This window comes from Schistocerca americana, chromosome 5 (assembly GCF_021461395.2).
Source record: "Schistocerca americana isolate TAMUIC-IGC-003095 chromosome 5, iqSchAmer2.1, whole genome shotgun sequence".
Taxonomy (NCBI): Eukaryota; Metazoa; Arthropoda; class Insecta; order Orthoptera; family Acrididae; genus Schistocerca; species Schistocerca americana.
The window spans coordinates 139,503,871-139,575,959 of NC_060123.1; positions in this window are offsets into that span (position 1 = coordinate 139,503,871).

A 72,089-nucleotide genomic window follows, 5' to 3' on the forward strand; every position below is an offset into this window, starting at 1 on the left:
TAGATAAAGTGCATCACTGTTTAATTTCGCTATTATGACATTTGCAGCCTGGTGGTTGCACCCATCATGCACTTTAGCGAGTCTGTTGATGATCGCTCTTCCCTTTCCAGGGATCTTTCTTCTAATCTCTAACCATTCTCACAGTCATTAGTCGTATCCACGATATAGTTTCATATTATGCATTAAGGGGATACGGAATGGGATTTTGGGTTAAAAAATCGATTTTCGTTTTATTGGCGTATTATATTCCGCCAAGTTTCCTCTTTCAAATGACGTATCATACATATCTCTACTAGAATTATAACTATTTTCTTTTTATAGATTCGTGAGATCGGGTATTGCGCTTTAGTTATACACGTCTACCATGGCTGACCATAAACTTTTTGGCAGTACGTTTATGTGACATGAATTCAAATATCCCGCTTTCCAGCGACTCTTTATACTCTATTTGTCCGAAAATGTTTCCCTCAAGTTACTCTTTGACTTTGTGACGGGACTGTCTGTAAACAGTGTGCTATATGAAAGTTGTTGTTGTCGAGTTACTTCGTATTTAGTGATTCATTTTTCGCAGTGAAAATGCCTAGAGCTACAACAAAAGTGTTTAAAAAGCGTGTGAACTGGCAACAGAAAAGATATGATGATTCATTAGAAAAGCAAAGCAGTTCTTCATCATCACTGTTGGAAAATGTGTGTCCACTTACTACTGATTTGCGGAACGAACTTACTTCAAATTAAAACAGTGCTTTTCATAAAAAACTAAGAGATTTGGAAGAGAAATATAATTTACTTGATAAAGGGAAAGCAGTTCTTGAACTCATTGATACGAGTATATTGTGCGAAGCTCTTGAAAACAGTGTGTGCTGCAAAAAACGTCAAGGAAACGTTTCTCTGAAAGTAGAATCCCATATTGGTCTGGTGATATGCTATGTGGTGTTCTAAATCTTCCAAGTGTACCTTCAAAGTTTGAGGCTTACAACTATGTACTAGGATCTGCAGTTGAAGATGTAGCAAAGAAGTCAATGCAGGTAGCTGTGGAAGAAGCAGTGAAAGAAAATGATGGCAGTCGTGACCTCACAGTAGCTTTTGATGGCACGTGGCAAAAAAGGGGTCACACATCCAACAGTGGTGTTGTAACAGCAACTAGTGTTGAGACAGGCAAGGTTATTGATGTTGCAATAATGTCTAAATACTTTAGATGCATAGACAGGCTGAAAAATGAACATAGTGATGACTATGTTGCTAATGATTATGTTAGTAGTGGTGGCATGGAGGTTGCTGGAGTGAAAAAAATTTTTCATCGCTCTTCAGAGTGGTATAATGTTCGTTATGTCAAGTATCTGGGAGATGGTGACTCTAAAGGATTCAAAGAAGTTTTGGAAAGCAAACCATATGGAAACGGCGTAAATATAAGCAAACTTGAATGTATAGCACATGTGCACAAGAGAATGGGTGCCAGACTGAGAAGGTTAAAATCAGCTATAAAAGGGAAAAAACTTGATGAGGGGAAAACCTTCCAGACTGAAGCGCCTAGAACCGCTCGGCCACAGGGGCCGGCAAGAAACTAGTTAGGTTTACGCAGTTCTAAGTTCTAGGTGACTGATGACCTCAGATGTTAAGTCCCATAGTGGCTCTGAGCACTATGGGACTTAACTTCTGAGGTCATCAGTCCCCTAGAACTTAGAACTACTTAAACCTAACTAACCTAAGGACATCACACACGTCCATGCCCGAGGCAGGATTCGAACCTGCGACCGTAGCAGTCGCGTGGTTCCGGACTGAGCGCCTAGAACCGCTAGACCACCGCGGCCGGCTAAGTCCCATAGTGCTCAGAGTCATTTTTTACTACCTTCTTCATATCACCAAGAAAAAATATGCAAAAAACCATAATTTATAGATATGACTTTTTTCGATATATACCACTTTAAAGTTGGAAAATTCTTTGATCTTCTTTTTTCCGTTAGCATTTACGACGATTTAGGTACGGGCTCCACTGTACTCAAATTTTGGCAAGTTTATGTTTATTTGACTTTGTGGCCGAATTTTCTTCCTGTTGCCACAGCCTTAAGGTGGAACGACAGGGTGACAGTCGAAAAAACTCGAAATTTTTTTATTGCGGGATTCGAATGTATATACATTGAAGAATTATTCTCCAAAATATTATATGCGAACTCCAAAGAGTTTGAAGCCGAGCGTGCACGGCACACCTTGGCATTAGAGAACTGGTTGCCACAAGTAATTATCGACGCCATCACCCCTATTTATACCGATCTGAGTAAACCTGATTTGCTGGTGCGTTGTATTGGAGGTTTTACTCAAAATGTGGCCGAAAGTTTCGATAGTCTCATTTGGAGATACGCTCCAAAAATAACATCCGGCCGAAGCGAAATTGGCAACATTGCTGCAGATTTGGCCGTATGTCTATCAGTGTGGGCCATACTGGATTAATGCACGTGGAAAATGCCCTTCAAATCAAAATAGGCGATGAAATGCGCCGATTCAGTGAAGATAGAGAGGCCAACGGCGATGCCCTCAGATATGAAATGGGCTTTGAGGACTTAAATGAGGGCTCATCTCGTCGAAGTACCAGAAAGCGGCCATGCACTAGCCGGGGAGATCGATGATATCCCGTAAGTTTCTAGCTTTGTTCCTTTTTTGTATGATAAATACTTGTGAAACTTTAAACGCGTTGTTCTCAAAACATTGTTTTCGACGTGGTTGTCGCCGCCCACGCTACAATTCTCATCCGATTTTGATGATTTTTGGTTTCCTTGAAGCAAATTGAATTCTGTTAAGTTCATATTATCCGATTTTTTAAATGTTGACATGTATCATTTTTCTGTCAAGACAGAGGGGTCAGATAAACGCAATTTTTCAAATATTTATAATTTCACTATTTTTTTTTAATCCCTATGCTGAAGTAAGATGATCTTGTCTCGAATGAAAGCCCACAGTTGCATTAAATTCTGTTTATTTTAAACTTTGACCATGGTTTCTGCTATAATAATATAGCCTTCTTCCGAAGTCACACTAATAAATGAAAAATGTCTTAGCCCAGCGGCTGCGTCAAGACCAATAAAATAACATCAACAGACATAAGCGTGTTTCGAACATAAGTAAAATTACGTACGGCAACGTATGTCCTCCGCCACTACCCCCGAGTATAACAGAGGTAGTGGCGGAGGTCATACGTTGCCGTACGTAATTTTACTCATGTTCGAAACACGCTTATGTCTGTTGAAGTTATTTTATTGGTCTTGACGCAGCCACTGGGATAAGAGATTTTTCATTTATTAGTGTGACTTCGGAAGAAGGCTGTATTATTATAGCATAAACCATGGTCAAGGTTTAAAATAAACATAGTTTAGTGCAACTGTGGGCAGCTTTTCATTCGAGACAGTTTCGTAACGGTTGCTCTTGTCGCTGCGATGATGAAAATAATGAAGTAAAATGACATCTGTAAGGTTCAGTGTGACATGTTACGTTCATGTTTCAGATAACCACAACCGGAGTTACAGCGACAACCGTCGATCTACCTCCTTTCAGAGCTGCCTCGGAAAAATCCCGATTACGCAGTGAAAATATTAATATTTTTTAATAAAAAAATACGAGTAAAAACTTAAGTGTATACTTCATTCATTGCAGCGAACCTCATTTGTGTACTACATTCCAGTACGGAGGAAAAAATCCTGAATTTGAACAGTATTTTCGTCCGTCACCATGTCGTTCCCCCTCAAAGAGAGGGAGGCCGTGTGTGCCATCTCTCAGTGAATTGCGTGTGTTTTCGTATTTTAAATATTTTTAAATCGCATTTTCTGTGGCAGAGATTGAGAACCATCCCATAACATGCCTGAAAGGGCAGGGGTGCCGCCTGAAAACTGTACTCCGGCTGGCCTGTGCACCGCCACGGACGTGTAACGTGCTACCGAGACCGATCAGTCACAGTAAATATGCGGTAAACGTCTGAAAAGTAACCAATTTCTTTTGTACAAAATTTTTGTAGTTCTTGAGTGGAGGGCCCTTAGGTGCAGACAGAATGGAGACCTTGTGTGAACTGCTATCAGGATGTTTGAATGAACTTTCCACCACACAGTTCGGTGAGGCAGTATTACACAGTTATCCCATTTAGCGTGTTGATGCGGTGTAAGTTAAAGATGGGAAAACGTGTAAACATAGCGCACTGTTGTCACTCAGTAGTTCTCTTTGGTGTAGAAACAACTTTCGCCGTTTCGAGCTCACAGCTCCCTGCAATTTGTCAGAAACGCTGCGAGTACAGAGGTAAGTTACGACCGGTTGTTTTATTGATTACATGTGCGCCCGAGTCCTCTCGAGTAAATTATTGCCGCCTAAGACGAGGCCAAAGGCGAGTCGTGACCGCATACGAAATGCGGATGTGCGCCGAGCGGCGCTGTTCGCTCGGAATTACTGCCGGCCGCTCCGGTGATGCCGCCCGTTTACGCGTCTTTATATGGCCGCGTCCAACTAGCCGGCGGCCAGCTGCTAGGGGCCCGCAGCCCGCGGGAAGACGGGGTGCCGACGGCTCCCGCGCCGCCTGCTCGCCTTTCCGAACACAAAGGCGGACCGACAGCCGTGGTGGATCGGTGGACTTTATCACGTCATTAACAGCCGTCCCATGCTAGCGTGAGGGTCCGTACAACTGTGCTAGAAAAACCAAAATTATTACTTTGTCCATGTTTCGCTAACGCTTCTGCTCCACAGCTGTTTACTGTATTGATGAATAACAAACCGGAGCGTTTAATCATCAAAGCAGGAATTGAAACGATGAATGATGATTTGTACCACGGTCAGGATTCGAACCCAGGTCTCCTGCTCGCTCACCGCTACGCCACCCTGGCACAGTAGCTTTTTACAACTACAAGCACTGCCCTAGCACACCTGCTTCGTCAGTCCAAATCTTATTCACGCCTCAGCCCGCTTGGTATCCACCATAAACTCCAACTGCACTGCAGAGGGTCTTTGTTTTGGGATAGCACCTCTGCATCGAACGAAATGGGGGATCCTGCCTGAAACCCAGGCACACGTTCTTCAAATAAAACTCTGTGCTTCAGAGACCTTTAAAAGTCTCAAATATCTATGATGTACAGGGTGGTTATAATTAAAGCTAAACTTTCAACACGGTGTAAGAATAACACCACTGGTCAGAATGACGTCAAATTGCAACGCTATATTATGGGAGCAGGGGGAAAACGTATGGCAGAAGAAAGAAAAATAGTGTGAAAATTGGTCAATAGATGGCGCTGTATGTGTCAGAATATGTAAATGGAAACACCTGTCATACGCACAACCCATTAAAGTTGGTATAAACACGACATTCGGCATGACTGTCTCAATTCAGGATTGCGATCTGCTGGAAAAGCTGTATTACAAGAATGATGAATGTGCACACGCCGCTCTGCAGAAGTTCCGGACACTGAAGGGTTTGAAAAAAGGAACTGGTGCGATGACTGCCGTGGGTCTGAAGAAAATGATTCAGAAAGTCGTAAAGACGGATTCCTTTGGCGTGCAACCTGGTAGAGGGAGGAAGCAGTGGCCACAGCAATGCAGGAGGAGACGAGTGGTGGTGTGCAAACGTGTAATGCACGGAGAGTTTCCCAAACAATGGACATACCATCCAGCACGGTGCGTAAAATCCCACGAAACATCCTCTTTTGCTATTCATTCAAAATTACCCATGTGCACAAGTTGCTTCCTGTTGACCTGCCAGCAAGAGAGACCTTTGCTTTAGAATTTCTTGCTCGCATGGAAGTGGACAATGATTGGCCGTGGGAGATTTTGTGGACAGACGAAGCCCACTTCCAACTGACATGATTTGTCAATACACAGAATTGTCGACTATGGGCAATGGAAAGTCTACAAGCAAATCAGCCAGTACCCCTTCGTCCTGTAAAGCCCCTGTGTGGTGCGGGTTCACGTCATCATTTGTCATAGGGCCACATTTTTTCGAAGAGACAAATGTTTCCGGTCCTGTTACCTGTACCGTCACTGGTAAGCGCTATGAGTGTCTTTTGCGCGACCACGTCATTCCAGCTCTCCAACAGCGTGGATGTGTCGATGAGATCTTTTCTATGCAAGATGGTGCACCTCCGAACATTGAAAATCCAATTAAGCAGCTGTTGAAGCGCTATTTCGGAAATGCTAGAATTATCAGCTGCTATTTCCCCGCAGCCTGGCTGTCCCTAGCATCTGATCTTAATCCTTGTCACTTCTGGCTGTGGGGTTATCTGAAAGATGTTGTGTTCAGTGTTTCGATTGCAAACTTAGCTGCATTGAATGCACCCATTGCGCAACATATTCTGAACGTGACCCAAGAAACACTTCGATCAGTTGTGGAACGTGCTGATTCTCAGTTTCAACTTGGTGCAGAAACGGTGGACAGCATATTGAACATGTTTTACGCCACTCACCCACACATTAATAATCCAATTTGTTTTTGATTGATGCTTTTTATGAGGTTTGGGCATCAGGACAATTAAAAACCAATGCGAGTAATGCTTTTTATGCGGTTTTTGGCCTTAGGACAGTTAAAACAGATTTTTCGAATCCGATGAGGTAAGACTTTGCCGTGGTGGATGGACTTACGTAACTAGCCGTATGACACCTGCACACTCATGCACGCTGAGCAGTATAGTTTGTTTAACGTCAAACGTACACCTTAGACATTGTTGTATGATTCATTTGTCACTTGTAGTCGACCACTATTAAATTATAATGCTAGCAGCGCCATCTATTGCTACATTTTGTAACTATTTATTTTTCTTCTGCCTTACATCTTCGCCCTTCTCCGATAATATTCCGTTGCACCTTAACGTCATTATGACCAGTGTTGTTATTTCTACAGCGGTCTGAAAGTTTAATTATAATCACCCTATATGTATGCAAAGTGAAGCGATGTCTTAAAATTTGTACCAAAGTCAGGATTAGAACCTGAATCTCCTGCCCACTAGGTGGATGCACTAACCACTACGCCGCCTTGGTACAGTGGCTTTGCACAACTGCACAGACTACACTAGAACGTCCCTCGACTCAATTTACATTCTCGTTCACTCCTCAGCTCGAACAGCATTGCAGAAGCTCTTCAGTGTTGCAGTTGTTCAAAGCCACAGTGGCAGGATGGTACAGAATTTGATTGATTAGTTGATTTGGGGGGAGAGGACCAAACATCGACCTCATCGGTCCCACCGGACTAGGGGAGGATGGGGAGCGAAGTCGGCCGTGCCCTTTCTAAATAACCATGCCGGCATTCGCATTGACCTAGTATATAGTGTCGGAAGTTCCATGCGGCTTTTCGCAGATGATGCTGTAGTATACAGAGAAGTTGCAGCATTAGAAAATTGTAGCGAAATTCAGGAAGATTTGCAGCGGATAGGCACTTGGTGCAGGGAGTGGCAATTGACCCTTAACATAGACAAATGTAATGTATTGCGAATACATAGAAAGAAGGATCCTTTATTATATGATAGCGGAACAAACACTGGTAGCAGTTACTTCTGTAAAATATCTGGGAGTATGCGTACGGAACGATTTGAAGTGGAATGATCTTATAAAATTAATTGTTGGTAAGGCGAGTGCCAGGTTGAGATTCATTGGGAGAGTCCTTATAAAATGTAGTCCATCGACAAAGGAGGTGAAACTTCCTGGCAGATTAAAACTATGTGCCGGACCGAGACTCGAACTCGAGACCTTTGCCTTTCGCGGGAAAGTGCTCTACCAACTGAGCTACCCAAGCACGACTCACGCCCCGTCCTCACAGCTCTTCTGTCAGTACCTCGTCTCCTACCTTCCAAACTTCACAGAAGCTCTCCTGCCAGTCGAGCTTTGGTAGCTCAGATGGTAGAGCATTTGCCAGAGAAAGGCAAAGGTCCTGAGTTCGAGTCTCGGTCCGGCACACAGTTTTAATCTGCCAGGAAGTTTCATATCAGCGCACACTCCGCTGCAGAGTGAAAATCTCATTCTAACAAAGGAGGTGGCTTACAAAACACTCGTTCGGCATATACTTGAGTATTGCTCATCAGTGTGGGATCCGTACCAGGTCGGGTTGACAGAGGAGATAGAGAAGATCCAAAGAAGAGCGGCGCGTTTCGTCACAGGGTTATTTGGTAAGCGTGATAGCGGTACGCAGATGTTTGGCAAACTCAAGTGGCAGACTCTGCAAGAGAGGCGCTCTGCATCGCAGTGTAGCTTGCTGTCCACGTTTCGAGAGGGTGCGTTTCTGGATGAGGTATCGAATATATTGCTTCCTCCTAGTTATACCTCCCGAGGAGATCAAGAATGTAAAATGAGAGAGATTCGAGCGCGCACGGAGGCTTTCCGGCAGTCGTTCTTCCCGCGAACCATACGCGAGTGGAACAGGAAAGGGAGGTAATGACAGTGGCACGTAAAGTGCCCTCCGCCACACACCGTTGGGTGGCTTGCGGAGTATAAATGTAGAATGTAGATGTAGAAGCGGTTTAGGGAAATCACGGAAAACCTAAATGAGTATGGCCAGATGCCGATTTGAACCGTCGTCCTGCCGAATGTGAGTCCAGTGTGCTAACCACTGCACAACCTCGATCGAGGCATAGAGTTTAGTTAACCTGCCTAGTGAGCTGGAGAAACGAGTTCGAACACTGGCCTTGGGAAAAATATTCATTCGTCGTTTCAGTCTCCATGTACACAACATAGATGTTTGAGACTTGAGAAGGTCTCTAGAACCATACAGATTCGTTTGCTTAAAACAAGAATCGTTGCACATTCAGTATGCAGTGCGCATTTGGTAGAAGGTGACCAACTGCAGGAAATGCGTACTGAGAGGATAAGGAGCAAAAAGGGTCATAACTATGGATGTGCCGCACACGCAAATTTTCTGGCAAGTCACTGGCAATCGGTCATTCGAGCGCCGTTTCCTGATTTTGACTGGAGATTTGCTGAATTGATAAGGTGGTGAGCTGCCGAAAACGCGGATGTAGAGGCTCGCGTAGCGTGAACAGAGCGAGTTGTGTTAACGTCTGGAGACAGTGTGGAGGCCCGTTATAGTGTGCTGGGCAGAGTGCCGAGCTGCTGATATCAAACGAGCAAGGCCGTAAGGAACGGCAGATACTGGGATAGGCGGTTGTACCGTGGCAGTTTTGCTGGACAGCTGTTTGAAATTACGTGGACGACAGTTAGCATTAATTTGTCGATTATGTTACAGACTGGATCTTACGCTGAGCATCCTAGCATCTGGTCATTAAACAGATTTTGATATTTCTGTCGCCGAGGCACTAGTTTTGAGTTGTGTTCGTTTGTCTGTGAATTACGCCGAGTGATTAAGCCGTTGTCCGTAAATGGTAAATTACCACGAGCCTACTAAACATTTGTGCAGTGTGATCCGAATTAATGTGTCAGCAAGTCGCATGTTTTGTAATCCTATCCGATGAACGATCGGATTTGTATTTTGTTATTATTGTGACATATAAATTTTCTTCCTGGAGGTTTATGCCGTCTATGCACCTACATTAAGGCAGTTTGTTTGTTTCCATACGCGTTTCGATTCATTTATTTGAGAAGCATCATCAGTGACCTGAGATACTTGTTTATTTTTATAAGTACAATAAACGTATTATGTGATAGATATAATATGCTGATATATTACATTTGTCGTATATGTATCACATAATTCGTTTATTGTATGTATAAAAGGAAAAATTTATTTCAGGCCACTGATGATGCTTCCAAAATAAACGGAGCGAGACGCGTATGGCAACAAACAAACTGCCTTCTTTTAGCTGCATAGACGGTACATATCTCCACGAATTTAGAGCAACTAGGGAAAAGACGGAAAACAGATAAAAATGACGATGTAAATTTTCTGATAACTGGGGAGAGTAGTTAACGCTCAAAATTGTTTTTACCGTGTGGGCTGATATATGTCTGTGGCAGCTCACACATACTGCTTTTTACCGTGTGCATTTGCATTTGTATTTTGTATTTATTGTGATACATTAATTTTATGTTAAGTGGAGAGAGTGGTAAATGCTTAAAATGGTCTTATTGTCTCGTGCCGATGTTACTTCGAAACTGTGTGGGCTTGTTTCTGTCAGTGGCGGTTCACACGTAATCCTTTTCAGCATGTGCATTCGAATTCGTATTCCGTTCTAACGAAATTTAACCTTCTGTCTATTTCTGCTGTAGGTAGACTGTGTGTCGGCTATGGTTTTTATATTGTACTGTGTAACGGCGCGTGGGTCGCACCACTGAATCTGGCTACCTGTATCATATTTGTACGCCAAGGTTTTTAGTACGAAACATGATCAAATATGGTAGCAGGTCAAAGAGTTGTTAAGTTGTTGTACTTGAAGCAAAACCTTATGAGGGTGACAATTTGGTGTCAAATTGTTCCTTTCGTTTTTACAATGTGTGCCGTTGTATTTTTGATGGTTCGGTAACTGTTGCGTTGTATGTTTCAGTTGCGGCCAAGTTTTTTAAAATACACTAAGGTAGACCACTGCTTTAGGGTTAATGTCTGATTCCTAATCTGTGCGAATCCGAGAGAGCGTAAAAATTAGTTCCACGGCGTGCTAACCTGTGTGACAAAAGGTATATTTGTGGGTCCACTATTTCAATCCCTGTACGAGGCAAGTGTTGCGTTGTGTTCTGGGCCCAACATTAATAAATGTTGAGAGTTTGCGCCTTTTGACGTGAGCATTTGATATAATTTAGTGGAGCCTTCCTCCGGTTAAGCACGTGTCTGTGTTAAATAATAAATTGAGTCGTTAACTCGACATTTAGAACTGAATAGCATGTCATGATTTTGGGCACTGAATTGTAATTTGGAAGTGTTTCATGTACCGATCACTGTAAATTTGAAGTGATTTCAGATCCTCTGAATAAGTGCCTTGGTTACGTTACTTGAAAAACATATTGAGTATAAGCTCAAAACTTACTTGTATTGAGCATTTCCATTTTGTTCATAAAGAGACTTTCATTTTGTTGTACATTCAATTAGTAAATATTTCCTATTGTTTACTGTGTTATGAATTTCTTTGACTACAAGCCTGATGTAAATTCTGGAGCATCTGCCAAATGTGTATTTCTCAATCCTTTTTAAATTTCCTAAATTTCGTTTAATTTCGCTTAGTGATTGTTTCATTTATTTGAAAAATTATTTCAGCCTGTTTGAATTTAACGGAATGCCGGTCTCGGTGTTAAGTTTACAGCAGCCACTACTGGTGATCTGTGAAGTATGAATAATCTTTGCTTGATTACCTTAGAGTAATAAGTGCAGTTAAAGTTTGTTAAGCTTTGATTGGCTGCGAGTCGTAGGACATGTAAAATTCATTAATGACTGACCTCTTTAATTTATCAAGATATCGAGTTTGCTTGATAAATTCATGTTGTGTACTAGATGGTTTCATTTGGGCAGCAGAACCTTACCGCTCCCACCTAGGTCTCTACCGCCTGAATGAGGCCAGAAAGTGTTGCAAGGGAGGAACACACATATGAAGATGAAGAGCTTTGACAGTGTAGGTTTCAATGATTGAAAGCACAGATGAGAACACACCAAGGAATTGGGAATGTTCTGTGTGTGTTAGTGTTTATCTCCAGAATCAAGGGGGCAGTGAGCTGGAGCACCATCACGTAGTAAGATTACTCTTCGTACAACAAAAGCCTCGTCTTTCAGTGCGGACGGTCACCCGCAGTAAGTGTTGAGATGCGTCGCCTTTGAGGATGACTCCTCCTGCTGTGGAAGGATTACTGGCCCCACGAAACAGTCGCCAATACTCCCCGTCCACACACTGAGGCTGAACTGGTACTGATGTTTCGCTGCGATCACGCAATGGGGATTTTATGTAGCCCAGAAGAGAGTATTGTGAAGGGTGACGACTCTGTGCCTCGTTAAAGTAGCCTTATCTGTGAATACGATGGACGACAGAAGTCCCAGCGCTGTAATGGCATGTGTGACGAATCAACAACAAAACAGTCGCCGCGGAGGCAAGTCCTTAGGTATTAAGGTGCGTACTTGTCTTGTAGGGGCACTTGCCTTGGCGAATGTTCCATACGGTCCTATGGGGCCACTGATACTGGCTGGTCACCTGCATGGAGCTGATGCCGTGGTCAGAGATTTTTATATCTCTGCCTTGAAGTTGGTTCACCCCCCTCGGAAAGCTTTTCCATACGACCTTTTTTCCTGCTTATCATTACAGGGATACTTCCTTGAAGTTTATTGGTTCTCAGAAAAATCACCCTGTGTAGTTTTCCTGTAACGATCATCTTTAAAGCACACGAAATAGTCTTAAGAGGCTAAACAAGCACATGACCTTGCGTACTATAGATCGTGCCGTAGTAAAAGGAATCTGTCCAATATTTCACCTTTGCTTATTTATTATAATGGTACGGCGAATACATAAAGGTTCATGGCAATTTAATTAGAGATCAAGTAGCGTATAGCACCATTTACGTCGAGATAATAGCAGGGCAACTCGTGGCATGCTCTCCGCGAGTCGCAAGAAAATTTGATACTCACCCGTATCCATGACTGCTCAACCTCCGTCCACAACTCACGGATGTAGAGCTGGATTCATGGAAGGCGTACCTCGCCCACTGCCACCCTGGATCTCAACAGGGTTGGGAACAGGTGAGCTGGAAGGCCACACACGCACTTTTAAGTCCGTGGAATAACTCTCACGCCTTTTGACACAATTCACAACCGATGGGGAGATGAACTTGTTTATTGGAGGTGTAGATTGTATGCAGGTTGCTGAAGGCGAAGAAATGGTGGATACGATCACAATAAAGTTTTCTGTTTCGTTCGTCAGTGAACGATGATGGAAGATGTATCACGATCCCATTTCGTACCATATAAGCACCCCTCATACGATAATACCTTCTCCCTGACCAGCGCTTTCTTGGAACGCAGCTTGAATCACATCATCCGGTTACTGACGTAATCGTAATTTTACCAACGTGTACCATGGCCGATTACTTTATGTAATATTCTTGCATAATTTGAGTGTCCAATGGTGTTCCTCTTCTAATAACGCTTGGGCGAGTCATTTCCCGCACTTTTCGATGTTATCAGCTACGATACACATTGTGGCCCACGCTAGTTGACTCCCCCAGTCGAGATGCTGAAGGTACACAATTGACACGGTGGCCCGAGAGATCCCATTGCCTGCACGACCTCTAAGGCTGAAAGTGTCATGCGTCGAAAACCCTCGTTTAGGTTGCGATCAAATGCGCCGATATGGAGTTCCTCGCTCGTCCTTCTCTCGACTGCTACGACGACAGTTACGGACAAGTTCTAAGGTTGTTGAAGTCACATGAATCGCTGAATTATTTCGCCAGCCATAGCTATATGAGCGCTCCATCACTGGAACAGTGTCTCTAATTCACTGCACCAATTCCACCGAAAGATAAATCAGATCAAAATTTGACCTACGGAAGAGTAATCGCTAAATGGTTTTTAATTTATTATGTAGTATGTGTATTATTCAAATAGATAAATTGAAATAGCATGCTATCATAGAACGCTGTTTTCTTCAAAGTTTGTCGAAAATGGAAATTCGTCCAAGACTTATAAGAATTCAACTGCAACATTTTCAAATCCTCGCTAAGAAATCGAACCGCAACGCAAACAGTGTCAATAGTCAGCATAAAGGCCGAAAAAGGTTGAAATTGCTAACAAGCTGCACCTGGGGTCTACACCTTCTACCGTTATATTTGCCCACACGCGTCGCATTCCCGCCATCTTACTTTACGCCGTTGGTGCCTGGATCTTTATTCCCACCAGATTCTACAAAGCTCTTGAAAGAGAGGCATTTGGTCCACCTCGGCTTCCGTATCATCTGCCGTACCGCACCTCGCATCCTATACCAAATTATCCAGTTCGCACACCTTCTCCTGCTGGAAAACCTTCCAGATTCTTAAATCAGTCGATAAAACCAGTAGTAGAATCCAGTTTCAGCCTATCCTCTAATGACAAGGCCAGGTGCATGGCTGTACCATTATACCAATATTCCGCCTTTAAAGACAACCATGCCTCATCCATCCAGGCTCGCCACAAGTTGACCAAAGATCAACTCTACAACACTGAAATTTGTTCAGACAAATGCCCTTGCTTCCAGGCATAGCTCAACATTCGCACAATATTCCTACCTCATCTATCCATTGGTTTCTTTTTCTTCTTAGTCCCCTGACCAGCTCCTCCCCTAAACCACCATGAGCTGCCTCTTGCTGCTTTTTCATGGCACTATTAACTGAATTTTCATTTCTATCACGATCATTATTGTTCTCACATCCAAAAACACCATCATCCATAGCACAATCGTCGTTCCACTGTATTTTCAACTCTATTATAAAATCTATTTCTCATAAATGTTTTGAAAAAATTTGCCAAATTTTAAACTAACAATTTGCTAATTGCGTATCCTACCACTTCGTTTCTTTACCTTATGTCTTTAGCTTAAGAACACGTTCTGCCCAGGTGACACCCTGCCTACTCGTGCTATGTTAAAAAAAATCATTTTTAAAACTATGTGCTGGGCAACTGTATTCACGTGTGGTCGTACTTCTTGTCGACATGACCCACGTGGAGGACTTGTCAAAACAGATGAATATGTCGATAAATGTCCAGTGTCGTATCAGTTGATGCTCGAGTAGAGATTTATGAAATAACTGACACCAGAAGGAAACTTACCATACATTTTCCGCGAAGAAGCAGCTGTGATATACGTTTGAGCGAGGTACGTGGCACATTTTTTGAATGTTGGCAGACAGCAAATGAGAAAATGAGTTTCTCAGCAGGTGAGCTGTTTTAAAAAGTGTCCAACCGATTTTATGCGCCAATGTCTTACTGTGCATTGAGAGTGAAACGGAACTTCAGCTAAGCAGCGATAGGCGAGCATCGTTCTCGTCTGCCGGAAAGATTGTTGTCAGTGTTTCCAGGGATGTAATAGCAACCTTCCCTACTGATTGCTTTGTGCATGATATACAGTAGCTTTTGACAAATGCACGAATTACGTGAACCAACTGGATGAAAAAAATTCCGTGTGAAGCAGCTGAAATTTCAAAGGAAAACATCGTCCATTACACACATTTGGGGTCTTTATCTTACGTATATCCATACTTACCATTTATGCGTGCGGATATATTTTTTCTGACGAAAACATTATAGTCGTCGTAGACGGGTATATTGCATATCCTACAATGTCGCTCTTAGGTATGCATCTACTAACTGAAAAATGTTCAATGGCGGAAAAGGGACAAATTCAGACTTGAACTGAAAAAAGCGCATTTTTTCAGTACCACCTGACCCTCTAAAGCAGCACGTATGTACACTGCTGTCCATGCAGAATGAAACACCAACAGGGACCGCAGATATCACAGCCAAATTGGTTTGGGAGATAACACGCTATGCAAAGTTCACATGACTGAAAATACAGCCCTATGTGAAGTGAGGAAGATGATGAAATCAGTATTACTGAATATTGTCTCCATTGCTAACTATAACCGCTCCTAGACATACCGGCATTGAGTCGAAGAGGCTCTGGATGTGTTGCTGGGATGCAGGAGTCCATGATACTTCGACCATTGCCAAGGATAATCTGGTGTAGTAGTGGGTGGTGTATCCCGGGCCAGTCTTTCCGCAATTATCAACCACAATGGTTCAAATGGCTCTGAGCACTATGCGACTTAACTTCTGAGGTCATCAGTCGCCTAGAACTTAGAACTAATTAAACCTAACTAACCTAAGGACATCACACACATCCATGTCCGAGGCAGGATTCGAACCTGCGACCGTAGCGGTCGCTCGGTTCCAGACTGTAGCGCCCAGAACCGCACGGCCAATTTTCAACCAGACGTTTGTGATAGGCGAGAGATCGGGAGAACAAGGCGGCTTGGAGAGACGAAGGTAGGAATGCAATCCGTTGGGTGACATTACATGCCATGTGTGATCCCTCATTAGCCTGTCGAATGTAGCCGTCAGCATTCTCCGCAGGTATGGGAGGACAACAGGCTCCAACACATCAGAGATTTAACACTGGCTGGTTAGTGTACCGACAATGCGTACTACGGGGGTTAGGGAGTGGAATCCACTAATACCGCAAACCATAATAACGAGTGCAGGACCAGTACGGCGAAGCATAAGTCAATAGTTCAACTGTCTCTCTCTACAGTGTCTCCAGACCCTAACATGACCATCCTGGTGGTGCAGGCAGAATCGGTATTCATCGGTAAAAGCAATGACGTTGCATTCTGTTATCCATGTCCGTCGTTCATCGCGCCACTGCCAGCGCAAAGCCTCTGGTGATGACTCAGTGCTAAATGCAGCAGTGGAAGCCAGTCTGACAGTCCATTCCGCTGCGAACGACGTCGAATGGAACGCGCGGACACTGCTTGTTGCGCAACAGACCGAATTTGTTGTGATAAGGTTCGTGATGTGACAGAGCGATCCATCACTGCCATGCGCACAATACACCAATCATCATGTGTAGCGGTGCAACGAGGTGGGTGCAATCGGTCGAATCGGTCTGTCGTTTCTTCCTGTATGCAGTGGTTACAGACCCGCAACACCGTTGCTTGGCTCCGTCCGAGACGATTAGGGTTTTCTCTGAAGAATAATCCCCAATTCCTATAGGCAACTGTAATTCCTCGGTCGAACTCCGAAACGTGGGTATGTTGAAGCCTCTTACGCATCACAACCACACGAAAGAATAATTATTGTAGCACGTCCGAACGGCTGTCTGTCCCCCTTTATGGAGCGCTTACATGGAGCGTTACTGGGGCCAGTGTTGTGCGCCTGCTCTGAAATGGTAATCATGTGCATCTCTCGTCGCCGCAAACGCATGCTGCAAATTTCACTTCATTGGGATGCTTCCTTCAGGGTGTTGCATTTTGGATGGCCAGCAGCGTATTAACTAAACGTCGCATGACGCGATCAGCGCTGTAGATGAACGGGCAAAGAATCGGGTGAAGAAAGAGCGCTCGGGGTATAACTCGACCAATTCTGTGATAACTAAACATTAGGCAATCCGGATACAGTTTCTCCAAGTCATGTGTTCGTCGTTTCTGTTCGTCGTATTAAACATGAATAAACAGAATTAGGATTTAAGCTTGTTCTGTTAATTCATGCAAAATTTATTAATCCATTTACTCGATTCCACGAAGTCCAGCAGCTGGACTCTTCAGTTTATTTTTCTACGACCCGAACAGGAAAGACAACAACGTCACGACCAGGAAACAAAACCCTACTCGCTCGCTTGAGAATGGAGAATGAAACAGCGTCTCAGCAGTTACACTTTACAAGCGAAGTAACTGTGTGAGCGGACTATTTTCTAGGCAAATAAAACTACTTAGGAAATCGATGTGAAATTTGACTTGACTTCAGTTAATTGGCGTTGCATCCTTTTGACACCTTGTGGTCTTCATTTGTCGGGAATAAAAGTGAACAGCTGACGGAAAGTACTTTGTTCGTGACACCTGCAGCATCTTCTGAGGATGGGGATCACAGGGTGTAAGCATAGATTCCTACACACAAAAGCTCGGAGTCAGCAAATTATTTCCCCTCACCTCACTACACTCACGGATATGTTGGCGTAAATTACGCTCTGTTGCCCGAGTGTGACTTCCTTGGTGTGAGAGCAGGGACAATTGTTTCCTAGTCCACTCAAAATGACGGATGTGCTTTGAATGGTAGGTGGGCGCAGGATTCAGTGTTCCTGGACAGAATTAGGACTAGAGTTGCCGCTTTGTCATCGCGGAAGAAGGAGATGGTTAACATCACCGTTTACATCACGAACGCGAGCAGCACCAGACCCCAATTGCTTTCCGACTGTAGTGAGTTGCTCCTTGCGTTTTCTATTGTTGATATCTGTTTGGCCTAAGAAGATTATCTGACTGGCATCTAACAGTATTTGGTGCGGACATGCTCTTCTTCATGTTTTCTTTAGTGAATTATTTAGGTTAGCTTACGAAAAGTCGGTGTGACTTTCTGTTTATTTCCACTTCATGGAAGCCGTAAAGACGTATGTTAGGACTGTGTGTAACAATCGTCATGGAGGCCATCTCTCAAAAAAAAGCAATGTAAAATGGTGAGGATTACACAATACTTCATTGCCGGATCACCTAGCGGGCAGCGTGGACAGTAATTCAGCTTGCTGTAAAATAAAACGTGAAATATAGAAAATGTGGTAGAGAGCTGTAACAACTGCGTTGTATGTTCGGCAAGAGGCCGTGTGAAGCCTGTCTCCGTTTACCTTATTTTAGCTTCCACAGTTCCTTTAAGTCGATCAGATGAGTGCCGAAGTGATTCCATTTAGAGCATCTCTATGAATCCCCGTCCGCATTTTCCAGCGCTCTTGGTTCAAAAATGGTTCAAATGGCTCTGAGCACTATGGGACTTAACATCGGAGGTCATCAGTCCTCTAGAACTTAGAATTACTTAAACCTAACTAACCTAAGGACATCACACACATCCATGCTCGAGGCAGGATTCGAACCTGCGACCGTAGCGGTCGCGCGGTTCCAAACTGAAGCGCCTAGAACCGCTCGGCCACTCCGGCCGGCAACGCTCTTGGTAGTTTCAGGGTATTTATCAACGGTCGAGTTGTAAACTGTTATTTATATTATATGACAGCAACGCAATCCGTGACCGGTGGGTTCCAATGGAAACGGGAGTATGTGACAGTTCACCAGTGTTAAAGAAAAATGCTGTAGGCTGAGATCGTACGCCAAATGTCAGATCATCACTGGTCCTACGTATTAGTATTATTATTTTGCCTATTAGTATTATTATTTTGGAGACAAAGATCAGTAGTTAATTTTATCGGTATCTAATTAGATACTGGTTCGTAAAACTAATAAATTCATTTTAAAATTGGACTTTTATGTTATCCTAAACGGCTCCCATTGTGAATAGCAACTGAACTACACAACACTTTCTAAATCACTGTACTGTACTTTAAATTCCCACTACTTGCGTTACGCAGCTTTTCGTCTCCACCGTGTTATGTAATCCTTTTGTTAGGATATCATTCAGATTAATTTGTGCACAGCCAACTTTCATGATTATGTTTCCTATCAGTGCTATATTTGTCGACACAACCACATGGGAATTTCACGATGGCGTTACCAGTTTCGACCATATAGTGTTCAACGCAACACTGTTAATATATAAAAAGAAAATACCAAGAATTATTGTACAATCTATAAAATCTTCTAAGTAATTGTCTACGAAATGATAAAAAAAGAATAAAATCATATCTAAGGCACAATCCCAAACGGTTGCTGTAGAGTAGTCAACACCACTGAAAGCGGCAGAAAGAAGAGGAGTGTAATCTCCTCGTCGTCTGTGTTCGCGGAAGGGATGTGTGCTTCAGCAGATTTTAAAGTTGTAGTCATTAGTGTTGTATGAGGTTATAAGAATCTTAAGGCCGCTGTTTAAATTTCAGAATTGTAATGGAGAAAAATAAATAATTAGTCGTATTTATGTTGGTTAGTAAAAGATGCGAGGTACACGGTGATGCTCATGTGGCGCTGCGTTTGTACTGGTTGTTTTAATCTGAGGATAGTCTCAAGATGACCACTGGCTGATCGAAACCATTAACGTCACAGCAAAATGCTCAGCTTATTGTGTAAAAACGTGTAACAATAAAAGAACGGATGACAAACAGTTTATCTCCTAGACAGCACGTCAGTTTTCCCAGAATGATCATATTTTCTATATGTAGTTCCGGATAGTATCCCAGATATCCTGCAAAACAGTGCACAAGAATAACATTTGTGATGTACGGATATAATGGAATCTACTTGATGATGGCAGTGAAATGATCGTAAAATTTCTATATGAAGTTCATTGCCTTTGCGACATAAAATTTCTGTAATTTAGGATGCTGTGTTGAGCATATTTGTTGTGTCTCCTGCACGCGACAGTCCACAGGGCATGTAAGTGAGTGTCCAATCTGTAGTTTTTCTATATACTGTTATTCACTGATCAGTACTGTGTCGTTCCCATTATCAGCTCTTGTGACTATGATGTTATTCGCTTGTAATTTTTATTTTGATTTCTTAGTGTTTTTTTCTGTTTCAAGTTTACTATTTTGCTCTTTCTTTGACATGGTGATTATTTTATTTCTTTCTTTCTTCACCAGTTCTCTTATTAGCCCAATATTTATAATGTTATTTTGTTTTTCCTCTTCCTGTGTCAGGATGTTTTCTGCTTCTACAATCAGATTTTATATAAAGTGGTTATCTATTTTTGTACTGATATGTTTGAGACCTTTCACTGACAGCTGTGTTTCTTTCTGTCTTTATTCTGTATCTGTGAGACTTATTAACTTTGGGTGAAATTTGTGGTTGTGTGTGTGGCACTTTGTCATGCGTTTCTTTATGGCTATTTTTGTTAGTGAGTGTTCTCTCTCTCTCTCTCTCTCTCTCTCTCTCTCTCTCACACACACACACACACACACACACACACACACACACACACACACAAACGCGCGCGCGTGCGCGCGTGCACACACGCGCACACACAACAAATGAAAAAATATAAAACCACAACACCACACGAACAAAAGAAAAATGAACACACAACAACAGTTGGCAATACTACAAACCGAAAACATACATATGTTGATCGCAAAATGGAAAATACAAGTGACATATGCTATGTGACAAATGTGGGTGAAAGGACGCCAGATACCGGCCAGCCGGAGCATGGAAACTAACGAATACATGTCCAGGACCACACGTATGAGTTAACAACACTGGAAGTCGTAGGTAACACCGAACGATAAGTTCACATTAGGAAATTTTTGCTACAAAAGTTGATTGTAACCTAAAAAACAAGAGAAAAACACGACAAAATGTAATATAGTAGCATAGTACATCTACCAGATAATACGTTTTTTGCATGTATAAAGGGAAACATGTATTACAGTCCAATGACGATCCTTCCCAAATATAAAAGCAAAACGCGTATGGCAATGAAAAAAAAATTGGTTCAAATGGCTCTGAGCACTATGGGACTTTACATCAGAGGTCATCAGTCCCCTAGAACTTAGAACTACTTAAACCTAACCAACCTAAGGACATCACACACATCCATGCCCGAGGCAGGATTCGAACCTGCGACCGTAGCGGTCACGCGGTTCCAGACTGAAGCGCCTAGAACCGCTCGGCCACATCGGCCGGCCATGGCAATGAAAAAACTGCAATTAGTTGCATAGATGGTACATACCTCCACGAATTTAAAGTAACTAAGGGAAAGATGGAAAACAGAAAAAATGACTTTTATATTTGTTTGTAATTCTTGTAATCTCGCTATACATTTTACGTAAGAATTATATCTAGGCAAAACGTTACGTATTGGAATGTTCTATTTCATGGTCTCGTGGAACACTTCTGCTGCAGTCGATTTATGAGTCATACCTAGACAACAACTGGTCTTGTCAAATCACCATCCGTTTGGATAGTGGAATGCGCTCCACGATTGTAATATCTCTTTCAAAATGGTAAAGAGCAGCTGTCAATCGTCGTTTCCATTCTAACTTTATTGGAGCAGGTCTAGTAACTAATCAATAACAATAATAAAAATAAAAGAAGTACATAGTCAGCCGATCGTATAGAAAATTAAAACTCATGACATTACCTGTATCGCTTGCACATTAAATTACATATCAGTATTTCGGAGTGTTATACATGCTCTAATGCATCTACACATGTTATCCAGGCTCTTGCCGCAGGCTCTTGCCACAGTTCATTAAAGTCTAGCGTGTACTGAAGGTAGGTTTTGTAAAAAAACATATCTTTTGGCAGTGTGGCGCTCTCTGTATGAACTGCGTAATACATAACCTTCAGAGTAGAGCAATTATGATCTTTAATAAAATTTAAAATCTGCGTAGGAGTAAAATAAAATAACTGACTCAAAAGATGTGAACCTGGTAGTTTTTTATATCTTCTAATGTTAACTGTTAAATATGGCAGTAAGTCTGTAGAGCAACGTCAAAAATCTTGCCAATATTTTTCTTTTATCCACATGCAAGTTTTAAATTTAATTAGAGACCACAATTGCTTTACTGTCAAGGTTATGTATTATGTAGCTTATACAGAGGGCGCCACATAGCCGGTCGGTATATTCTCTGCAAAGCCTACCTCCATTACACAGTAGTCTTTAATGAACTGTGTCAAGAGCCTGGATAACAGATGTAGACGTACTAGGACATGTATAACAACTCCGAAATACCGGTATGTAATTTAATGTGCCGGTTATGTCATGAGTTGTGATTTTGTATAACGTGGTCTGGCTATGTACTTGTTGTATTTTTAGCTCTTATAATGGGTAGTTACTGGCCGAAATTTGGCTGTGCTCTGATAAAGCTAGAACGGAAACGACGACTGATCGCTGATCTTTACTATTTTGAAAACTGCTCTTGTGTTCCCTGCGCCGGATCGGTAAGTTGCAATGATACTTTTGGGGTTTCCAGTACGCACCTGACCGTATGCGCGCTTGCAGAGCAGCAGAGGACATGTGTCTGAAGAATTTCAAGTATTGACACTTTTTTCTGTTGGTTTCAATATACACAAAGTGTTTCCTTAAAATTTTCGTGTAATCTCTGTAGATCAGATCCCCTTCAAGAGAGAAACATTAAACAGAATGTCAAATTTAGAAAATTTTGTGTCAGAATGAAGTGAAAATCGACTCTGAAAGCTCTCATTTAATGACAAAATCGCTTGGTGATAGATATTTAACGACTTTCAGTAGAGACTGGTATCACGTAAGATTACTATCGTCTACTGTCCAATGAGGAAGTGGTGTACCGAGGAATGAGGCCTTGGTTTGCCTGTCGGAGAGGCACTTTGTCGTACGTGAAAGAAAGTCTGTGTGGGATACAGCTGTAGCCTTGTGTGAGAAGATAGCGCGAGCATTAGTCTCGGCGCCTTACCGTTGCTGAGCGTGTCGCTGCGGAGACAAAGTAGCGCCACCAACAGGCCGTGACGGCTGTAAGGGGGAGGAAGACGCACGGCCGCGGGTAGCGTCAGAAGCAGCAGAAGTCCCCGCGTTACGTAAACGGCAGTCGTGTGTAGATTGCATCGGCTCAGCCAAGCCGGCGTCTGGGCCGCGCTCGGCTATGCGTCTCGCACACGGACACGGACACGCCGTGCCTTACCTGCCGTCTTCCCCCGTGTGGCACGCGCCGAACCTACTGGAGGTGTTTGCTGACTCACGAGCTAGCGGTCTACGTTCTCCTAACACGCACCCGAGGAGGGGTTGGGGGGGGGGGCAGTAGACATATCTCGATCATGCTCTGAAGAGCCAAAGAAACTGGTGCACCTACCTAGTATCGTCCACGCCCCCGCGAACACGCAGAAGTGGCACAACACGACGTGGCATGGACTCGACCAATGTCTGCAGAAGTGCTGGAGAGAACTGACACCATGAACCGTGCAGGCAGTGTTCATACTAAGGCGATATAAGATAAGCGATACATCGTAAGCGACATACAATACGCGACACGCAAGGACAGATGCTTGAAATCTAAAGGGAGGCGATATAAAAGGTTCACAGCGGTGCGAGAGCGCAACGTATCGTATTTGACATATCTCCCCCAGTGCCGCTTGCCCGTCTCTGCAGCGATTACAAGCCTACGATACTTCGAGCTGTTAAAGTGACGGGAAGAAGAGAAGACAATTCTGTACTTCGTTTCAAATTTAGTGAAAGCGCATCAGTGTATTGCCGTGTACAGTAAGACAGATGTGACGAGTGCCGATTGGAGGGAAATTTCATCATAAATACGAGGGTTATTCGGAAAGTAGGGAACGCTCGGTCGCGAAATGGAAACCACAGTGAAAATCCGATGATGTTTTACACAGGTGTGTTGAGAATCGATCGCGTTACATCGTTCTTTTAGTTCTGAGCACAAAGGCAGCACATAAATATACCTAGAACAATAGTATCTCCCGATAAGTACTAGGGCCTTATGAGAAATTTCGCCTGAAGCTATGCAGCCAACATTACGTAACTGTCATGCGTTTTCTTCTTGAAGAAAATTCCCAGCCGCATTCTGCAGGGGCAATGAAGATGCTCCTGGATCGTTTTCAGTTGGAAATGTTTGATTACCCACAATACAGCCCATAATTGTCTCCCTCTGAATCTCATCTCTGCTCACATGAACCGCAGACAATGAAGACAACATTTTGACAAAACTAGCTGTAGGCCAGCGTAGAGAATTTGCGGAAAGCACTGGTGGCTGCCTTCTATAACGAGGGTATTGGAAAGTTGGTATAACGCTACGACAAAAGTCTAAGTCTGATCGGCGACTATGGAGATAAGTAGCTGGAAATTGTAGCTAACTGTTGCAAATAAACAGTTTTGATTTTCACTGTGGTTTCCATTTCGCGACCTATCGTTCCTTACTTTCCGAATAGCCCTCATAGAAGACAGAGGTATGTGCATTATTTATTTATTTATTACGTAAAATTGGAGTATCCAAAAGCACCAGGAAAGAATGGATAACAGAAAACGTGTTGGAAAAGATGGAAGAGTGGAGAAAGTGGAAAAGTGTAGAAACTGAAGAAGCCAAAAAGAGGTACAGGGAACTGAATAATGAATTAAGAAGAGAAATTGAAGAAGGAAGGGAAAAATGGATGAAACAGAAATGTGACGAAATAGAGGAAATGGAGAAAGAGGGAAAGTATGAAATGATGTATAGACTGGCTAGTGAGATAGTTTTTGAACGTTAAAAAAAAGGAATCATGGAAATAGAAAGAGCGGATGGTACTCCAGCAGAAGAACCACAGGAGGTTTTGAACAGATGGCAAGAATATACTGAATGTCCGTATAAGGGGGGTGAAATGCAAAGCGAAATTAATGTTGAAGAGGAGCAATATGTGCCGGAAGACGGAAAGGGAATCACCATCCTGGAAGCAGAAGTAGAAAAGGCCCTGAAGGAGATGAAGAATAGGAAGGCATGTGGAATTGATGACTGACAGCAGAACTGTTGAAGAGTCTGGGAAACAAGGCCAGAAAAGAAATAGTCTACCTCTGTAACGAGATATATGACATAGGGGAATGGCCTGAGGACTTCCTTGCTACAGTTATGATACCAATAGAGAAAAAGAGAAACCCCCCAAAAAATGTGAGGAGCATCGGATCATCAGTCTAATTTCTTATGCAGCTAAAGTCTTAATGAGAGTGTTGAATAGAAGGCTATATGGCAAGCAGGATAGAGGGATTGCAGAGGATCAGTTCGGATTTAGAAGAGGAAAAGGAAAAAGAGATGCTATTGGCCTGTTAAGAACTATAGGGGAAAGATATATGGAAAAAGGTAGAGAAATCTTTCCTGTTTTTATTGATTTAGAAATGGCTTTTGACAGAGTTCAGTGGAACAAGGTGATGGATATTTTGAAGAGGAAAGGAGTAGACTGGAAAGAATTTATATTTACACCAGAAAGTAAGGATAAGGACTGGAAAAGAAATGTCAGAAGGAAGCAGCATTGGACGAGGTGGTAGACAAGGTTGTTGCCTTTCCCCACTGTTGTTTAACACATACCTTGAAGAGATTATTGCGAAAGGCTTGGATGGGAAAAGAGGAATATGTATTGGTGGAAAGAGAATAGAATGTATAAGATTTGCTAATGACATGGTATCAGTGGCAGAAAGTGAGCGTACAGTGAATAACATGCTAAAGATTTGAACGAAGCTTGTGTGGAATAGAGGATGCAAATAAACACAGCATAATAAGAGTATGGTCATCAGTACAAAACTCAGACTGTCCAATATTAAAATAGGAAAATCTACCATTAGCCAAGTAAGTGCATTTAAATATCTAGGAAGGACAATAACTGAAGACTTGAGATGTCACCAGGAGGAGAAAACTCGAATTTCCATAGAGAAGGAGGCATTCAACAGAAAGAGGAGACTTTTGTGTGGCAAATTAGATAAAGGTCTAAGGAATAGGCTTGGCAAATGTTTTTTCTGGAGTGTGGCACTATATGGGGCAGAAACATGGAAGCTGAGACGAGAGGATGAAAAAAGGTTAGAAGCATTTGAGATGTGGATGTGGAGGAGAATGGAGAGAATAAGCTGGATGGAAGGAGTGAGTAATGAAAGAGCACTGGAAAGAATTGGTGATGTCTGCCGAGCCGGCCGAAGTGGCCGTGGGGTTATAGGCGCTGCAGTCTGGAACCGCGAGACCGCTACGGTCGCAGGTTCGAATCCTACCTCGGGCATGAATGTGTGTGATGTCCTTAGGTTAGTTAGGTTTAACTAGTTCTAAGTTCTAGGGAACTAATGACCTCAGAAGTTGAGTCCCATAGTGCTCAGAGCCATTTGAACCATTTTTGATATCTGCTGAAGGTTGAAAGAGAAAGGAAGAAGAACTGGTTGGGGCATTCATTGAGAAGGGAGTGCTTGCTAGCAGATGCTTTGAAGGACTGGTTTGTGGGAAGAGACTGAGAGGAAGAAGGAGATACAAGATCACAGACGACATAAAGGGAAGAGGAAATTATGCAGACCTGTAGAGGATGGCAGAAGACCTGACAGCCTGGAGAACTACCATGTGAAAACCTGCATTTTGGCAGAACACTGATGATGACGTAAAAGACAAGTAAGTAATTAAATTCTAATATTACTAACTCACACTGTAAATTTTTTGAAACCCTCACATGAAATAAGTAATTCAATTATATTTCAAAGATTAATTATAATTCACTTTGACAGAATTGTTATTTACAAAAATGTTGCTTTAAATTAAATTGTCATTAAGGTGATAAATTTAAGAACTTAACATTATTTTAAATTAACAAATGGTGCTCTATAATGAAGTACGCCCAACAGTTTTTTTTAAATTTTCGTATTTTTTTTTATTTTAATTTGAACTGCTTACAGGTATATAAAAAATTTACTGTACTAAATGGCTGGCTCTTGTAAACCTACACGTGTCCATGGTGTAGGGATTGCACCAGTTGCTTTCAGAAAGTATTCACCTAGTTTATTTCGTAAGCGATTTGCTTCATTCAAATTGTTGCTGTGACTGAATGCACTGTTATCTGGTAATGCTGTTATCACAGGACACTTATTAAATTGTTGTGGAACATAAGGTTGGCCTTCTCGTCTGCGTATAAAATTATGAAGCACGCGTGCTGCCTTAATAGTCTGCACAGTGTTACTTCTGTTGGTATAAATTGGTCGGTCAAATAGGCGATATTTTGAGGTTAGCATTCCAAATCTGCATTCCACACTTTTTCTGCCTTTTGACAGTTGAAAGTTGAATACTCTTCTGACATCATTTAAAACTCTTTCTGGAAAGGGCCGCATTATATTACGCTGGAAAGGGAATGCTTCATCTCACACAAAGTAGAACGGATAAGAACTGTCATTTGCCTCTCCTGGCAAGGGAGCTGCTTCGGGTATTTTCCATTTATTACTGTGCAATAATTCTCCGAGTGTCGATTTGCGGAACACAACACCCTCACTGTTCCGTCCGTAGTGTCCAGCCTCTATTGTGGTGAACTTTTTATCTGCGTCAGACAAAGCCATTAGAACTATTGAAAAGAATCCTTTTTGATTATAGTCTGTGGACCCTGTATTTGGGGAACACTGAATGCGGAAATGTTAGCCATCGAGAGAACCATTACACTTAGGTAAATTTCATAACTCATAATTACGTTTTGATTTTTGCCTCCAAGTTTCCTCCGTTGGTTGTAGCATATACGGCGGTTGTAAGTGAAGCCATATAGCAGCACAAGTCGAATGAACAATGTAACTGACAGTTGATTTACCTCTGTAAAACAGAAAGGAAAGATCCTGAAAACTGCTTTCACTAGTTGGATACCTGAGAAAGTTATAAAAATTTTGTGTCTTTGTTTTCAACAAGTTTGACACTACAATAAAAACCAAATAAAAGGTATAACAGATATATTGACTAAACTGAGGGGTTTAAATCATAAATAATTGCATAAGTCTCACTGTGTTTTCACATGTATAAACAAAATTTAGTTTTCATTTTATGAAACAACATTTTCAAATCAATCCTATTGATGTCTACTTTTTAAAATCTTGTTTCAGAGAAGAGCTGGTCTGAGCTATGGAGGAATATCAGAACAGCACATGTGCGTTCGCTGAGATCACCAAAGTCTGGTGCTAACCAGAATTCAAAGAAAATGTATATTTTACTGAGTATGTAGCTTTTCTGCAACGGCATTTGAAAGGAGAGAATACGTCGCGGTTCCAAACTGAAGCGCCTTTAACCGCACGGCCACACCGGCCGGCCCATGCATCCTCAATCATCCGTCGGCATCAGGGACAGTCAGGTGGGAAACGTTTAATTTCCACAGGCCGCGGCTGCGCCACACCTTTTGGCGGGCGAGGACGACGTCGCAGATGTAGGCGTCGTCGTCAGAGAAAGCCAGATTTTCGCTCTGCAACGGAATGTGGGCTGATATGAAACTTCCTGGAAGATTAAAACACAGCATTTTAATCTGCCAGGAAGTTTCATAACATCGAGAAATTTTTTTTATTTGGTTTTATTAGTGCTGACTTTATCGTTATTGAGGCATTCCAATGAAAGAGTTTTTCATCTATTTACGTCATTATTTACGCACAATGTTGTCATTTTCTTTGTTCGTGTATTATAGTACTGAAATTACTTTTTGATTTCAGATACGTGATCTCTCTTATTGAAGAACTTTGGTCTGATGAAGTCTTCGCGTAACCTTTGGAGAGTGTCCCGAAATCCAATCAAACAATAAAATGTAGGTTCAAAAATGGTTCTGAGCACTTAACTTCTGAGGTCATCAGTCCCCCAGAACTTAGAACTACTTAAACTTAACTAACCTAAGAACATCACACACACCCAAGCCCGAGGCAGGATTCGGACTTGCGACGGTAGCGGTCTCGCAATTCCAGACTGTAGCGTCTAGAACCGCTCGGCCACTACGGCCAGCAAAAAGTAGGTTAAGAAGATATCAAAGTTATTAACACTAGAGGGGGCAGCGAGAACTAGTACGTGTTGTAAACTGATATCCCTCGCTACGTGTTACTCTCTGCGTGTTATGGCTTATCCCACTAACTACTTTAGGCATTTTGATACGGTTTTCACTGAAAGACAAAATGATTCTCGAGGAAGATTTGTGAATGTAATTTGTAAATATTTCGTCCAGACTGGCTGAATTATTATGATGTTTGTCGATTTAGTCGTGTTTCCAGAAACCTTACCTGGCATCCGCTGCGTCAGTCGTTTAAGTTATATCAGAGTTTTGGAATTATTTAAAGTTGTTCTCTGAATTTTAATATACACAGTGCCCTGTAAATAAAGTAACCGCTACGCCAGACTTGTCGTCCGGCCGTATGCAAGAACTCACAAGGGGAGGCCAAGACATTGGGATCACGGATTTGTTTCAGACTTCGTACACCTTTAGTAGGCCATTAACACAACATACAGCGCAAGTAGTAAGGTGCACTGCTCTGGTAATTCCGAGAAAATCGCAAGAGAAGTTTTGCCCGTCTGTTATGTTACTGATTTGTATGTGCGAAGTGCCAGCAGCAAGAAGTCATCGTGGTCGAGCGGTTAGCGTTAACCCTTCGCTAGAAGGTCGTGGAAACTTATTTTTTAATCCATATTTTTTCATCACTGGTCACATTATTTAATTTGTGTCACATTTGAGAGGTAATATAACGAAAAAAAAACACGTTCATTTTCATAAAGTTGTAGTGAATTTCGTACTTTATTTGCCTGTTTATTATTTGTGATTAAATTTTCAATGACGTGTTACAGGTCTGGAAAGCCCGAGTCAAACCTCGATAAATAATGATACGAATAACGTTATTCACAATCAGTAGTACAGTAAGTCACAATGTGCCAGATCACAAGAGTGATGTACAATTCATCGCCTGCCTGTGTGGCCGAGCGGTTCTAGGCGCTACAGTCTGGATCCACGCGACCGCTATGGTCGCAGCTTCGAATCCGGCCTCGGGCATGGATGTGTGAGATGCCCTTAAGTTAGTTAGGTTCAAGTAGTTCTGAGTTCTAGGGGACTGATGACCTCAGAAGTTAAGTCCCATCGTGCTCAGAGCCATTTGAACCAACAATTCATCATCGAATGTGCTCACACGGTGCAGGGCGATATATGTCATACACACATGGAAAACAGAAATTGAAACTTCATGCAAATACTTCATTCAAATACACGTGGTCTTCTCGTTATACCTGGAATGTCATATAATTTAAATGGTATGACCACTGTTGAAAAGTATAAATTAATAAGTCTGATCGGGAGTCGAACTGTAGCTTCATATGCGATCGTCCTAAGGAGCTCGAACGCTAACAACTTGACAACCGTGATCTCTGCTGTCCAGCATCTACGCACAGATACAGACGGCACTTAACAGACGCGTAAAACTGCTCTTGCGATTTTCTCGGTATTGCCAGAGTAGTGCACCTTGCTACTAGCATATTATGTTTTCTAATGGTCTACTGAAGGCGTACAAAGCTTGGAGTAAATCTTTGACAGAAATGTCGTGGCCTGCCCTCGTCAATGCAACTCATGTAAGGCCACAGCGGGCCGCTAGTTGGTTAAATTTCCGATGTTAGCAAACGACTACACCATCCATTGCCTACGTGCATTCGCAGTCTTCTTCAGAATTCTACATTCAGGACAGTAGATCGATCATCGACGCCTCTGACCCACTCACGACTACGCTGACGGCTGATGTACAAACTACATGCACCCACCAAGTCTAGTGGATTTTGAGCAGGAAGTCCCTCGTACAAAACTGGCGTAAGACGCAGTGCGGAGTTAACGAAGAAGTGAGAGACTGTATAATTTGCTCAGTGAAACTACTTTCACCAGCGTATCTGATACGATGACTTTGACTGCGGACTTATGTCTGGTATTTGATCCGGTCTGACCACTGGCGGGCTTCTTACTGCAACGAAGATACGGAATTCAATCGATTTTTGCCCCGCTGCGATCGACTTTAATGATTGCACATTCTACCGTAATATGCTTAATAAGTTGTGCTGTTTCTATTTCGAGACTCCGTCAGCCTTCATCGTTGTGGTTCGTACGTTGAGGGCAGATTACACTTGGGGCCTGAAGATGATACTTTTTGCCGTCTAAACTGGTAGCATGCTTTGAATAAACGACGTTGGATTACAACACAGCTGTTGGTTTTAATTATCGTCATTCCAGTACTTCATGTTTGGCTGGTTTCCCACTGTCCTTGACGCAGTTCCAAAGTCTTTCTCTTCCAAGATCTGAATATTCTTTGCCTTGTTCATCGCAACATGTGATCCAGTGTTAGTATAAATTGTGTCCATTAGAGTTTCTTGATAAACTGTCATTCTCTCGTGTATGTGAAGAATAATACTGTCATAAGACACTTATAGAGGCAACTAAAGTAGAGTTCAGATAGCGTTATTAGCAGAAATCTCACTGCAATGAAGAGTGGGTGACAGAATTCTGCGGAGACTGTCACTCGGTTGGCAGCAGATACAGAAGTGAAATCGCAGCTTTTAATAAGGCAAACCACCTTTCGTACAAGCGCTGCAAATCGCTCACAGTTTCGACGCTGTAGAGGCAGCTAAAGGTCATCTAGTTCCAAATGAGGAAATTTCGGCTCTGTAAATGTAGTTTCCCGTTAAGGCACAGTCCTTACAGCTGTTTTCCTTTGTAATGATTCTCCAGCTTCGAAAGTTGGGGTATAATTTAATATATTACGTGTGATATTCGGACATATTGTTGATTCACGTTTTTCTCTAGTTTTGGTGAGAGGAATCCGCCTTTACGGGTTCAAAAGTTTTTCCTTACTCCTTGTATATACCGCTTCTATTCACGCTGGCTTGCTTCTCGTACTTAAATCCCACTGAATCTGAATACGCATGGAGGCCCCAGGAGGACTTATTAAGTCCCTGGGACGTTTCTGAGAGAGCGTGCAGGCAGGCGCCACCCGGGCCCTGGTTCAAGTCCTGTGTAGATCAAGACCGGATATTGTGTACAGATATGCCACGACGGAGTAACGCTAAGGTAGGAATTTTTTATTTATCATGTGGCATAAGGAAGCAGCATATATACAAATACAAATGCAATAATAAACACGAGATCAAATGTGCAAAACATACAAGAGGTAATAGACGATGTAATAAGTATCATATAACGAACACACAAAATTAAGATTCTACTCTGGTGTGCATATTAATTTTAATTATTGCTAACACATCTCTCATTTCATGTTTTATGTACCTGGAAATCCAGTGGAAAAATTCAGTGTGTAGCTGGCACAAGATGTTTGTAATAACCTTTATGAAGCTCTGAAGATGGTAACTGAATTTTACCGAAACCGGTTATTTAGAATAAAGTTTTTTGTAACGATCTCGGCTAAGAAGCTCTTCTTCCCGTAAGTAATTAAGATATAAGGCATGCGAGACTATTTGTTGACTACACATTAAGATCCAGATATTGCATGCACTTCATAGCGCGAGGCGTGTCTTATATAGAGTCCTCTGCTAAACTGACATACATGGTGACAATTATTGAACTGTATGAAATGAAATAACTTCTGAACGGATTGGGTTTGGGCGTTCAAACTGCACAGTTGACCGCGGGGCATGATGGGAATTGGTATGGTTTATATGGTTTGCTTTAGGGACGAAGCCCATTTTCATTTGGATGGGTTCATCAGTGAGCAAAATTGGCAGATTTGGGGGACTGAGAATCCGCATTTCGCGATCTAAATGTCTCTTCTGCCTCAACGGGTGACTGTGTGGTGAGTAAAGTCCAGTTACGGAATAATCAGTGCGATATTCCTTGATGGCACGGTGACTACTGAACGGTACATGAAGGTTCTGGAAGATGATTTCCTCCCCATTATCCTAAGTGACCCTGATTTCGACAAGATGTGGTTCATGCAGGACGGAGCTCGAACCCATCGAAGCAGGAGAGTGATGTTCTGGAGGAGTACTTCGGGGACCGCATTCTGCCTCTCGGGTACCCAGAGGTTACTGACATGGGCCTCGATTGACCGCCATTTTCTCCGGATCTGAATTGTGGGGCTATGTTAAAGAACAGGTGTACAGCACTAGCCCCAAAACGATTGCTAAGCTGAAAACAGCCATTCAGGAGGTCATCGACAGCGTCTATGTTGTGACACTTCAACGGATCATATAGAATTTCGCTATTCATCTGCGCCACATCATCGCCCATATCTAACATGTCATAAAAACACGAGAATCTGTAGTGACGTTTACATGCTGAATAAAGATTGTGCACGTCGTATTTTGTAGCTAATTTACATTTTAGTCATACTTCAATAACTGTCACCCTGTATGCACATATAGGGCATTTGGGCTGTCCGTAAGTCCCCGTTTATTGAGTCTTGTGTAGCAGCGTCTGATACGGTTGAGTTTACTCCAGCCTCTTCTAAGGAAGATGAGGTCTTGCGTTGCTTTTGATGGATTAGCTATAAGATGATGATTATTAAATGAGTTCTTCCCATCCTTTCTCCACGGATCTGTTAGACTAAAGGTGTTCTGCCCTCTTGCAGAGCCGTAGTACCATATTGGCTTCCGTCCTCCATGTGTGTATTTGGTAAATTCATTACCACTTCTTGAACAGGTAAACTTTTTGCGTGGTGCATGATGCTTACTTTTTCCCATCGGCTGGCCGGTGTGGCCGAGCGGTTCTAGGCGCTTCAGTCTAGAACCACACGTCCGTTACGGTCGCAGGTTCGAATCCTGCCTCGGGCATCGATGCGTATGATCTCTTTAGGTTAGTTAGGTTTAAGTAGTTCTAGGGGACTGATCACCTCAGAAGTTAATTCCCATAGTGCTCAGAGCCACTTGAACCGTTTTTTGCCATCCTTTAATAGTTGTTTTTTGTTGCCTTAGCTTTCGTAGAACTATTTTACTGATGACGGAGAGCCACGATATCGCAGTAAACGTCGAAGTTCAAGTGATTATACGCATTGTTTCGTGGAGATGCGCATCTGACTTTCTTGCCGGATCAAAGCATTTACGAATTGTGACGACTGCTGACTTTGTTGGGGAAGTTCCCCCGTGCTTTACGATACACCTTGCATCCGCATCGTGACCTCAGATCTTTCGCAAACGATGCAGTTGTCTGTAATGAAGTACTGTCTGAAGGGAACTATGCAAATATTGTCAGATATTTATAAGATTTCAAAGTGCTGAAAAATTAGCAAATTGTTTTAAAAGTTCAGCTATGTGGAATTATGCATTTCACAAAAGGAAAAAACGAAGCATCCTGTGACTACAGCTTTAGTGAGACACAGTTGGAATTGGTGAACTCGTACAAATTGCTGAGTGTAACAGTTTCTAGGGATATGACGTGGAACGATTGCATAGTTTCAGCTGCAGGTAAAGCAGGTGGCAGATAGTGATTCACTGATAGAATACTGGGGAAATATCATCAGTCGACAAAGGAGACAGCGTGCAAAACACTCGTTAGATCAGTCCTACAATATTTCCCATGCCAAATAGTCGGATTATTTAACGAATAAAAAGAAGGACAGCACGAATGGTCACAGGATTTTCGCCCTCAGAGGGTGTCACGAAGATTCCGATAGAACTGAACCGGCAGACACCTGAAGACAAAAGCAAACCTTCCCGTGAAAAAATGGAACGTTTCTAGAACTAACTTGAAGTGATGAATTGATGAAAATGTTCTCATTGGGATCGCGAAGACAAGATTAGACTAATTACAGCACGCACATAAGCATTTAAGCAATTATTCGTAGCGCGGTTCATACGTGAATGTAAAGGGAGAAACCTCTAATAATTGACACAATGGGATGAACCCGTTGCCAGGCACTTCACAGTGGTTTGCAGACTATAAATGGAGATGTACATGTTGTGTCACAGGATACAGTTTTGTAAGGGACCATAAAGCTAATTCACAAATTGCCGCCTTGTCTTACAGGTTACTTGTCACTGCTGTTCGGAAATAAGCATCTGCATGTAAATCTGCATTTCAAGACTCACCTTACGGTGTGTGGCTGAGGGTACTTGATCGTGGAGAGATGTATGTTGGAGAAAACATTGTTTCTTGGCTCTTTTTAAAACGTGATCTCTAGGAAAGTAATGAGTAAGACTTTCCACGATGGACAATGTCTTTCTTGCAACTTCTGTTTGCAACTGTAGCTCGTTGAGCACATCTGATGTGCTTGTAATGTCGACTAAACCAACCGGTGACGGATCGTGTGGCTCTTCTTTCAAACTCTGCTATCTTTGCAATGCGGAAAGAGGCATAGACTGATGAAAAATAGTAATTTGCGGAACAAGTGTTTAAGTGACCTTTTCCTTACGCACCTTTTATACTAAAGGGAACACCCAATTGAACGTACAATAGCGAACTAGAAACAAACTGATACAATATAACTATTGAATTGCGAAACAATCAATAACGTAAACGTCTGTGGTTGCTAATAACCAGATTATAGATTCTTCAGGTTATGCTGGTCATCGGTAATTCAGTTGTTATGAGACGTCAGAGAAAATCATCAACGACATATGTCAAAGGTGTCTGGAGCTGTAATTCAGTGTTCAGCGCGCTGCCGCTACCCATTTCAAGTTTACGTACAAACTGAGACAAATAAATTCTTCCTTTTTTGCGGTATCTGGTTACTTTATCAAAAACAGCGCGCTCACAACGGGAAATAATCATCTCTGGATATAAGTTTTACAGCCTGTCTCTAGCTGTATGCTATTCTATCCTGTGGGCCGATTAGTAACGTCAAAAAACAAGAACGCAGCGTTCATAGGCAATGATAGCTGTGTTCGTTATCTTGTGTTGTCTTCTGTTCCCTCCAGTGTAAACGTTTCTTCACAGGTACAATCGAATGGTAGTGAACACCGGCGAACTGTCTGCGTATGTACATTCGATTACGTTGGCTTCCATGCGCTCCAGTGAAAAGTGGGATATAGAATCCATACATGTTAGAGAAATGGTTGTCTGTAGGAGTGTGTGTGTGTGTGTGTGTGTGTGTGTGAGTGAATGTTCCACGTCTTCTCTTAAACAACTCGACGGATTTCAACCAAACCTGGTCCATATATACCTTAGTGTCAGGCGACAATCGCTGTGGGGGTAAGAATCACCTACCTATCAGAGGGGTGGGGATAAAAAAGAAGCATAGCCTCACTGATAACCCCTTCTAAACGATGGAAGGAAAAATATTTATCGATTACTCACGCTGTAAACGTATCGTATGAGTCATGACGTTACAACTTATTACTTCCTTACTACCAACTGTATTCGCAACACATTTTACTGACAGTGTCTACATATAGCACTAAATATAAGTGCAAAAGCGTATCATCGTACGATGCGCGATTCAGGAGATATTACATCATGAACAATCAGACGCACGAAAAACTGCCGCATCATGCTTGACGTTTAAATTTATTATTGTATGCTACTACGTCCATTCGGAGCAAATTTTTCAGACAGTATCCTCGTATGCTGCTGAATGTACCTACAAAATTATATCGCTGTAAGAGACATAGTTCAGGAGTTATGCCGTGATAAACATTAACCACGCGAGACGGTGCATGGTGAAGGCTGGACGCATAGCTGTAAATAAACACCTGGACAACGCCCATTTCTCCACCGGTTATTCCAGTAAATCTTCGTCTCGCATCTGTCTTCCCTACTATCAAATATAGGGTGTTCCAGAAGGAATGGTCAATATTTGTAGATATGACAGGAACGATAATATGGAGCGAGAAACTTCATAAGGCATATGCCCTGTTTCGATGATTTCCGAGGTAGAACACCTTTAACGTCTATTGCTATTTATTTCCAGTTTTATTCAATACATTGTCAAGTTTGCACATGTAAAAACTTGCAGTACTTAGTAAACACCACAACAAGCGTTTCGCAAAGTATCAATTGAAGCAGTTCGTTTCACGTATTCATCTTTCGTTTGTAAACCTTAGACTCCATCCAACGACGAAAACAATTTCTTCTTTGATTCTGCTGATCAAACAATATGTAGAGCAAAATCTAAACAACAGCTATATTTCAATCAGTTCTTATTTACTCTTCTTGAAGTTACCAGCTTCAGTAAGGGGCTGAAACTGATAGCTTAAAGAAAAACAAGAACTGACTTAAATAGGCTGTTGTTTGGGCTTTGCTCTACATATTATCCCATAAACAAAAATCTAATGGTATAAGGTATGGCGATCTTGGTTGTAAGTTAATTCTGCTACAACGGAAAAATCGGTGATTACAGTAAATGCGGTTGATTTGTTCCCACAAACGTCTAGTAAAATGTGAGGCGCTATGTCATACTGGAAGTGCACTGCAGTCCGAATGGCCACAGGAACGTCCTCAAGGCGCCCAACAAATGAATTTTCCAAAATTCTGTCCTGTTATCCGCTCTTCTAAATGTACTGCGCCTGTCAACATGTTACCTACCACGCAGGAACAAATATTGATTGAAAAACCCACTTGGAAATTGATTCCAACCGCAGCGTGCGGATTATCCTGCGATCATCGATTCTTACTACGTGCGTTGTTGATTCCATTCCGTGTAAACGTAGCTTCATCAGTGAACAATAATAATGAAAGCAAATGACGACTGCCATTCAACCAGTAACAAAACTCAAGTCGTGTGGGACTGTCGCGAATTCGAAGAATATGAACATGCTGTTTGTCAAATGGGTAAAAGGTTTCTGGGTTTAATGTTTTTGTTCGAGGTACATTACAAAAAGTGGCCGTGTGGCCGTGTGTTGGTATCAGGACTATGCTGCAGTATTTTAAGAATGTGTTGCTGTTCCTGGACAGGTTACTGAACTACACATTCAGAAGGAGAAGAGAAACTTAGGAGAATACCTGTTTCACGCAATGTGCTGAAAACACCGGTAAACACTCTACAACCAGGAGTTCGACTTGTCGCAAAGCGCCGACGGCGTTCTTCGACAGCAGCAAGAACCCTACCGTCGCAGTAGCCATAAACATACGCCTCATCTGCATATTCTTCATTAGTTTAGGTATGTGGCATTTTAGTCAACGTGTTACAGGCGCAGTTAACTAGTGCTTCTCTCTGATACATTCTCAGTCCTTCACACTACTTCACTCACAGTACACCATGGGCAACTGCGCGTTCAACGGTCGAGTTTAATGGCAGAAAGACATCCCGGGCAAAGAGACTGAAATGCTCGCCGTACTTTGGGCTATATTAAAAGCACCAAAGAAATTAGGTGTGTAAGACACACACGTGTATATTAAATGTGCCCTATAGCAGGAACCGTTCGGAATACGGCGTATGTCTGTACAAAGTTGTATGATTCAGAAGAGCGTTTCTGTTATATCTCTGAATATTAACCATTCCTTCTGGGGTACCCTGAATGTGTGATTATTCTACTGGAACTTGTGTGTGACATTTTTTTTATTGCTGTGGCTATCGTTTAGGGGCTTTGCTTTTTGTTTTATTAAGACTATTCTTCACTTATTCGTTCCACGATCTTGTGTAATAGCGCTGATGTCCAGTCTATTTACCGGCCATAAACCTGGAGTTCCTCCATCCATACATCCTGAAATCACTCTGGATAGTAACTGCTAGAAACTGGGTAAGACAATTACTAACCACAGTTTACATATATTTTTGGTTATTATCGTAGTACTGTCGTTGATGTCGCATATTTTGTTTATTTGTTGTTATGTCTTTGCACTTTTCAAGCTGCTTTGCACTTTTAAAGCTGCTAGGTTAGTTTCGTTATCGCTGCCGTGCGGTTAATCAGGGCTGCTCCGCTGTCTATTTGCACCAAAGAAGAGAAACTTCAGTGATCCGCTTTTTGTGGTCGGAAGGCGTATCAGTGGCCGAAATTCATCTAAGACTTTGGGTACAGTACGGGAACAGTGTTTTGTCACAACAGAGTGCCTACGAGTGGATTGAAAAATTCCGAAATGGTCGCACAAGTTTTACGCACGATGAAGGAGCCAGACGACCATTTACCGCCACAAATGAAGAAACCATTGAGCGTTCAAGTGAAATGATTCTCTTAGACAGACGGTTAACTATTGACGAAGTGGCACATCGTCTGCAAATTACTCATGGTTCTGCCTACGAAACCATCCACAATATACTTGGGTTTCATGAAGTTTGTGCAACATGGGTCCCAAAAAAACTCACACAGCTGCATAAACAAGCGTGCTTGGACATCTGCAAAAAACATTTCGATCGCTAAAATTCGATCGCTATTGTAAAGAAGGAGACAACTACTTAGACAGGATCATTACTGGTAACGAAACATGGATCAATTATTACGAGCCGGAGAGTAAACCGCAGAGTATGGAATGGAAACAACCAAACTCGTCGTGCAAGAAAAAATTCAAGAACCAACCGTCCGCAGGAAAACTGATGCTTATCCCCCCATGACCCATGGTCGTTGCCGTTGGTGGGGAGGCTTGCGTGCCTCAGCGATACAGATAGCCATACCGCAGGTGCAACCACAACGGAGGGGTATCTGTTGAGAGGCCAGACAAACGTGTGGTTCCTGAAGAGGGGCAGCAGCCTTTTCAGTAGTTGCAGGGGCAGTCTGGATGATTGACTGATCTGGCCTTGTAACACTAACCAAAACGGCGTTGCTGTGCTGGTACTGCGAACGGCTGAAAGCAAGGGGAAACTACAGCCGTAATTTTTCCCGAGGGCATGCAGCTTTACTGTATGGTTAAATGATGATGGCGTCCTCTTGGGTAAAATATTCCGGAGGTAAAATAGTCCCCCATTCGGATCTCCGGGCGGGAACTACTCAAGAGGACGTCGTTATCAGGAGAAAGAAAACTGGCATTCTACGGATCGGAGCGTGGAATGTCAGATCCCTTAATCGGGCAGGTAGGTTAGAAAATTTAAAAACGGAAATGGATAGGTTAAAGTTAGATATAGTGGGAATTAGTGAAGTTCGGTGGCAGGAGGAACAAGACTTTTGGTCAGGTGAATACAGGGTTATAAATACAAAATCAAATCGGGGTAATGCAGGAGTAGGTTTAATAATGAATAAAAATATAGGAGTGCGGGTAAGCTACTACAAACAGCATAGTGAACGCATTATTGTGGCCAAGATAGACACGAAGCCCATGCCTACTACAGTAGTACAAGTCTAAATGCCAACTATCTCTGCCGACGATGAAGAAATTGATGAAATGTATGATGAGACAAAAGAAATTATACAGGTAGTGAAGGGAGATGAAAATTTAATAGTCATGGGTGACGGGAATTCGAGAGTAGCAAAAAGGGAGAGAAGGAAACATAGTAGGTGAATATGGATTGGGAGAAAGAAATGAAAGAGGATGCCGTCTGGTAGAATGTTGCACAGAGCATAACTTAATCGCAGCTAACACAAGGCTCAAGAATCATGATAGAAGGTTGTACACATGGAAGAATCCTGGAGATACTAGAAGATATCAGATAGATTACATAATGGTAAGACAGAGATTTAGGAACCAGGTTTTAAATTGTAAGACATTTCCAGGGGCGGATATGGACTCTGACCACAATCAATTGGTTATGAACTGTACATTAAAACTGAAGAAACTGCAAAAAAGTGGGAATTTAAGAAGATGGGACCTGGATAACCTGAAAGAACCAGAGGTTATAAGGAGTTTTAGGGAGAGCAGAAGGGAACTATTGACAGGAATGGGGGAAAGAAATACAGTAGAAGAAGATTGGGTAGCTCTGAGGGATGAAGTAGTGAAGGAAGCAGAGAATCAAGTAGGTAAAAAGTCGAGGGCTGGTAGAAATCCTTGGGTAACAGAAGAAATATTGAATTTAATTGATGAAAGGAGAAAATATAAAAATGCAGTAAAAGAAGCAGGCAAAACGGAATACAAACGTCTCAAAAATGAGATCGACAGGAAGTGCAAAATGGCTAAGCAGGGATGGCTAGCGGACAGATGTAAGGATGTAGAGGCTTATCTCACTAGGGGCAAGATAGATACTGCCTACAAGAAAATTAAAGAAACCTTTGGAGAAAAGCGAGCCACTAGTATGAATATCAAGAGCTCAGACGGAAACCCAGTTCTAAGCAAATAAGGGAAAGCAGAAAGGTGGAAGGAGTATATGGAGGGTATATACAAAGGCGATGTACCTGAGGACAATATTATGGAAATGGAAGAGGAGGTAGATTAAGATGAAATGGGAGATACGATACTGCGTGAAGAGTTTGACAGAGCACTGAAAGACCTGAGTCGAAACAAGGCCCCGAGAGTAGACAACATACCATTAGAACTACTGACGGCCTTGGGAGAGCCAGTCCTGACACAACTCTACCAACTGGTCAGCAAGACGTATGAGACAGGCGAAATACCCTCAGACTTCAAGAAGAATATAGTAATTACAATCCCAAAGAAAGCAGGTGTGGACAGATGTGAAAATTACCGAACTATCAGTTTAATAAGTCACAGCTGCAAAATACTAACGCGAATTCTTTACAGACGAATGGAAAAACTGGTAGAAGCAGACGTCGGGGAAGATCAGTTTGGATTCCGTAGAAGTGTTGGAACACGTGAGGCAATATTGAGCTTACGACTCATCTTAGAATTAAGATTACGGAAAGGCAAACCTACGTTTCTAGCATTTGTAGACTTAGAGAAAGCCTTTGAAAATATTGACTGGAATACTCTCTTTCAAATTCTGAAGGTGGCAGGGGTAAGATACAGGGCTATTTACAATTTGTACAGAAACCAGATGGCAGTTATAAGAGTCGAGGGGCACGAAAGGGAAGCAGTGGTTGGGAAGGGAGTGAGACAGGATTGTAGCCTCTCCATGATGTTATTCAATCTGTATATTGAGCAAGCAGTAAAGGAAACAAAAGAAAAATTCGGAGTAGGTATTAAAATTCATGGAGAAGAAGTAAAAACTTTGAGGTTCGCCGATGACATCGTAATTCTGTCAGAGACAGCAAAGGACTTGGAAGAGCAGTTGAACGGAATGGACAGTGTCTTGAAAGGAGGATATAAGATGAACATCAACAAAAGCAAAACGAGGATAATGGAATGTAGTCAAATTAAATCGGGTGATGCTGAGGGAATTAGATTAGGAAATGAGACACTTAAAGTAGTAAAGGAGTTTTGCTATTTGGGGAGCAAAGTAACTGATGATGGTCGAAGTAGAGAGGATATAAAATGTAGACTGGCAATGGCAAGGAAATCGTTTCTGAAGAAGAGAAATTTGTTAACATCGAGTATAGATTTAAGTGTCAGGAAGTCGTTTCGGAAAGTATTTGTATGGAGTGTAGCCATGTATGGAAGTGAAACATGGACGATAACTAGTATGGACAAGAAGAGAATAGAAGCTTTCGAAATGTGGTGCTACAGAAGAATGCTGAAGATAAGGTGGGTAGATCATGTAACTAATGAGGAGGTATTGAATAGGATTGGGGAGAAGAGAAGTTTGTGGCACAACTTGACTAGAAGAAGGGATCGGTTGGTAGGACATGTTTTGAGGCATCAGGGGATCACAAATGTAGCATTGGAGGGCAGCATGGAGGGTAAAAATCTTAGAGGGAGACCAAGAGATGAATACACTAAGCAGATTCAGAAGGATGTAGGTTGCAGTAGGTACTGGCAGATGAAGAAGCTTGCACAGGATAGAGTAGCATGGAGAGCTGCATCAAACCAGTCTCAGGACTGAAGATCACAACAACAACAACGGTTTTTTGGGACGCAAAAGGTCCAGTACTGGAATATCATTGCGAAAGGGGCGCAACAGTAAAAAGTGTACGTTACAGTGAGATGTTTACTGCCAGGCTAAATCCTGCAATGCGAAGCAAACGCCGAAGAATGCTGTCAAAATGTGTCGTGTTGTTGCACGACAATGTCCGTCCGCATTCTTGTGCCCACACTGCTGAAACGCTCCAAAAAATCAAATTTGAAGTGCTGGATTACCCTCCATATAATCCTGATCTTGCCCCGTCTGACTATCATTTTTTGGTCCATTCAAACAGGCATTAACGGGCCGTCGATTTGCCTCGGACGAAGCAGTGAAAGAAGCGGTGCATTCCTGGCTCGCAGCTCAACCGAAAAACCTTCTTTTATGAGGGAATCAGGAAGCTTGTACAACGATGGACGAAGTGCGTTGAAACGCAAGGAGACTATGTAGAAAAATGATGTTCTTGTAAGTTCCTGTTTGATTACAATAGAATTTTATAACTACTTTGCGGATAATAATTGTCTTACCGTCGTAGTTGGTTGGTTGATTTGGGGAAGCAGACCAAACAGCAAGGTCATCGGTCATATCGGATAAGGGAAAGATGCGAAAGGAAGTTGTCCGTGCTCTTTTCAAAGGAACCATCCCAGCGTTTACCTGAAGCAATTTAATGAAATCACGGAGACCTAAATCAGGATGGGCGGTCTCGGGTTTGAACCGTCGTCCTCCAGAATGCGAGAGCAGAGTGCTAACCATTGCGCCACCTCGCTCGGCGTAGGTGAACACAGTGATTCGTTATTATGCTTGATGGCTGATAGCATAGTCCAGTAATACTGACTGCTTTCGTCCGGCTACACAAGTTACATGGAACATAATTTTTTAGTTTTCCATCATAGTTAGATTAATTTTTGATAGTCACTGGTTTCGAGCGATTGCATCATTTTCAAGCAGTTCTATACATCAGAATTTGTAAACGTATAAAATACGAAATGTTAAAGTACATAAATAGTTTTCCAGCATTCTCAATGCTCAGACTGCAGGAGTGCAGTTTACCTGTTACGAAGTAGCCGCATCTCTAATATTTGCTATAACAAATTCCAATGGAATTGAGCTTGGTTTTATCACATTCTTTTGCTATGTCTTTGCTGCACCTTCTGACTTCTTGGATAGTTAGATTATTATATGTAAACTGAAGGCGGAGAGGGAAAGACTGAAATCAGATGCGAACACACAATATGGCACAGAAAAAACTGAACAGTACCAGGCGCTGATCCACTGCACTGTTAAGTGTACATGTGGTAACAAACCTAAGAGGTGAGCGAATCAAAGCGCTTAGTGCCAAGGGGATGCAGGGATCGGGTGTGACCTTGGCATGTACTATGTGTCATACAATAATATATTTTTGTAGGTACATTCAGCGGGATATGCGGATACTGTATGCGAAATGTGTTGTAAATTCAGTTTGTAGAAATGAAGTAATAAATTTAAACGTCATGCATGATGCAGCAGTTTTTCGCGAATCTGTTCGGTTGTGACGTAATATCTCCTGAACTTTGCGACGTACAATGATACACTTTTGCATTTACAGTCAGTGCTGTATGGGCACACTGTCGCGAATATAGTTAGTAGTAAAGAAGTATATATATTATAAAGTCATGCTTCATGCCGCAGCTTAATGCGTGAACAGCGAAAATGTAGTAAGTGATAGACTTCTTTGCTTGCATAGTTTTGTGGGTGTTGTGAGCGAGAAAACGTTTCGTAAAAGTCTGAAATTATGTTTGAAGTTGGTTCCAAATGCTTCCATTCTGAAATACTGGATGACTAAAGTATGGCTATTAGCGCGTTGCGGGCTACTCTACATTTTCACCCCCACCCTTAACCCTGGACAGGTACTTGGTTCTTTGTCCCACAGCGATGAGTCCCATCAATAACTAACATGGGTACCAGGTTTAGTTGAAATCGAATCAATGATTCAGGAGGAAATGTGAAACATAAATACAAGTATATATACATATGTATGTACATTCATTTTTATGATACTTTTGGATATGGTTGACGAGGGTCATCTGCCAGTCTTTGAAACAGGCACTCACCATCTGCAGTTGAAGGCAACGCGTTTTCTAGATCAGATAGCTGCTTACATGAGAAAAGTCTAAAAGTAATGGCCTCTTTTTAAAGAGGAACTTTTTACTAGGAAAACAAGTTTCCAAGTAACATCAAGTCCCTACACAATCTCCCTCAGCCTCTGTATACTTGGTCCAAGCATCCAAAACCCATCCTGGAAGATGCTATGGTGGCGGTGCACCCAGTCTTGAACTACCTCCACAATCTCGTCATCCGACGGAAACTTGGATTCATGCAGGTACTTCAGAAACGTGAGAATTACTTTGAGCTAGGTCAGAACTGTATGGTGGTTGCTCCAGTAGCTCGTAACAAGGTTTTAAACGCACTGGTTTGGGCCGGACGTTGAGACCGTGCGGTTCTAGGTGCTTCACTCTGGAACCGCGCTGGTGCTACGGTCGCAGGTTCGAATCCTGCCTCGGGCATGGTTGTGTGTGATGTCCTTAGGTTAGTTAGGTTTAAGTAGTGCTAAGTCTAGACCTCAGATATTAACTCCCATAGTGCTTAGAGCCATTTGAACCATCTGAATTTCTGTGGCGTTAATATTTTTCAGGGTACAGATGACGACTCTCTCCGCTCTCCTCTTCCGTGGTAGAGAAGGACTCATAATAAAATTGTCTGAATTTGCTACAGATAGAACTATTCATCTAACCAACGCTGCTAACGCACAACAATAACAGCGAGATAAGAGCGTGCTCTTTTTCAGTCAAATTCGTCAACCGACGGAGCATAAAAAAGTCTACTTTAGGACCTGCTCTCGTAATTTCGAGGTTCAACACTAGTCCATACATGTGTGTGTGTGTGTGTGTGTGTGTGTGTGTGTGTGTGTGTGTGTGTGTGTGTGTGTGAAGTCGGGGGAGGAAGAGGGGATTGTTGAATTAGTTTTGCAGACACACTGTTCATAATTCAGGGCGAAGTGAACGTGACCTAGGGTAAGAGAAAGGTAGGACGTTGAGTGAGGTCGTGTGCAGTACTCGACCAACTCACTTGTTGCAAAAACTAGAGGTGGGATCCCCAGTCCTGTTCCTGCAGTCTGGCCCAACATGCCTGCCGGCACACTTTCACGCAGTGCTCGCCAGCGGCTGGTAACAGAATACACCAGAGCCACGCCTTATCTGGCGTCGGAGTAGGATTAAGAGGCCCGCCGGCTGGGACCACCCCTATACCGTCGCCAGATAGCCGGCCGCAATTTGTACGCGAGTCAGATTCGCGCGGCGGCGCATTTGTACCTCTCGGCGAGCGGCGGGGTCCGAGATAAGATCGCTGACAGAAATAGCAGTGACACCGCCCGTCCCGGACGGCGAACAATGGCAATTACAACGGGAACGCTAGCCGCGAATTATTATCCCACCGCGGAGGACAATAAAAACGTCATATCTATTGGCACGCGGCGCCAGCCGCACTGGAGGCGCAGCGTCCGATAACGTACGATACCGTAGCGTCTTCCGCGTTTGTTTAGCGAGAACTTATCTCCCAGGCGTTCTTGCGTCGTCATTAATACAAGGCGTGGGAGGGCGGAGCCGATAAATTGTCTGGCTAGTCGCTCGCAACTTGCGCTTAGTACAAGCACCGGCGCGATACTCGGCGAAGTGTAAAAGTAAATAAATCAATAAAGAAATAAACACAAAAACTTGTGATTACTCAGCGGAATAGGTATTATAATCCATGGAGAAGAAATAAAAACTTCGAGGTTCGCCGATGACATTGTAATTCTGTTAGAGACAGCAAAGGATTTGGAAGAGCAGTTGAACGGAATGGACAGTGTCTTGAAAGGAGGATATAAGATGAACATCAACAAAAGCAAAATGAGGATGATGGAATGTAGTCAAATTAAGTCGGGTGATGCTGAGGGAATTAGATTAGGAAAGGAGACACTTAAGTTAGTAAAGCAGTTTTGCCATTTGGGGAGTAAAATAACTGATAATGGTGGAAGTAGAGAGGATATAAAATGTAGACTGACAATGGCAAGGAAAGCGTTTCTGAAGAAGAGAAATTTGTTAACATCGAGTATAGATTTAAGTGGCAGGAAGTCGTTTCTGAAATTTTTTGTATGGAGTGTGGTCATGTATGGAAGTGAACATGGATGATAAATAGTTTGGACAAGAAGAGAATAGAAGCTTTCGAAATGTGGTGCTACAGAAGAATGCTGAAGAGTAGATGGGTGGATCACATAACTAATGAGGAGGTATTGAATAGAATTGGGGCGGAGTTCGTGGCACAACTTGACAAGAAGAAGGGACTGGTTGGTAGGACATGTTCTGAGGCATAAAGGGATCACAAATTTAGCATAGGAGGGCAGCGCGGATGGAAAAAATCATAGAGGGAGACCAAGAGATAAATACACTAAGCATATTCAGAAGGATGTCGGTTGTAGTAAGTACTGGGAGATGAAGAAGCTTGCACAGGATAGAGTAGCATGGAGAGCTGCATCAAACCAGTCTTAGGACTGAAGACCACAACAACAGCAACTCAGCGGTACAGCATTCACTACGTTGTCTTAACCATGGGCAAACGAAGCATATGCGCTGATGTGAGAAAAGTCTTGGGGTACCCACTAACATCGTGTCGGGCCTTCGTTTTTAGTGCAACATCTCGATCTCCCTTGGTTCCTAAAAGTCGTTGGAAACCCTCTGCTGCAGAAGTATTGAACCATGCTCCCTCTGCAGCCATCCTTAATTGTGAAAATGTTGACGGTGCAGGTTGTTGTGCACGAACTGACCTCTCGGTTATAGCCCATAAATGTTCGATGGGATTCATGTCGGGCGGCCTGGGTGGCCAAATCATGCGATCAGACTGTCCAGAATGCTCTTAAAACCTCTCGCGAACAAATGTGACCCTGTCACGTGAGACATTATCACCCACAAAAATTCCGTCGTTGTTTGGGAATATGAAGTCCATGGATGGCTGCAAATGGTCTCCATACAGCCAAACATCGCAATTTCCAGTCAACGATCGGTTCAGTTGGACCAAAGGACCCAGTCCATTGAATGTAAGCACAACCCACACTATTATGGAGCCACCACCAGCTGACATCGTGCCTTGCAGACAACTTGGTTCCATGTCTCCATGAGGTCTGCGCCACAATCTAACCCCAACATCAGCTCTTACTAATCGAAATCGGGACTCTCACCAGGGCACGATTTTCCAGTAGTCTAGGGTCCAACCAATATGGTCACGAGCTCGGGACAGACGCTTCAGGCGATGTTGTGCCGTAAACAAAGGCATTCGCGTGGGTCGTCTTCTGCCATAGCCCATTAACGCCAGATTTGTCCTAACCAATAAGTTCGTCGTACGTATCGCATCAAACTCTGCGGTTATTTCGTTCAGTGTTGCTTTTCTGTTTCCACTGACAACTCTACGCATTCGGTCGTTAAGTGAAGACCGTCAGCCATTGTGTTGTCCGTGTTGAGAGGCAATGCCTGAAATTTGGTATTATTGGCACACCCTTCACACTGTGGCTATCGGAATATTGAATTGCCTAAGGATTTCCGAAATGGAATGTCCCAAGCGTCTAGCTCCAACTACCATTCCGAGTTCAACTCTGTAAATTCTCGTCCTGCGGCCGTAAACACGTAATAAACCTATTCAAGTGTGTCACCTGAGTGCAGATGGTAGCTCCGCCAATGCAGTGCCCTTTTATATCTCGTGCACGATATTACCACATCTGTGTGTGTGCATATCGCTATCCCATGACTCTTGTCACATCAGTTTATGTATATTGTGAGATTCTTATTAACGTTTAGAAACCCCGAAGCGGTGTAGGTGATGCTGAGACAAGTACATAAGTATAAGACACATGGGGCTGCAAATGTCGAAAAAAATCCCAAACGTGGATGACACTAGGTGAACATGTGACGTCAACGGATGACGTAACTCGCCGCACTTGCAGCGATCGGGCTAGTCGATCCTACCCTCCCCGCTGAATGTGATCTGCAGTAAAAATGGAAGTTCAAAATTATTGTCCTCGCTGTAACCAAGCTAAAGTTGTTCTAATTTTGTGTTTTTTCCATTTCATTCCATTCTTTTTGTTTACAAACTTCATTTAATAAAGGAAACGTAGGTCATTTACTGCTAGCAACGGTTTTTTTGTCGGTACACCACGTCTTCCGTATTAATTAAGAAAATTTTATGACTGAGCCATCATTTTCAAGATTTCGTTCACCACTAATGACAAAAAATACATAAATAGTTTAAAGTTAATGTTTTCGTTACAATACTTTATTTTGAAAACTTTTTATGAAATGAATGTACAAGGTGCCACCTCTTGAGAATCTGGTTGTATAATTAACACGGACTACACTGTTGCAATTGTCTGGAATCTTTACGCAAGCGTAGTCTGCCACGTGACTTTGGCCACACATGCCCAAGGAAAGAATTTAGAAGGTGGCGTCTATTGACAATCTAATTTTGCTGTTATGCCCAATAGCTGTTTGAGTTGTTTGCTTTCTTTAAGCAACCGCTGCTTACTGCGTGAATAAACTGAACTGCAATAATAGTTAAGTACCGTTTACTTTTCTAACTTAATTTATAACTTGATTTATTTAACTTTTAATTCGTGATTCCTCTGCAGCGTTTGCAACGTTACGTTACACTTCGCCTAACCTCAGTACCGTTAACCTCCATCATGAGCAAAGGTAGAAAAAACATTTATTTCTCATTAAATTATCTTAAAAAATGAGTGATAACAAAAACCTTAAACTGTAAAATGTGTGCTAATCTTTTATCCTATTTTTCAGGTTTCCATGATACCACCGTGCATAACATGCAAACCGAAGGGAGACTTCAACAGAGGGGGTTCAAAACCATTGTAACGTTTCACAGACTGCAGAAGGAGAAATGCCAAAGTGACGAACAAAGACAGCTTCGATTTCAGCACGATGCAGAAGTTCAGCGTCTTCTCAGACAAGACAGATTCAGTGCTCAACGTCAACAATTAGTGCAAGACAAAGACTTCGTGTCACCAATTTACCTGCTTCACCCCAATCAGAACATCGGCGCAAGAAGACAGCTACATAAATTTCGAAAAACATATTGTTCCACCCGCCTTTTTCTTGAAGGCAATGGAGTGCAAACACACAGTGCTGGCAATATGGACCAAACGGAACGTGCGTACGTTGCTCTGTAATATTGTTTGTAGGGGTCTTCAGTGAAAATTTAGCTGTAAGGTCAGTTTAGATCCCTTTACAATTGTTGAACAGCTTCAGAATCTCCCAAAGCAGGATAATATCTATACTAAGAACTATTGAGAACATGTTAAACAATTGAACTATGCTCAGGAACTTGCTTCAGATTAACTCTGTTGATATTCCTGGTAGAGGTGCACATTGCTTTAAAATACTTAGGCAGATGTGTTAATCATCATATGGTTTGCAACTTCCTGCGTGATTTGTGCTAACTTACATTGCCCTCTTCATTGTAGGTTTTAGTACTGCATTACAACACAGTATAGGGAATAAATCCAATAGAACGTGTTGCAGAAAAACAATGGCTACATTGTAAGCAGTGAGACTAATATTTGTTACTACTATTCAAAATATAACACATTTTATTAGTATATGTACGTCTCCATTGCTACAAGTATATTACCTACCAGTGACTGATCAGGACAGAGTGCAAATATTTTCCATGGGTCAATTAGCACCTATTTACTTGTGACGCAAAACAGTAGGTTTCCTTGTATTGTACTTTGCAACGAACCAGCAGAGACGATGAGAACGGTAAATAAGATAATGAATCTTACCTCACTGTAAACACGTAACTGTCTAACGAAATTAAAAAAAATAACTTCCTGTCAGATGCAAGACTCGAACCCTGATCCCCAAGCGCTAAAGTAGTGGCCAGAGCCACACTGACGTGCTTACTTGATACGCCATCTGCAGACGTCAAATGTTCAATGCTTGACATCCACTTTTTGGGTCTCTCTTAACTTTTGCGGCCCCATGTGTAGGATTACTTGTCACAGTATCATCCACAACGCTTCGCGTTTTTTTTTTTTTTTTTTTTTCTTCAGTAAGAATCACACTGTACATAATTTTAAACACAGGGTGTGACAATACTAGAATTATAAAATTTTGGAATTTTTTAAGGGGAAACACATTTTGTATGTGACAAAACCGTCACAGCTGCGTGGTTTCCCCGTGAGGGATCCTTGAATGTTTTGACACTTCTGATGTTCAGAGTCAGTGTTCGATCTGCCGTGTGATGAATTTTATTTTAGAGATGTCGCTGATAATCGCGTCCATTTCATTGAGTGCACAACTGGCACCTACGCCCTAATCACTGTGGGCTGGTACTGTTCACACGGTGGAGGAAATTACCGTATCTTTCTGAGTAAAATACTGATGTAAATATGGAGAATGTCTCAGTAGAGGGCAGACAAAGATCATGGTTGCAGCGTGACATTGCCCATCCACACTTTGCCGTTGATACCAGAGAATATTTAGACAGTATTTTCCCCAATTGTTGGATTGGAATTGGTGGGTTATAACTGTGGCCACCACGTTCTGCAAACCTCATTCTTCGGGATTTATTTTTGGGGAATGAGATGAAGAGACACCGATAGACACACCAAAAGAGCCGGTTGCCAGTTTGCTTCGAAGCTATATCTGTTATTCGTGGAACACCTGGTTATTCTGAGGCTCTTAGACAATCATTAACAGGAAGATCCCAGTTGCGCTTTAGTGCGAACGGAAGACATTTTAAGCACCGTCTCTAAAACAATATTCATCACACCGCAGTTCTAATTCGTCTCTGATCATCACGAGCATCCAACCTTCGTGGACTCATAGTGGGAAACAGTGCATTTGAGACATTTTTGTCACATAAAAGTACATTCTCTAAACACTCTAACATATGGTGTACGTAGTAATTTATTGACTCACGGTAAACAACGGCGGTTTAAAAGCCAGGTCGAAGGACTTCCTCTCAGCGTTCTTCTTCATCCCTCTGATCACCTACAAGAATATTTTCGATATATTTAATTCTGTTGGAGTATATATAACTGACTGAAATTAACGGTAAAACAAAAAGGGGATTAATGCTTGTTTACTTAGTAGATCAATCCTGATTAGATTTTTCCGTATTTTATCCAAATCATTCTGGGCTAATGTTGGAATAATAATAAAAACTACTTTCATTTTACCGATTCTTTCCAAGCGATTGGTGGCGAGGGGGGAAGGGAGGGGTGGGCGGTATTGATGATTACTTTATTGTTTCGTTCCCAGTAGGTTACAATGTGATACGAAATAATGTGAGTTTCACATAATATAATCGTTATGAACCATTTCCAAAACCCACCGTTTGAAACAAGGCTGTGTGTTTGACGCCAATTCTATCTCCTCGAAGTTCTCCAGCCACGTTGCATCATGAAGAACACCATATGAAGCAGTTGTATTTGTCCTTCCGCAGACGTAAATTAAAAAAGAAAATTACCTCCAAAATTCGCGACATTGATCACTATAACTTGGTGAAAACCGCGCCTCCACGAATTCACTCGATCTGAGTGTATATTGGCTGCCTTGCCTTCCCTACTGACGACGTGGTTTTTTGATGTACGCAAGTAATTATTAAACTGTATAACTGCAGAATTATTCACTTGTATACTTTTCCGTTACATTAGGAAGAACCTTTGAAGTGGACCTGAACTACGTAACATGTGTGGCAACTGATAAAATGATAACACGGTAACACCGCCGCAAAGCACTGTTCCACCGTCAGCAGAACATGTCCCATTAACGTCTGCACTACTGTAGAAAATCGTAACAAATGCGTGAGACAGGTACGGTTTCCGTGTTTAGTAATATGGCTTTAATATCAAGTCCTCAAAAAGTTAACCTCGTGGACTGATACGTGCAATAAATCGAATCCCGGCAGAGAATGCTGCCGGCTTAGTTTTATCTAGAGCCCTCCCTGCACGTGCCCCTCCCGTACGGCGTTTCATGTCTTGTGTGGAATACGTAAACAGGGTTGACACGAGATGCTGCCCTTTGAAAGGAACGTCTATGCATTGACGAACTTCATAGTGAGATAGCGAGGCAGTAAAAGGTATAATTTCTTAAAAATAATTTTGATTTCATGAAACGAAACTGAAAACAGAATGTATTCTTAAAGCCGAACTAGTTTTTAAGAAATTTATTTTTTTGCACCTAATACATGACAGGGCATATTAGGCCGAAATTTCGATAGTAAATGTATCCACTTAATAACAGTTGAAATGTGTCAGAGGGTGGGCAAGGTTCCTTCAGTGATGAAAGTGATCCATATCTTCTGGTATACTTTAGATACTGTTTCTTATAGACATAATGTGATGCAGATAATCGCGTAAAGATAATACTTGCATTCATTGTTGGTTATAGTTAATAAAGGAAATCCGTTTGGTTTTTTGTCAAGTACAATATTTAAGAATAATATCTTCCAGAAGATGTTCGTCATCCTCTTGGTAATTCAGAATTCAAGAAAGATAAACAGACATACGCTCTCAGAAAAATCTAATAGCTTAGTACTGTACCTCTGTATTTTAATAATCACTGCAGTTGGAATGAGCAACAAGCTGATGTACGTAATTCCAAAAGTTATATTTATGACAATTTAAAAGCAGATGTTTCTACTAGGAATGTATATTTCTGATACATGGTTAAGAAACTGTAATTGGCTTCATGGTAAGCATGCTGTTAAATAACAGTCGTAGAAGAGTGTAATGTAAAGATACCTGCAAAATCTGGAAACTTCGATCTCAAAACTGTAATTAATTTAATTAATAATAACTTTCGCATTGAAATTTTAAAACTGTAGAATCCAGAATGTAATATTTTCTTTGCAACTGAAGTATTGAAAAGTATTGTAATTAGGAAAGTCTGATCTTTGGGAATATTGTTATGCCAAACAAAAACTTTTAACTGAACGAGTTCGCGCCAACTATTCATGTAGTCACTTACAATTTAAATGTAATCATGATTTCAGTCTTTCCAATGTTATGAGCTCATGTACAAAATTGTCGGCTACAGTGTACAAACAAATTTCGAGCTTGCAGCCGGTCGTCGTGGAGTTCATCTCACGATATTTCGACTGAGCACCTGCCAGTCATCTTCAGGTGAGCCATCGAAGAGCGACGAAGTCCGCTCCGTTCCAACCTATATAGTGCGGTGCGAGTATTACGCGCATGAATCAAAATTAAATTTGATTGACGGACCACACTCCACGGCGGCATCGCCCTCGCTGGTGGAACCGTGTAACTCAACTTTTCTCTGTGTTACCGCTCGCCACAGCCGTTGGCGCACTCTGTCCTCTTCGATTAGAACAAATCGTGAAGATGATGGGGTTACACGCACTGTCCAACTACCATGGTTCATCAGATTTTCCCCCAAGCCTATTTACAGGGATTCATTAATATGGAGTCCTTAAAAGATATAGCTATGGCCAGAGTTACAGTTCTATCATGCTCCATTTAATGTCCAGTGGAAATACAGTGTTCGGCAATAGCGGACTTCCGCATCTAAAAAATACCTTGTTTCCGTACTGTGCAAGAACGGTGCACTTACCATCAACGTTGCAATCGCCTTTTGCAAACAAGCAGATCCGCTATTGCCGAGCACTGTATTTCCACTGGACATTAAATGGAGTACGACAGAACTATGATTCTGACCAGAGCAACACCTTTTGGGGGCCCCATTATTAAAGAATCAGTGGAAATACGCCTGTGGGAAAATATGATGAACCGTGATAGGGGTTACCAGTTGGACAGTACGTGAAACCCCATCAACGTCAATCTGTTGCAGAGTAGACGGCCGTTGTGGCCATGCGGTTCTAGGCGCTTCAGTCTGGAACCGCGTGACCGCTACGGTCGCAGGTTCGAATCCTGCCTCGGGCATGGATGTGTGTGATGTTCTTAGGTTAGTTAGGTTTAAGTAACTCTAAGTTCTAGGCGACTGTTGACCACAGATGTTGAGTCCCATAGTGCTCAGAGCCATTTGAACCATTTTGTTGTAGAGTTATGGAACATGTTTTATGGACATGGATTCCGCGAACAGAGATCCTGCGGAACTCAGCTCGCTCTGTTCCTCAATGAGATCCACAGGGCAGTGGACAGCAACGCTCAGGTTGAAGTCATGTTCCTTGATTTCAGTAAGGCATTTGACACCGTCCCACATTGCCGTTTACTGAAAAAAAAACGAGCTTACAGAGTATCGGAACAGAGTTGCGACTGGATTGAAGACTTTTTTGCTCTTAAGGGAACTAAATCGACAGATGTAAATGAAATACCTAGAGTACCACAGGGAAGTGTGATAGGACCGTTGCTGTTTACAGCACATACAAATGGTCTAGTAGAGAGCGTCGGATGCTCTTTAAGGCTATTCGCAGATGATGCAATTGTCTATACCAAAGTAGTAACGCCATAATATAGTAAGAATTCGCAGAACAACCTGCAGAGAATTGATGAATGGTGCAGGCTATAGCAGTTGACCCCGAACGTAAATAAATGTAACGTATTGCGCATACACAGGAAAAGAAATCCACTACCGTACAGCTACTCTATTGATGACAAACAGCTGGAGACAGCGTCTGCCGTAAAATATGTGTAAAATATGTGTAACTATCCACAGCGACCTTAAGTGGAATGACCACATAAAACAGATAGTGGAAAGCAGACACCAGACTCAGATTCATTGGAAGAATCTTAAGGAAATGTAACTCATCCACTAAAGAAGTGGCTTATAAGGCACTTGTACGCCCGATTCCTGAGTATTTTTCATCTATCTGGGATCCCTAGCAGGTAGAACTGATAAGAGGAGAGAGAGAAGATCCAATGAAGAGCGGCGCGTTTCGTCACGTGAACGTTTAGCTAGTAAGAGAGCGTTACGGAGATGCTAAACAAATTCCACTGGCAGACGTTAAAGAGAGGCGTTGTGCATCACGGAATCATTTACTATTGAAATTTCGGGACAGCACTTTTCAGAAGTAGTTGGACAACATATTACTTCCCCCCACTTACATCTCGCGTATTGATCACGAAGAGAAAATTCGAGAAATTAGAGCCAATACAGAGGCTTACCGACAATCATTCTTCCCACGCACTATTCGTGAATAGAACAGGGTTGGAGGTATCAGATAGTGGTACCGAAAGTACCCTCCGCCACACAATATTAAGTGGCTTGCGGAGTATGATATAAATCTAGATGTAGAGCTCCACGATTTGTTCTAATCGAAGACGACAGAGGGCGCCATCGGCCGCGGCGAGCGGTAACACAAAGAACAGCTGACTTTCGCGGTTCCACCACACTCCAACATAACAGTCGCGACACTCCATCTCGTTTTTATTACCAACAGCGATAGCAGCGCCTCAAGCGGCCAACAAGCAACGGAATACGATATCGGATGAATGCGAATACTATCGTTTACATTGATCTGACATCGCAGCTTTCAAGAGATATTTGGCAGTGGGTTGATAATTCCACATGGGAGCTATCGGATTGGGTACATAGAAACGCCGTTACCAGAAAATCTTCGAAATTTGAACGGCTTCTTTCTCGTTCTATAGCATTGGAAGAGGATAAACTTCGGCGCACTGTGGTTAACCTTTCTAACAAGGCGTTGGATGGGCCCACAGTGGCGGTGTTGGAGAAAGGTTTAAATTTTTCGCCCACTCCCAAGACACTTCCTGTCACAGAGCTCATATGCTCTGTAGAACAAGCAGTACACAGCCTACCCGAGGACCAAGCAGAAGAAATAAGGCGAGAAGTGTCGCACACATTACGTCGGGATCGGCCACAGCGGGATAACATCTCTTCCGCAGAGAGAGCAGCCATTCGTTCCCTGAAGAATGATGATGAAGTAGTAGTTTTACTAGCTGACAAGGGGAATGCCACGGTTGCAATGACGCCGGATGATTATGTCCTAAAAATGGATTTACTACTAAACGACCCAGCGTACAGAAGACTATCTAGTGACCCCACAGAAAGGATTAAGCGCAAGACGCTTTCACTGTTGACAAAGAGTTCGTTGTCGGAAGATTTACGTAAGAAACTTCGTCCTGGTGCTGCCGTTCCGCCTAGGTTGTATGGTCTGCCTAAGTTGCATAAGGAAGCCGTTCCTCTACGCCCTGTTGTTAGTAATTTGGGTGCACCCACTTATAACCTGGCGAAGTATTTATCATCTGTTCTCAGTCCGTATGTTGGCAAGTGTGAACACCATATCTCCAATTCGGTGGTTTTTATTCGACGATTGAGGTCACTGAAGTTGAGTCCTTCAGAATTATTAGTGAGTTGTGATGTGGTAACTCTTTTTACACGAGTTCCTCTGTAAGAGTCCCTCAGTTTGATTAGTGAAACACAGGATGAAGAGCTGGTGAAGCTTTATCATCATGTACTGACATGCACGTATTTCTTATTTAACGGTAACGTTTTTGAACAGAATGACGGAGTGGCTACGGGTAGTCCTTTATCACCCATAACCACTAATTTATTTATGGATTACTTCGAGGATATGGCACTGAGGACTTCAGCTTTGCAACCAACGTGCTTCTGGAGATATGTGGATGATACCTTTTCCGTCTGGGCGCATGGACGTGATGCTGTTAATAGATTTTTGGGCCATTTCAACTGTCTTCATCCCCGCATCAAATTTACCATGGAGGTTGAAGGTGATGGGATGCTTCCATTTTTAGACGTTATGGTTTATAAAAAAAGACAGAAGGTACTTTGGGACACAGTGTTCACCGTAAGCCGACGCACAATGATCGGTATTACATTCCAAGAGTTGTTATCCACCACACCAACGCAGTGGCGTCCTTTAAGACTTTGGTACGCAGAGTACTTGGTACTTTGATATGCTTAACCCAAGAAATTGCGCATTTTATGGCTGTTTTTAAGAAAAATGGATACTCCGAGAAGCATATTCGTCGGGCTATGGAGTTTGGACCATCTTTGGAGGTGCATGAAGAGGAACATAGATCGGTGGCCTTTCTTCCTTATGCTGGAGGCATATCGGTTAAGACTGGTCGAATTTTAAGGAATTTTAACATTAAGAGTGTGTTCCGTCCACCTTCTAAGATTAGGGCACTACTCGGCTTTGTGAAAGGTGATTTGGGACTTAGGAAACCCTGTGTATACAAAATTCCGTGTCAATGTGGGAAGGCTTACATTGGCCGTTCGATTCGCACAGTCATGACAGGTGTGTGGAACATAGTCGTCATACGACGCTACAACAGCCGGAAAAATCAGCAGTAGCAGAACACTGCTTAAATGAGGGACACGGTATGAAATTTGATGAAACTGTTGTAGTTACCAATATTTCTGGTTTTTGGAACAATGTCTATAAAGAGGCGATTGAAATTAGGTTGGCGGATAATTTAATCAACAGAGACAATGGGTTTCCTCTTAGCAACACGTGGAATCCTCTATTATCTCGCATCAAAATTAAACATTCTTCGGTGCGGCTCTGACTGCGATATATCGTTGCCGCCAGTGTTACACGAAGGGCGGCGCCACCTCCCTGTCTTGGAGCGCAGCAACCGCGAAGGGCGGCGCATGCGCCGTGTTCTGAACGGTGGTCTGTATAGGACGTCGCCGGCCGCAATGGTCTCGCGGTTATAGGCGCGCAGTCCGTAACCGCGTGACCGCTACGGCCGCAGGTTCGAATCCTGCCTCGGGCATGGATGTGTGTGATGTCCTTAGGTTAGTTAGGTTTAAGTAGTTCTAGGGGACTGATGACCACAGCAGTTAAGTCCCATAGTGCTCAGAGCCATTTGAACCATTTGTATAGGACGTCGATTTGCAGCCTGGCGTCAGTTCTCACCGGGACTCATCAACAAAGGCAGCATTCTCCTGAAGATGGCGACCAGCTGGATCGCTGAAATACCGAGTCAAATTGATTTTAGGATCCGGCAGCAAACCCGAAGAGACTTTCAAGACTTACTGCACCGGGAAAGCCTACGCAGTCACTTGATTTAACGTAGTTTTTACAATAGGGAGTGTGTGTAGTGCCATAAAAATGGACAATAAATTAAAAAGGCACCACATTTTTCAATTATTTAGTCTCCTAACGACCGTGGGAGGCACGGAACGGCACATTACATGACAGTTTATTTACGATTTTCTTATAATGTACACACATTTGCTGAATAACAAAAAACTGCTAGTAAATACCAGAACATCCGACCTGCTGCAGAAAGACGTTGTACATGTACCCAGTAAAACAGTTCTGTTCGCTACACTTTCAGCCAAATCAGTGAATGCGGAACTTAGGAAACCTATACGGAATGTCAGACGTAAATTATTGAACGTACCAAATAATCCACGACAATGTAACTTAAGCAAAAACCACAAATTCGTGGAAATAAATCGTCCAAAGCAATAAAACTGATTCCCAGGATAGAAGGAACCAATTCCACGAATTGTTGCTAAATCTGAGTTTAACGTCAGGAATCTTCAACAAATTGGCTTTTGAAGCAAAAATAGTTACATTTACAAAAATATTCCTGTATTAGAAAGTCGAGTGAAGTGTATGAATAGGCGAATCATTAGTCTGAATAAAAATTTTTAGGTGTCGTGGAAGTGACTATGATAATGACAACAGCAATATACGCTTCCCAAGCATGGAATATGTGTTTATATACTCTTGCTTTCAGCGTAATAAGCTGCAAATATACACATATCCGAAAGCGCTTCTACATGAATAAGACGTAGCTTATGTCACTAAAACAGTGTGATTCGGCTGTTTTTAAATGTATTTCACGAAAATTCATGTCTCTTAGTAATTTGTCAACGCACAGAACGCAAGAATATGGCCACTGTTCGGTTAATTAAGTAGAAAATAACTTAAAGGTATGTCATCCTTACGACAGATTTGACTGCTTCTCACCGCTTGGCGCGCTGGTGTCGCTCCAGCTGTGAAACAGTAACAACTTTGACACCAGAGTGCGTAGTGACTTTGTAATTAGACTGTGGTTCCAGCACCGAGAGCGATGCCGCTGGGAAGTGAGGTCCGTCTGTCAATATGAATATTCCGCATGAGCGGAATAATCGCGTCGCACTGTACTCGTATAGGGCGGAACGGGGCAAGTCTTCGTCAGTCTTCGATGGCTCACCTGAAGATGACTGGTAGGTGCCCTGCCGAAATATCGTGCAGTGAATTCATCGACGACCGGCTGCAAGTCCGAATTTATTTGAACATTCAATTCGACAAGAAATTTTAAAATTCAAGATTATATTGTATATTCTCAAACAGTGGTTATGTCATTTTGGAAGAAAATAAACAGCAACATAAAGTGCAAAAGAGTGTTTTAGTCGCAAATATGTTAACCTGCCCCACAAAGACAACTCTGCCGGTTGTCAACAACTGTTCTACCAGGGCACGAGAAAAAGATAAGTAGCTTTGTTAGAGTTTGTCAGTATTCTCTGACAGTGAATACTATTTTGTGCAATAATGTTGTTTAACAGACAGAAATACGTTAATAATGAATTGTATTGCATGTTCCCTTTAGCAAAATTCAGCTACATGCCGAGATTTTGAAGAATGAAACCAAAATACAGATGCCGGTCGTATATAAAATACACTAGCGGCAAGACGCAATCAATACCTTCAGTACGCGGTAACAGTGGTGATGCCACTGACGACAGAGCCACTAAAGCAGTGTTACTAAACACGGTTCTCCGAAACGTCTTCATCAAAGAAGTCGAAGTAAATATTTCAGAACTCGAATCTAGAATAACTTCCAACATGAGTAACTTAGAAGCAGGTATCCTCTCTGCAACGGAGCACCTTAAATCACTTAACAAATGCAAGGCATCCGGTCCACATTGTACGCCAGTCAAGTTCCTTTCAGAGTACGCTTATACATCATCTCCGTACTTAGCAATGATATACAACCGCTTGCTGGTCGAAAGATCCGTAACTAAAGAATGGAAAGTTGCACAAGTCACACCAACACCCAAGAAAGGAAGTAGGAATAATCCGCTAAGTCGCAGACCAATATCACTAACTTTGATTTGCAGTAGGATTCTGGATCATATACCACTTTCGGACATTATAAATTACCTCGAAGAAAACGATTTATTGATGAATGGTCGGCACGGATTCATAAAATATCGTTCTTGTGAAACACAACCAGCTGTTAATTCTCACGGAGTAAGGAGTGCTATAGACAGGAGATGTCAAATTGGTTCTATAGTATCAGATTGCCAGAACGTTTTTGACACTGTTCCTCACAACCGACTTGTAATCCAGTTGCGTATCGTGATGAAATGCCTCTGTTGTGCCACTGCATTCATGTGTTTCTGTCATAAAGGTCACAGTTCATACAATAAATGATGGAAAGTCATCGAGTAAAACTAAAGTAACATCTCTATGAAGCTGGTATCTGCACCGATATCATTAGTGATCTTGCAGCTCTAGAAGAATGAAATTATAATGAAATCTAGACCTTTAGCTGCTTACAAGAGTTGACAAATATCAACGGTGGCTCAGTCGGATAAAGCGTCTGCCATTTAAGCAGGAGGTCCCACGTTCGTAGGGGCACACATTTTTTCAACTGTCGCCGTTGAAATTTAACAACGCCTGTTAGCAGCTAAAGGTCTAGATTTCATTATAAAGTAATATCTGGCGTTCCTCAGGGGTCGTGTTACAGGGTCCCTGCCTTCCCTGATGTACACAAACGACATAGCAGGCAATCTGAACAGCCGTCTTAAACGGTTTGCAGATACTGATTACCTTCTAGTAAAGTCATCAGGTAATCAAACCCTATCGAACAATGATTTAGAGAAGATATATGTATGGAGCGGAAAGTGGTAATTGACTCTTAATAAAGAAAAGTGTGAAGTCATCCACATGACTAAAAGAAATCCGATAAATTTCGGTTATGTGATAAATCACACAAAAATCTAAAGGCTTTGAATTCAGCTGCCATATATTGGCAGAACACGTAGAAAGTGCAACAGGTCTACTGGAGGGACTGCTTACACCACCCTTGCCCGCTCCCCCCCTCCCCTCCCCCCCGCCGGCCATCGTCTTTTGGAGTACTGCTGTGCGGTGTAACAACCGGAAGAGACGGGACTGACGGTTGACATCGGAGAAGTTCGAAGAAGAGCAGTTCATTCTGCTTTATCGCGAAATAGGTGACAGAATGCCACTGACGTGATACGTAAATTGGGGTGGAAATCATTAAAACAAAGGCATTTTTCGTTGCGGTAAGACTCCGTGAAATCTCGATCACAATCTTTCTCCACCGATTGTGAAACATTCTGTTGGCGGCCGTCTACATACAGAGAAATTATCATCATGATAAAATAAGAGGGATCAAAGCTCGCACTGAAAAATTTAATTGCTTGTTTCTCTCGCGTGCCGTTGGAGAGTGGAACGGTAGAGAACAGGCTTGAAGGTTGTTCGATGAATCCTCTGCCAGGCCCGTAATAGTGAATTTCAGACTAATCATGAAGACGTAGATGTAGGTTATTTGAGATGAATAGTTACACCGTTCATACGTAAAATGTCATTCCTTAACTACTGTAGGACTTTGGAAGCTAGTAAACAGAAAATAAATATACTTGTTTACTTTCTTAGTACATTTTCCGGATCGAAGCGTCACTGACACTTGATTTCACCCTGGTCAGCATACGTTCCTGAGTAAACGTGTTTACATTCTTATTGCACTCATTTCACTTTTGTCTGAGCATGAAGAGTAGCACAAAAGCAGCTTTCTGACGAAGACCGCAACAGCAACATTTTATTTGATTATAGAAACGAATTGTCTTAAATTTAGGTTCATATGCAATGCACTCGATATAGAAAGTTTCACGAAAGTTCCACATATGTGGCTTAAGGTCTTCACTACGGCGACGTTCCTCTTCAGATGCAGCAACATCCGTAGATATATCTTATTCTAGTGATTCTCAGATCTGATAATCGAGAAATATTTTTGCTGGTTTTGCGTTGTGATGCTACCAGACTGTCGACATGTGCTCGTTCCCGGACTTGGCTATTCGTGACGGAGTATTGCCGTAATATTATCTTCGCGATTGTCGTAAGCTTTTGCTGTTGGTAGCGCACTTACCTCATTTCTGATACACCTCACTATTTTCGTCTTTGTGCGACTTATTCTCAGTGCTTTTTCTGTGCTTAGTAGTCTGTTCATTTCATTCAGTATATCCTGTAATTCTTGCTTGCTTCCACTGAGTATAACAATATCATCAACGAATCCATTTATATTCTTCCATACTGGTTTTCAGTCCCACCCTACAATCTGTCTTTCATTTATGACACTGCTTCTTCGATGTACGAACTGAACAGCAGGGGAGGAACACTGCACCCCTGTCTTAAAAATCTTTGATATTGGTCTTTCATTTTTATTGTTCCCCATTGGTGCTTGTACATGTTATTTATTACCCGCGCACCCGTTAACTCACACCTGTTTATTCTGAGAATGTAGAACATCTTGCATCACGTTACATGGTCAAACGCTTTTTGTATGCCGACATATCCTATGGACGCGTCTTGACGTTTCTTAAGTCTTACTTCCATCATCAAACGCAACGTCAGGACGTCCTCTATGGTGCCTTTACCGTTCCCAAAGCGAAACTAATCGTCACTTAAGAGATCCTCAATTTTTTTCCCACTCTTCTGTATTATATTCTTGGATGAACTGTCTCTCAGGTTATTGTTGCAATAATTCGCGCCTTCTAGAAGTTTCGTGTTGTTTCCTTGCACATTCTCTGAAGAATCTTGACTTTACTGTGTAAGTTGTTTAGGCCCCATGCACAATTTGAAACATGTGTTTTTTTGTTCAGGACTGGCTAGAGTGAAGCACGCGGAAGGAATGATCAACTAAGTTAATGTGGAGGGCAGCCCTTGCTCTAAGCAAAATAACACACGAGCCAAGAAATAAATAAAACCTGGGTTACTCTGTGCCCACGCCCAGAGTTTGTCTACGTAAGTGGCGCCGGAGTTGATCCAATTACAGACATTTCCTCAACAGCCCTCACACCCTGAGTGTGCACACCCCACCAGCAATTTACCAATTACCTCCAGAGCTGTGGGTGAGGAAGGCGGTAGTGATGATGGGGCACGGCGGGAGTGTGCCGATGGAAATCAATATCTTTCCGTAGAAGGTCTGGCTCAGTATTTATCTTCCGTAAATCATTGTGTGCTTAGTTCTGACACAGACGGCTGTGTGATGCTTATCTTCTTTTTCTTCTTTGCTTATAACTACAACCTTGATGTTTGTACTTCAGATTACAGCGTGTGAGAACACTGCTACGGAATTACGGCTTAATCTATTTTTTGTCAACCACGTCTCGAAGAAAAATTCTCCATGAATGTGTAAGATGTAGTTTTCAACGGTATATATAATGCATAATCCAGGCGCCTCAATCTATGAGTACCTGTGTACGGTGTGTGCTTGTGTCTGTGTTTTCTTATGCACAGTTACGGTGGATGCGATCGGATAAACGGCCTAATTTTCACACTCACAGTTTTCTTCATTTTTTTATGAGATATTATACTCCTTACCAACCCTCCTTGCATATCAAATACATATAAACATTCTGTAAGCGAATACTAGATCTAATATGCCCCTTATCTTGACTTTACCTAAGAGCAACTCTAAATCTGTCTCCACAGCCCTTGACTGTTTGTCATACGCGTATAGAGAAAACTATACAGTAATTTGTCCCTCATTCAAAGACACGATGCGTTCTATCTGTTAGCGTAGACTCTCTGTTGTCATATCCAGATGTGGTCCTTTCGGTAGTCCTGTTTTGCGCTATTTGTTAGTATAATCCCTTTATTCAGTGATTTAATTTTACAATAAATGTGCTTAACACAATGTTAATAGGACTGACAGTGCTGTAATAACTGCGCTCATTGCTATTTCCATTAAAATGATCATCATCAATAATAAAATAATAATTATAATTATAATAAGTTTCCTTTATTTCAAGTCTTTGGTCACATACGTTTAGGTCCTCAGACTATCTGTTTCGGTCAGCAATTACCATCTACAGATCTGCAGCAAAATGTGGGAAAAAACGCAAATACAACTAGCAGATTGTCTACAGATTAAAACTATAAAATAGACCATTATGAAAAATATTATTAAATATATGTGCATTCCTACGCTTTGAATATGATGAGGCATACCTGTTTTATACAAACATGTACTAATATACTGGAGCCACAGTGGCATTGTCAAATGCTAAACGTGAAATCAGCGCCAGCATCGTCAGACATGTATAAATAATAATATGCTCAAGAGTCATCTTGTCAGCAGCACTACTTTTCAAAACAAACTGCCGTTCAGTAGTCACAAAATGTTTGAGTTGCAAGTTTGCCAGATGTTGCTGTAGGCGTACACGTATTCTTCAATGATAATTGTACGACGTAAAATAAAAAAGTAAAATTTTTCATAATGGTCTATTTTATTGTTTCAAGCTGTAGGCGATCTGCCAGTTATATTTGCGTTTTTTTCCCATATTTTGCTGCAGATCTGAAGATGGTCATTGCTGTCCAAGGACCTAAAAGTTTGTGAGCATAGACGTGAAATGAAGGAAATTTATTTTATTTTCGGGTCACTGCTCAATTCGTGACCATGCCGCAGCTTGTGTAATAATAATTAGCGTTGATCATATACTATGCACATTTCATTGACAACTATAAACAGATCCTTTACGATTGATTGCTTAGACGCAAGTGTGGATCTGAAAGCTAGAATATCACCAATATAACAAATGCACGGATAAATAAAATAAGGATATAAAGATTGTAATACTGTATCACTCTAAAGGTACTGGCTTGTAGCAATGGAACGCCAATGGAATAATCTCATCTCGTGAAAATCCATATCATAGACAACATTATCTGCAAGACAGGCTTTTTAACTTTTTTAAACAAAGTACCACGCCTGCATCCGCTATTTTGGGACGTCTGTCTCTTAGAGCACTTAAATAGGAACAGTAATTAGCCATCTATAAGTTTAATGAACTTCACCTAGAAAAATATCACCTCATTAGAGAGTACGTTGTTAGGCAAGTCGATCAACAGTTTGTTTCTCCCGATAACAGCACAAGGTAAAATTAAGAGGCTTACCAACAGTCATCTGTACTCGACTGGAACACGGAGAGAAGGTAGTGCGAATGATGCTACAAGTACCCTTCACCACACACCGTAAAATGGCTACCGCAGTATAAATGTGGCAGTCTGTACAGCTTACATAACACGTCGCTTCTTGTTCTTGCACTCTTCTTACTATGAGAGTCTTTTCATCGCTACAAAGCTCTACCAGTTCCCAATAAGTGTAACTTACTTGCATTCATTATGGTTCATGATGATGCTTTAACAGAGCTACGTTCGTAAATCATGCTAGGACGTACATCTACATTCAGTCATAAACATGAATTATTACCAGCGGAAAAATTCTCCTATATGAGCAAAAACAATGCGAATATGCTCCTGTTAGTTTAAAAGAGTGCCTCAGTCTACCTTTCTCATCATCTTTAAAAATTTGAACATATTCGCGCTTCTTTCAACATGCAACTCATCTCACACTCCCACAAGCTGTCTTTAACACCCGCTAGTCCATTTCTCTAAGTCGCTCATACCATCCACTCCCAGTCTTCCTTTCTCACTCACTCATTCCATCCAACTCATCGTCATTATCTTTTTGTTTCTTTGTGTCATTGTCTCCTGCGTAACAACCAAAGTCCCTTTGGTTCTGTCCTACCACTACACTCTCCTCTCGCTGTCACTATCTCCCTCTTGCTCTATCTTACTGCCTTCGCCTCATTCCTTCCTTCTTACTGCTGCTCTCTCTTCTCACCGTCACTATCTCACTCTTCATCGTTGTCACCGTCATGTACTCTGTCTCTGACCCACGTTCACTTTCTCTTTATCTCTTTATCCCTCGCCCTGGCACTGTCACCTTCACTCTTTTCCTGCCACTATCAACTATGATCCACTGTGACTGTCTCTCTCACGCTACCATTGTCTGCTCCTCTCTTTCTGTAACCCAATCCTTGTCTACTATCTTAAAATATTTATTACTTTTCCATGTCTTTGCCACTGTCTACTGTCTTCCAGTAGCCGCGCGGTCTATGGGCACCATGTCACGGTTCGCTCCCTCGGGCATGGGTGTGTGTGTGTTGTCCTTAGCGTAAGTTAGATTAAGTAGTAGTGTGTAAGCATAGGGACCGATGACCTCAGCAGTTTGGTCCCATAGGACCTTATCATCAGATTGCAGTAAAATTTCTTCCAGTATTTATTACTTTTCCATCTCTTTGCCATGACCGCTGTCTTTTTCTCTATCAGCACATTAAAAGCACGAATATGTACGCTCCCAGGTAGATGCTATTTTCCTTGACTTCCGGAAGGCGTTCGATACAGTTCCGCACTGTCGCCTGATAAACAAAGTAAGAGCCTACGGAATATCAGACCAGCTGTGTGGCTGGATTGAAGAGTTTTCAGCAAACAGAACACAGCATGTTGTTATCAATGGAGAGACGTCTACAGACATTAAAGTAACCTCTGGCGTGCCACAGGGGAGTTTTATGGGACCATTGCTTTTCACAATATATATAAATGACCTAGTAGATAGTGACGGAAGTTCCATGCGGCTTTTCGCGGATGATGCTGTAGTATACAGAGAAGTTGCAGCATTAGAAAACTGTAGTGAAATGCAGGAAGATCTGCAGCGGATAGGCACTTGGTGCAGGGAGTGGCAACTGACCCTTAACATAGACAAATGTAATGTATTGCGAATACACAGAAAGGAGGATCCTTTATTGTATGATTATATGATAGCGGAACAAACACTGGTAGCAGTTACTTCTGTAAAATATCTGGGAGTAAGCGTGCGGAACGATTTGAAGTGGAATCATCATATAAAATTAATTGTTGGTAAGGCGGGTACCAGGTTGAGATTCATTGGGAGAGTCCTTAGAAAATGTAGTGCATCAACAAAGGAGGTGGCTTACAAAACACTCGTTCGACATATACTTGAGTATTGCTCATCAGTGTGGGATCCGTACCAGATCGGGTTGACGGAGGAGATAGAGAAGATCCAAAGAAGAGCGGCGCGTTTCGTCACAGGGTTATTTGGTAACCGTGATAGCGTTACGGAGATGTTTAACAAACGCAAGTGGCAGACTCCGCAGGAGAGGCGCTCTGCATCGCGGTGTAGCTTGCTCACCAGGTTTCGAGAGGGTGCGTTTCTGGATGAGGTATCGAATATATTGCTTCCCCGTACTTATACCTCCCGAGGAGATCACGAATGTAAAATTAGAAAGATTCGAGCGCGCACGGAGGCTTTCAGACAGTCGTTCTTCCCGCGAACCATACGCGACTGGAACAGAAAAGGGAGGTAATGACAGTGGCACGTAAAGTGCCCTCCGCCACACACCGTTGGGTGGCTTGCAGAATATAAATGTAGATGTAGATGCAGAAATTTTTGGGAAAAGTTTTAAAGATGCTGAGAAAGGTCGACCGAGGCAGTCTTTTAAACTAACAGGAGCATATTCGCTTTATTTATTTATTTTATTTTATTTAATTTATTTATTTATTTATTTATTTACTTTATTTTTTTTTTTTTTTTTTTTGCTCCTATAGGAGAATTTTCCGCTAGTAAGAATTCATGATTATGACTGAATAAAGACGTATGTCCTAGCATGATTTACGAATGTAGCTCTGTTAAAGTATCATTGTATATGATTACCGGGAGTTCTGTGGTGAAAGCTTCCGCTTTCTCGGTATAGCTGAATATGTGAGATACGTGCTATAGGACAACGGAAAGCAATTCGTCTCGAAACATTGTCAGGGAAGCCATAGGCGAGAAAGATGAAGAAGTTCTGCCGGATTTTTTGAAACAAGACATTTGCGACACGTACATCAAAAACTTTGAGCTAGTGATGAGCCAGCTCCATCCAGCTCACCTAAGATGGCGTGGGATTGTTGGTTCCATCTGGCTCCAAAAATTTGGTTTATCTAATGAGATTTCGTTACACAACCTATCGCATGAAGCGCACTTGCCAAACAATCGAGGTAACCCTGCTTCAGCCCAGTGCCTGCCCCATGATGGTAAAACGTGCACCTTGCATGCGAAAGTATGAAGTTCTCTGTCCTTTCCCCAATTTTTGGCATATTTTGTTACATTTCTCGTCCATCACATTGGTAATACCTTGGAGTCGTCTCCTCCACACAGATATGAAAGGTGGACGTTGAAAAGGAGAAATAAGTTTTTGGACATTCGAGGACGGACCGTCAGAGTGGCCATGAGCTGACTGCCATGTCGGGCTCTTTGTCACACTTAACTGATCTTGAGGTGGTGTTGGTTTACGCAGTCTCCGGTAGCGCGATCTGTAATCTGAGCAGCTCACTTATCATATCGAACGCAGGCGAGTACAGTGACACAAATCAAAAATGATACACCTGAGAAAAATCTACTTGAGGAAATCTATAAAACTTGTAAAGAAATAGTTTAAGTTTCCTTCAAATTTTAAGTAAGTATACTTGGCAGTAAATTCCATTATATTCCATACAACAGCAATAGTTCTCGTGGAACGTGAGGTGTTATCGGATAATCGTTAGTTAGTTCTTTGAATTGTGTCACTTTTCTTGCTTTTCCAAAATTTTCTTTTGTATGAGCCCTCATGTAATACTTTTGCCACTTTTCCACCGCAAATAATATATATTTTATTACTTACTGTAGTATAATACGACACTAGAACCCCCATCGGATCAAATTAGTACTTAAGTTAGAAAAAAATGAAAAACAAGTTGAAATTGTTTTATTAGAAAAGTACAAAATTCAAAAATTCAATTAAAAAAATTAATACTATTTAGTAAGTAACACCAATTAGATACAATTTAAGGAACACTATGGCTCGGAGCACTATGGGACTCAACTGCTGTGGTCATAAGTCCCCTAGAACTTAGAACTACTTAAACCTAACTAACCTAAGGACATCACACACATCCACGCCCGAGGCAGGATTCGAACCTGCGACCGTAGCGGTCGTGCGGTTCCAGACTGTAGCGCCTTTAACCGCTCGGCCACTCCGGTCGGCTAAGGAACACTATTTACGAAAACACAGAATCATATTTGGGCCTATATAATGAGCGAATAACTCTCTTCGAGAAAATGGATTCAATATGAATTTTCATTATAGCAGAAATTTTCATTTTTATCTTGTGCGCTTAAGCGCACAAAGTTTTGTGATACTGACAATAAATGTAATCATCAAAATAGTGTCTGTTCCTTCAGACAACCATGCATGTCTGAAATACTTTGTAATGCAATATACAGAGACTGTGTGAACAAAGATATTGTAATAATCGACGACATTAAAAATTACATTGAGCATTCCCTTACACGTGAAAAGAGTCACAGGTCAAATGCGCCGCCCTTCTTGAGTGACCCATGCATAACTGTCAGTAGCAAAGCTAAAACGACACGAAACTCGCCGAAGCGAATCATGAAATAGCATATAACAAAAATGTCCCAACTGTCTCGAAGTGGCAAATATCGAGATAGAGATTTGACCTTTTCCTAGTACGTTGGGGTACTTCACATGTATGTTTCGGTGACGTACTAAAAAAAAGCCGTCTTTTGAGTTGTACCACTTTTCTTGTCGAGGTATGACATGTTTGGAGCACGCATCCTGAGTTGCGGATTTAAAAAAAAATGGAAATTTTTGGTAAGGACTTCGGGACCAAACTGCTGAGGTCATCGGTCCCTAACCTTACACACTACTTAAACTAACTTAAGCCAAGGACAACACACACACCCTTGCCCGAGAGAGGACTCGAACCTCCGACGCGGCTAGCCGTGCGGATTTAATTAGAATTCGTATTTTATTCCCTTAATATTACATCCACGAGCTGCATTAATAAGGATATATTGGTACTTTATTCTTCACGCAGTCTTCGTTCCATTTGGCAACTATCACAGCGTTTGCCTCATTTTTTGTTCAAATGGTTCAAATGGCTCTGAGAACTATGGGGCTTAACATCTGAGGTCATCAGTCCTCTAGAACACAGAACTACTTAAACCTAACTAACCTAAAGACATCACACACGTCCATACCCGAGGCAGGATTCGAACCTGCGACTGTAGCAGTCGCGTGGTTCCGGACTGAAGCGCCTAGAACCACTCGGCCACCGCGACTGGTTCATTTTTGTTGATGTAATTTTGTAACTCAGTTATTATTGTTCTTTGATGATTTTTGGTTAGCCTTTGTGAACGTTACAAGTAAATTAAATTCTGTTAAAGGTAGACTTGAAAAGTCTCCGTAACTTGCACTACAGGTTTTCTGGTTAGGCGACCTATGAAAAAACCTTTGCATTGTCAATGTTGTCCTTTGCCTATAGTGCCCAGATTAGTCGATATATTACTAGTAATCTCATTTTGCCACAACAACGAGCATGACACTTCGGTAGACATCCCTAAGATACCTTGTTAACAAGGTGCAACCTTTGTCTGTGTCTCACATTGTTCTGCAATCGTTACTCAGTGTCTTTTTAGAGGAGCGCACATTCAATCGTCCATCATATAAGCCAGCTGTTCTCAGTTTGTAGGGTCGAAGACGACGCGTCAGCACCATCAATCAACTCCGGCCAAAGAGCAAAGACGGCGCACAGTATCGGCTATAGAAGAGGTGGGTATTCACTCCGTTCACCTGTTGCCGCTATCACCCGGCCCTTTCGCGTACGTAACGCTACATTATGGTCTTGCGTATTACGAGCACGTGTCGGGTAACTGACTACCGGGCGGTCGTAACTTTGGCCGACGACAGGCCGACTACGGTCGCGGAGACCGTAAATAACTTTGCTCAGCAGTACGGCCTGTGGCTACGCACTAAATTCTAATTGGTGGCACAGGCAGGGGCTCCTCTGCGCGGCGATTACCATGGCAGGCTTTTAGTATGCGCCGTTTGCGGTGGAGGCGGCAGTCGGCTGCGTAAACGTGGCGCTCGGGTCGCAGGGGCACGGCGGGTACGGTCGCGCAGAATGCGGAAGGCCCGTGGGAGCAGCGGCAGAGCCGCCGCCAGCTGCCGTACTGTATGTGGCTCCTCCACAGGAAACGCTGCATTCTGACATTTGTTTTTTACTTATTTATTTTTGGTTGTGGACAGCAATGATCACACAGGCAGCAGTATTCATAACAGTGCCAAGACAACATTAGTATATCCAGAATGAGATTTTCACTCTGCAGCGGAGTGTGCGCTGATGTGAAACTTCCTGGCAGATTTTCTCTGCCTCGTGATGACTGGGTGTTGTGTGATGTCCTTAGGTTAGTTAGGTATAAGTAGTTCTAAATTCTAGGGGACTGATGACCATAGATGTTAAGTCCCATAGTGCT